Consider the following 60,948-nt stretch of genomic DNA (forward strand, 5'->3'; position numbering starts at 1 on the left):
CGTGAATTTCTATTGGCCCTATTTATATTAGAGTACTTCGGACTTTTACAAATCGTTGTAACATTTTTAGTATCTTGCATGAAACTGTGGTTATTGATGCTTCAGAACAATTTTAAAGTTAGTTTTCTTGGAATGTTCTCATTACTTTTTCATTACTGAATAATAACAAAAGTTTGAAAGTAATTTTTTTGGAATGCTTAAAGACCACACACGATACAATAACGATAACAACGAGGTGTAACAATACAAACGATGGATGCCTCTTAACATTTGGGATATTCTTTGCAAAATAAAGATCTTGAGGTTGATGTTTTAACAATACCAATTAAAATTAATTACATATTAAATGTTAGGAGAGTCTAAGATCTTTACTAAAGGCTTTTTAGTCAAATTTTTAGTCATATTCTTGTCAAAGTGAAATCAAACTCTTTTTATCCACACGTTTTCACGTTTTCACAGTTTTAGAAAGATTGTCACAGACTTTTTATTTTGAAAAATGTTAAAACAAAAAAAACTAAAAAAAAAAAAAAACTCTTTAGCAATAAGTCAGTCACAAAATCTCTAGGGCCAGGTCCGCATGTTTCAGGAGCCCAGTTGTCACACTCCGAGAGTTATATCCATTTTTCACAGGGTAAACTGTTATTATCAAATATGCAGCAAAAATATTCTTGCTCATATCTTCTTTTGCTTATGTAAATTGATCTATTTTACATTAAATGGTGGCATAGTGGTGTAGAATGTATGACCGATGTAAAAAATCAGCTATAGAGAAAGTAATTTTTTTTACTTTCTCTATAGCTGATTTTTTAGATTGGTCAATTCTTCTGTTATTTTCCTTGTACCAGCCATGTTGCATTTTTTAAATATTGCAACTTTGTGTAGTCAAAACAAAAAATTTTAAGAACTAAGTTTAGATTAAAAATATTATTAGTGCAAAAGATGTCTTTTTTTTTTAAATCTATGATGGGGAGTCGGAAGAAAAAAAAAAAGACTCCGGACTCCCGGAAAACCGACTTCCGACTCGACTCCCGACACTTTTTGGTAACGCTTCAGTTGATGTATCCAGTGAAAGAAAAATGTTTATGTCAAAAAAACTAGAAATAAAGTTGATAATAGTAAACTTTTGGCATTATATTTAAGTTTCAGAGATATGCAAAAATTAAAGCTTTAGAAAAATACTTTAATTACCTGTATTAAATCAGGCATACGTAGGAGTTCGATAATTTTATTTTATACAGATCTTTGATCTAAGATAAAATACATATTTCTTAGATGAGTTTGGACTAATAAAGAGAATTTATCATTTACCACGATGTATAAGCTAATTTTAAAGAGAAAGCTGGAAACGAAATGTTTTTCTTGAATCTTTTTTTTAACAACTTCATAATGAAACAATTTTGTTTAAGGAAAATGTTTTTCTTAACGTAAATGTTAAAAATATTTTGGTTAATAAAACTGTTGGTGCAAACATCTTTCTCCATCAGATTCCAGTAAGATTTTCTTTAGCTAAATTTTTGTTAAATTCTGTTGAGCGTTGACAATCATGTCCACATTTTCTGGGTGTAGAAGGCTTCTGCAATCACTGACCATTTGAGCACTTGCAGAAAATAAACTTTTGCTGTTTACTGAGGTTTCAGGAATGTAGAAAATTTTTCTGACAGCAAGCTCATTGATCTGACTTTAATGCTGAGTTTGATCCAAATATGCCGATATGGAAGGCTTATCTTCAATGATTTGGTTTTTGGCTTTATTGAACACGCCCAATTTCTTCAGCATTGCACCTTTGCAGAGTGATGAAGATTTCAAATAGCATAGGCTAATTTTTTGCATCCACAATCAGGATGCCTTTTCTCAATTTCATCTTTAAGGGCTGTTAAGAATTCGATAACTCCTTTGTTTTTGGTCTGTTTCTTGGGAATTTCCAGAGTTTTAGACAGTTTGTACAACTGAGAAATCAACTTTGGAACAGTCATAAGATCGGATGAGAGAATTTCTGAAGAATTTTTGATTTCTTCGAATGCTGGCAACACGAGAGCTATTGTTTTAAACCCATCTAATGTAGGAATTCTTCAGCAAAGTGAAGAAGTCGGATCTTCTTCTTCGATAGCTTCCAGTGCAACACGGAGATGAAGAATGGATTTCACCATCTAGATATTTTGTTGCAACAGGGGTGATCCATCCAAAAGCTACATTTCCTTTCAGCGGCAATAATTCTTTCCATTTCTAGTGGACAATTGTTGACATATCGCGAGGTTAGAATTATTTTGTTCTATCTCCAAGTTTAAACGTTTGGAGAAAGTTTTTGATTTTTTTCTTAAAGTAAAAATTATTTAAAATTTTAGCCTTAATTTTTAAAGATATAATAACTTATGCTTTAAATGATTTATGTTTAAACAAATTATTTAGAAAAAAAACTTGTAAAATAGAGCACATTTTAGAAGTAATCATTACTTACTAAAATTAATAACTCATTTTCTCCCAACTTTTAAAATTGGAGATAGAACAAAATAATTCTAACCTCGCGATATGTCAACAAGGTTTTGAATGACTCAATGGTTTGCGCAATTGTGGGTAGTTTTACAGGCTCCATACGTTTGGAAACAACTAGATTGAGGTGATAATCAATGCAGATTTGACTGTTGGTAATTTTAAATATTGGCGCTACTGCTTTGATGTTTGCTCCCGAATTATGTACTGCAACTTCTGTTGCGCCTAGAAGAAATTTGGGAATTTCTTTAATAATTTTTTAAAGTTCTTTTGAGATTGCAGCAGTTTTGTGGCTTCACTTGAAAGAAACACAACCTACATCAACATTCTTCTGATTAAAATCCTTGTCAATGTAGTGCAATGTTGTTGAATTGTGCAAGTCATTGTTACGACTGGTCCATATGTCTGTTGTAAATTCTACACCGTCGCATTCTGGAAGATCAGCTTCCATCCTGGAATCCACAGCTTTGTTTATCTAATATTAGAGAAGAGGAAGTTTATTCCTGGAAAATGTTGTTGTAATCATTGATCGTGAGCTTTGCCAGATACTTTGAAGCCCATTTTCGGAATCCTTCATTCTCCACAAAGCTGAAAGTAAGTTGGCACAGATAAGCATTTTATCTAGTTTTGATCAAACTCTAGCTAACGACGAGTCGTCAGCTAGAATAATTGAGTAGTTAAACAAGAGCAGTTTCATCTCCATAAATAAAGAAATAGACTTCATTGATTAATCTTTAGCCATCAATTTTCTTTTCTTGGTTTGAGGCTGCAATCAAGTGTCCTGTGTACTGATGTACACATCTTGTTGTCTATAATATTAATCTGCCTCGTTGATTGCCGATATATTTTTCTTCAGTTTTCAACTCGTTTTTTTCTATTCCTTGCAGTCTCTTTTTTCGTAACTATGGTTTTAAGATCGGTGTGACATCTTTCAAGGTAACTCCTCATCCCTGCAGTAAAAACCAATGTCTTTTTCAACCAATTGGCACACAACGATGTTTTTATCAAAAATGTAATAAAAATTTTAATTAACTGATAATTTGGTGTCCACCCACGCAAATGAAGGTTAAGTAAATTTACTCACAAAATTTAGTTAACCTTCATTTGCAAATGAAGAATTTGAATGTAAACCAAGGAAAAAATTACATTAAAATTACGACAGACTTCGTAATTTTTATAAATTTACAGAAAAAATTACGACTTATCAAACCTTCTCTTAAAAACCTAATTTCTTAATCCTACGGAACTACCCATTTGTAAAACAGATGTATAATCACTTTGCTTACGAGTTGCAACTTCTCTTTCTCTGGTACAATAAATTACTTATATTCTTGCTTTGTTCCTTTGTTTCTATTGTTTCAAACAGATATTGTTATTTAAATAATACGTTATAAATAATACATGTACAATAAAGATATTGTTCTTAAACAAATTATTAACTAATAATAAAATAAATAATGTGTATTAATTCTTTAAATAACAATATCAGTAAATTTTTGGCAAATTTTAAATTTAAGTACAGTTAAAAATATCATTTATTAATAACTGCATTTAAACTGTATTTTATCAGAAATTTAGAAAAAATCTGAAAAAAGACTATAAAAAACCAAATAAAGCCAGCAAGTATTACAAGTTCACATTATACACACGTATTTTGATGTAATCTAAAGAGAAATTTAATTGCTAAAGTTAAATCATCGATTACAAAAAATTTCTAGCGAAATTAACTTACAAAATATATTATTTGTTCGAAGTCAACCAAATTATCAGTACTTATCAGTAAGGGTTGGATCCAGTGTTCCGTAGTAACCGTTGTTTCCATAACAACTCTGCTAGCTTATTCTTACTAGCGTAGTAACCGTAGTTTCCTAACAATTCTACTCGCTTATCTCATAATTTTCTTGTGTTGATAACTTATACTACTCAAGCATTAAGATTTTACTTATATAAAGAGGATTTAGCAATTTGGGGTACCATTCAACTGGGAATTTTTTGTATCCCAATTGAATGCTCAGATAATTAACAAATTCATGACGCAACGAATAAAGTATGTCCTCAATGTATATTTAGAAAGTTTGCAACTCAAAAGCCTTGAACTAGACGATTTTATAAAACTACAATAGCAAATATTTACAATTAGTAACAATAACAAACATAAAGGGAAACACGTCATGGCTGTAGTTTTCGTTATTGTTTATCCCTTCCTAGTAGCAAAAGCTTCAATTATGGCGTATACATACTCTATACAATACAAATCTTACATAAAAATACTAACCTCAATTTAATGAAGCATTGTATTGATAAAAAAAACTTATTTAGCCAAACTAAAACAGTGTTTTTTAAATCATAAACTGTTAAGTCCACAGGAAAGATAAAATGACTACAATACTAACCTCACATAAAATGCTTAAATAATTTTAAATAAGTATATTTATATTTATAAATATGACTTCAGGATCGCGTCAATACTATTACAATAACTAGGATAATTTGTTTCGTCTTATTATCGAACTAAAATTGTACATCCTTTTTGACAAAATTCTTTGCAAAATATTATAAAAGCTTATAGAGAGGTGATATTCTTGATCAAAAAAAACTTTGAAAATCCAACAAGTTCTAAAGATGAAACTCTTTGTTGCGCTGTTGTTTGTTTTATACCTGGAGAGCGGGGAATCAAAAAATAAAAGTAAAGTAAATTAAAATTTGTTATATATATATATATATATATATATATATATATATATATATATATATAAGGGTGGTCCTTATTCATTACAAAAAAAATTTTCTTCAGTTTTCTGACGGGGCACCCCCTTCAATGGTTGACGTTTATGAAAAAATAATTGTACTGAAAATTTTATTTGAAAAAAATACATTTTAGGGGTCTCTACCGCAGAGTTTATATCTATAAAAAGCCCACAGAAGGCTCATATGCTCAGTATTCTACAATATGAATGATTAGGACAAATATGATCACAGAGCACAACATTGCTTTATTGAAGCACATCTGAAAAAACTAAAGACTTGTCTTATCTATGTTTTGGTGTGTCCATTGCAAAAGGAACGTTAACAATATCTTTGAAATCTGTTTTACAACGAAAAGTAGTTTTAAAAAGTGAACTTTAACATGAAAATGTTGATGATGTTAAGAACAACTCTGATACTTATTTAGTGATTGAAAAGGGAAAAAAGCTGTTTGTAATTGTATTATTTTGATAGAGAGATAAATAAATTTTTTTTCATTTAGAAATAATGGAAATTTAAAGAATCGGAAAAATTTTGTCCCACACTTCCGACTGCTCCTCAATTAGATATTCATAGTGATCATGTTGCTCGTTCTGCATTTAGATTGAAAAAAATTATTGAAATTCGACGTTTACTAGAATCTGAACAATCCATTAAAGAAAAGTTTTTAAGTAATATTATAGAATCTCAAATGGAATTAGCAATACTGACACAACACTTACAGCTGAATCTTTCGGATAAGGTATTGTTAATGTTGGACTATTGTTTGGTAATGTTGTAGCACCATTAGTAGTAGCTATTGAGGCAACAGCTTTAGACTTAGGATTTCTAAGTATTATAGATGAGTTTGTTAATAAAAAGGTTATTAAAAAGGCTGAAAAACATGAAAAGATAACAACATTAGCAGAGGCAAATTTTAGCACTATTATTGATTTTGTTTGAAATGAATGAATTTGTTTCACAACGAAGAATTTTCTATTGTTCTAAGTGAATTGATAAAAGTATAGAGAGATGAGGAAAGAGATAAGACAGAATACACATAATTGGATAAATGAAAACGAAAAAAAATCACTCATTGATAAAAGGAGAGAAGAAGTTATGAGCACTGTAAATGACTTCGTGCAAAAAATTAGTGAGTGGACTAAATTCTTGTCAAGCGTGCGAGATAGAGCTCTATGAAGCATGAATTTCTTGTTTTTGTCGAACATGAATTTTGTGTTTCATGTAACATTAAAATCATGTTACATAAAGCATATTGTTTATGTTTTAAATAATTATCATTAGTAAAAAGAATGCCTTTACTAAAAATTGGTAGAAAAAAGAGGTTATTTTGTCTCGGAATATCTCAAAGTGAAGCGAGATGTAAAAGATTTGGGAATAGGGGTTATAAATGGAATAATATACTAAAACCTACGTGGAATGAATCCAAAACTGGTAAAGTTGTGAGAACCACAATATTCTTACCAAAGTACCCAAATGTTATGCTAGATAGATTTGTCTCGTAAAAAAGCTGGTAATCAAAGATCAAAGGAATAAACTTGTTTCAATTTGTAATGAACTAAAACGACAAAACTTCTTACAATACAAACTCTTACAAAAAGGTAATACTGTCGTTACAAAAGTATTTTTATAAACAAAAAAACACTGATTTAAACAACACTGATGTAATATGGAGGTGCTGGATTAGGGCTGCTAGCTCGAACGTGTTCAAGTTCGAACGTTCAAACTTTACGCCAAAATTTTAATGTTCAGGTTCGAACTTTTTTCGCTTAAAAGTTCGAACTTTCAGAAGAAATGCCTAAAAAATTAAAACATTAATTAAAAATAAAACATGGCTACTTTCAAAGACGTTAGCACATCTAGAAGATCTGAGGTTTGGGATTATTTTGAATTTTCCCAAGAACTGCAACAAGCCAAATGTAAAATTTGTAAAGTTTTATTAAAAACTCCTGGCTCAACAACAAGCACTATTACAAGACACTTATAAACGAAACATAAAATTGACATTATTAAATGTAATACCTTGGCCTCTGAGGCTGTCGAAATTAGTCATGTTCCTAAAATACCAAGAATTGAAAACTTTTTTAGTTCTGGGATTAAAACTTTACCTGAAATCTTGAGCAGATTGACTGCTATTGATGGAATAAGTTTTACAACCATTGCTAATAGTCAAGTTTTGCAATCAGCATTTCGTGCTCAAGGATTTAATTTGCCCAAAAGTCATCAAACTGTTCGCGATTTAGTGATGAAATACTTTGAAACAATCAAGAAACAAGTAATTGCTTCATTACAAAAAGTCATTTTAACTAATGGAAAATTTAACCTAACATTTGACGAGTACACATCAGTTAAAAACAGGAGATACATGAATTTGAATATTCATTATAACGGAGGATTTCAATCTCTTGGAATGTTAAGGGTACATGGCACAATGCCAGCATCGAAAGCCATTGAACTAATTAATAAAAAACTTAATTCATTTGGTTTAAACTTAGACAAAGATGTTGTTGCCTTTGTTACAGATGGAGCCAGTTTGATGAAAAAAATTGGCTATGACACTAAACCAGAACATCAAATATGTTACAATCATGCTATCCATTTATGCGTAATTGATGTGCTTTTTAAAAAAAAAAGTGCTGCACTACCAAACGATGATTTTGACAATGAACCTGTTGATACCATTGAAGTTGGTGATACCATTGAAGTTGGTAATAACAATGAAGTTAGTGAAACCATTAAAGTTGGTGATACTATTGAAGTTGGTGATACTATTGAAGTTGGTGATACTATTGAAGTTAATGATTCAATTGAAGATGTTAATGAAGATTATGGTGGTGAAAGTGAGGAAGAAGATGAAAATTCGATTGATTATGTTGAAACAATTAAAATATCTACTGAAAATTTGGTGCCCTCATTGAAAACTGAATTTCAATAGCCGGTGGCCAAAATTCCAAAATTGGTACAAATGTTTCGTAGATCACCTGTAAAAAATGATGATGATTTTCAGCCAAATATTGTTAAAGCATTTGGAAAAGAGAAAGCTTTGATTTGTGACTCCAGGACAAGGTGGAGCAGCACAATTGTTATGTTAGAACGGTTTTTGGAAGTCCAAAAAGAAATAAAAATAGCTTTTAATTAGCAAAAACACCGATTTTCCTCTTTCTAAGAATGAACTTGATAAAGTTAATAACATTTGTGTTGCCCTAAAGCCGCTCAAACTAGCTATTGAAGCACTTTCCAAACGTGATGCTGGTTTATTGTCTTCTGAAATTATAATTCAATTCATCCGGAAAAAATTGAATGAAGCCAACACGCCAATTAGTCAACTTGTAAAACAGCAATTTAAAAAAAGAATTTTTATATAAATATTTAAATATTTATCAAACCCAGATGTTTTGAATCAAGATGATCAGTTTGGGAATAAAATAAAAAGAAACTCTATAGCAAATATTGCAACCTATCTTATTCAAAGATTATTCCAGTTTAGCGAGGAAGACTCTGATGCTGATGGAGAAGTCAATAACAGTGATATAGCTGATGATATGAAAAATGCTGACATGAAATTGACTTTAGCTCAAGAACTTAAATGTTTCATTAAAACATCTGATTTTCAAATGACAGTAGACAAAGGTGAACTTGGATCTAACCTCATTAAAAAGGAAATGGCTCTTTTTGAAGCCAGCAAATCAAGACCCAAAAATTTAGAAATGCTTTTTAATGCTCTTAAAACTATTCCTCCGACATCTGTGGAGGCTGAAAGGGCTTTCTCTAGCCTAGGATTATTTGCTACAAAAATAAGGAGCTCATTACGGGATGATACATTAGATGCATTAACATTTTTAAAACAAACACTTAAAAATACTGAGTGATGTTGTTTATTCTAAAATAGACAATTTTTTCAAGTTAAATGTAGTGAAAATGAGAAGCGGGTCTCAATAATAAACAGTTTTGTTTTTATAAATAAACAGTTTTATGAATAGATAAATAAACGGTTTTGTTTTTAACTTGTACTCTTTTATTTTGCATACTTTATTACATTAAAAAAAGTTCGAAAATGTTCGAACTTTTTTCCCAAATAGTTCGAACATGTTCAAGTTCGAACTTCTAAAAAAAAGTTCGAATTGGCAGCCCTATGCTAGATTCTTTGATAGCATTTCAAGAATGCTCATAAGGCTGTTTACAAGCAAGGGATTGCATCTGCAGTTGTTGATGCTGGTAAAGATGCTGTTAAATAGATTGGTTAAAAGGCTTTAGATGTTTGTCAAGTTGCTGCAGTTGATATTGTAACAAAACTAATAGATGAAACTGCAGCAAAGATACTTACTCCAAAATTACAGTCTATATTGAAAAAACACATTTGGACCGAGCAATGTGACACAAAAGTAAATGATATTTTGCAAAAGTAAGTAGACCCGTTGACTGGTTTAACAGATATTAATGCATTGATTGATGGAAGTGGTATAAAGAAAGCTATTTATTTTTGAAAAGTTAATACTTAAGTTGAACAGACAAAAACCAATGCAATCTTTAATAAAAAATAATAGTTAAAGGATCTAGAACAACATCTTTCTGGTCATATGCAATTTATTATAAGATCCGAAAGATCCACGGAGTGAAGCTCGACAAGGAGCAATGACGCACAGCGCTAAAAATATTTTATTTAATTTATCAAATGAAAATATAAGTAAATTTTGTTGCTCACAAAAAATTATATCTGCACAGTTAAAAATACCAAAGTCAAAAGAATTTAAACTGATTATTCAAATATAAGAAACATCGAGTTTTTTTTTTTTTTTTTGGATAACCAGTTTGAGTTCATTTTTATTAGATTAACATCAAATTCGAATGATGCACTAAGTTATGACGTAGCTGATTTAATTTTATTTGATGATGAATCTGTAGCTTCACACGTCAAGCGTGATTCGCAAGCTCTCCTGACGCTTTCAGTGACACCTGATATAACTAACACTCAAATTGACTGGAATAAGTGAACCTGCAATTTATAATAATAATAATGTAACGAAATTGTAAATTGTAAATAAAAATTAGTTAAAGAAAATGAAATTTAAAAAATAATGAGACCATGATTTTAAATTGCTCAAAAAACAGATCAAAAAAACATGCAAAAAAAAAAAAGATAGACAAAAGAAACTTTTTAGAATATTTAATCAAAAAAGAAAACTCTCTTTTGAGAAATCTCGCAAATGTTTCTACAAAGCATCTGCGAATCGAAACTTTTCTTATTACGATACGATAAGATATCGGAAAGTGCGTATCGTTAGTTTCGATATATTACGATTATATTGTACCCAAAAAATTTGCACGATAAAGTTTCAATAATTATTGATTCATTACGATATCAATCGTTCAGTTACGATAAATATCGTAATTCATATCGTAAATACGATAGCGATACTTATCGATTCATTACGATGTTTTTTACTTTTTCGGACTAAAAAAATAACTTTTTAAAAACCTAAATAACTGTAATAAAATTACTGATAGATAGATATAGATAGATATAGATAGATATAGATAGATATAGATAGATATAGATAGATATAGATAGATATAGATAGATATAGATAGATATAGATAGATATAGATAGATATAGATAGATATAGATAGATATAGATAGATATAGATAGATATAGATAGATATAGATAGATATAGATAGATATAGATAGATATAGATAGATATAGATAGATATAGATAGATATAGATAGATATAGATAGATATAGATAGATATAGATAGATATAGATAGATATAGATAGATATAGATAGATATAGATAGATATAGATAGATATAGATAGATATAGATAGATATAGATAGATATAGATAGATATAGATAGATATAGATAGATATAGATAGATATAGATAGATATAGATAGATATAGATAGATATAGATAGATATAGATAGATATAGATAGATATAGATAGATATAGATAGATATAGATAGATATAGATAGATATAGATAGATATAGATAGATATAGATAGATATAGGTAGATATAGATAGATATAGATAGATATAGATAGACGTAGATAGATATAGAAAGATATAGATAGATATAGAAAGATATAGATAGATTGATAATACATTTAACAATAATAACAATAATATTCAAAAACCCCATTCCTATGACATTCATTTGGCATTCAAATTTACTTGAATAAATAAATATTTGAAATAATAAAATTTTATTTGTTTTTTGTACTGACTTTGTTTTATGTTAAAACCTAATAAAAGTTTCAGATCATTATGGTTGTGTACAGTGGACCAGGTGGTGGACAAAAGTAAAAAAAAAAAACATTCTCAAAAATGACATCAATGTATACCAATGACATCAATGTATACCATTTTATAGCTTAAACATCCAGCTTTTCTAAAATGTATATATTTTTGTATAATTATCATGCCGTTTGCATTCTAAGCTGTTGATAAAAATGTTTTTTTTTCAAAATATTTTTTTCAAATTTTAAATTTTTTGTGTTACAAATAAGGATAAAATAATTAATAACCTTAAAAACTCTTGTTTTATTGAATAGTTCAAGAATTATCTTTCAAATGAGCTGCTGCAACACCATTTTGCACGTAAGTCATGTCAAATAAATTGATTTCTAATAATGGCATAATTAAAGTGTTTTTTTTAGTTAAAATTTCACTTATAAAATTGAGTACTTTAGCGGTCAAAGGTGCTTCAGTAATTTGAGACATGAGATAAGTTATCCAATATGAGACATGAAATACGTTATGTACATTATCAATATAAATTTGATTTACTATCCGCATATGTCCGCATGGTCTCTATTAATGATTTTTACAAGTTAAATGATGTATCCGATTTTATGTGGCAAAAACATAATATGCATTTTATTCAAAATGGTTATGTAATAATTGGGTCTCAGTTCGACAAGATTTGTGTTAAAGGCTTATTTTGATAATTATACATCTTGAACAAATAAAACTTGGACTTGTTATTGATGTCCCTAAGGCGGGTGATTCAGGTACATCGAATGATAGAAGTACTGGGAGACGGTTTTTTGAGAATCCTTAAATAGTATCTAGCATTACCGAATTTGATTTATGCTTAATGAAAATGATTTATTTTGTGTAACAAACATTATCCTCAGGATTGCATTTCGATCCAGATGCTTTCCAAGTGTATTGTGTAAATGTTGCAAATAGATATGTAGAACTGTATTCATGGTATTGTATGCCATAAAGCTTACATCGTATTTTATCACAGGGACATGAAGTTGTACAACAACTTTCATCACCTACTAGATCGCTTTCTGAAGAAGCTAAAGAATCACGCAACAAAGATTTTAAGAAATTTCAAGAGCATTTTTCACGCAAATTTTCCCGAAAAAAAACTAACATGGATGTTTTAAGAAGGCTTCTTTGTTCCTCAGATCCAAGTAGTTACAGAAAAAAAAAGTTCAAGCAATAAGAAACCATTTGATCCAGAAGTGATACAACTTTTAAGACCACCTTTATTTTCTGTTACATCATAATCAATACCCTCTTGAATATTTTAGAGAATTGGTTTTTGTGAAATATGTAAAAAAAAAAAAAATTTTAACCACAACTTTTCTATTATTATAAACACAAAAAAGGTTTAAGCTTTTTTTATATGGAGTAGGTAGTTCCAAGAAATATAAAATTGAGCCCTGGAACTGTATAAAAACACCTAAAATTAGTGATTAGCTATTTATTTAATCTTTCAAATACATAAAATAGTTTTCAATCAGACAGCCACGTTAATATTAGTCTAGTTTATACTTTCGTTTTTAAAGAAAGTCATTTAAGCTAGCTGCAATGCAAAATAAACGGTTGCTAGGCATTTCAGGTAGCCCTATCAACCGAATAAAACATCCAACAGTGCCACTACATTTGTTGTATGAAAATTTGTTAATCTAGTAATTATGGCGGTAATACGATAAATATTTTAAAAATTATTACTTTTGTCCAGTTAATATTGATTTTGGTAAAAAAAATGTTGCTAAGCAATTTAGGTATCCGTAGCAAGCAAGAATTTAAACTAATTTCACTATTGAAACTGTAATCCCCAAACTAGTAAACGGTGAAAAAATGGCTCTAAAATTTTTTTTATATAATGAGTTATTAGTTTTGTCCAGTTAAAGTGTAGTGTAGCCCTCTGTGTAGTGTTTTAACCGAAATCCCGGCCGAAACAGAAAAAGTAAAAAGTTGTTGAAGCAGAAATTTTGGATTCAGTTTCGGCCGAAACCGATACCAAGGCTGAAGGTTTTCATTCGCTGCAATTGGCGGCAACATTTCAGCTAGGCGATATTTTAATTACATAACAAGTATTTATTATTATTAAAAAAAAAGTGGATTTTCCTGCATTTTAATTGAATTAACCACAACTATTATAACTATTTAGAGAAAGAAAAATTTTTCTTTTTCAAAAAATTAAAAATTTTTTGGAATGCTTTTGTTTTTATTTTAAAAAAACAAACAATTGAATTTTCCTCCTAACCGCCTGAGCCGTTTTTTAACAACTTAATCTAAAAAAAGCGATTTTTAATTTTTATCAATATTTTAATCAATAAGTTAAGAAAATATATTGCATAATAACTTAACATTTAGTTATATCTAATACAAAGTATTGTAAAATATCGAAAAGTTTCGAAAACTAAACGAGATTTTATCGGAACGTTTTGAATCATATTGAAACTCAAAAAATATTGTTATACATTTTTAACGATAATTTATGCGATATTTATCGCTAAAACGATAATGATATCGTGCATATCGAAACCCAAAAGATATTTTATCAAAATCATGTCGTAACACATCGTAAAAAATATTGGTTAGTTCGATATTTTGATAACGATAAGCAGATGCTTACTTTTTACTGTCGATGTTGATGTAGCACAACGAATCAATGGTGAAATATATAACGATCTTTCTTCAAATCTGTCAGATTAAAAGTAAAAAATTACCTTTCTTATAACACAAAAACAAAGCTTTAAAATGGTTTAATGTATAACGAAAGTAGGTTTATTAGATAATGCTACATATGGCCTGGTAGATGCTAGCTTTCGTTTTGATATAGAAATAATTTTAAAAGCTGCTGGTTTAGATGACTTGTATAATGCCAGGATTGATCGTATTATTAATAAATTTGAGAAATTTATTGGAAATGGTAGGTAGTTGGATGTTTGAATCGAAAGTTTAATATCCAGCCACTACCATCTCTAAAATTTAACACTGTTAAATATGACCCACTAAAAGGGAGCTCATAGTTGCCACTTTCTAAAAAACTCGCTGTAATTAACATTAAGAATGAAAAAGAATGAAGAAAAACTGCGGTTAATGATTCTTTAGAACCATTTTTAAAGTAATTTTCATGGAATGTTCTTATTATTTTGTAATTATTGATTAATCACAGAAGTTTTTATAGATTTTATAAATTTTATAAACTCTGGTTGTATTTTTAACAAAAATTTTGCAATATTATTGGCGCATAAATTTAGCAGGAAATTTTTTTTTGCAACCTAAAAAAAGTTTTTTCTGCTAATTTTATATATTCCCATAGAAGCAAGACAAAAGAAAGGATGGTTCCTCATATTCAGTATTTTCCTTAAAAGATAAATATATTGATATTGATGCTTTACCTATATCAATTGAATTGAATAAGTGTTACACGTTTGAATAAATATTAAATGTTTGAAGAGTTCAATCCAAAACCTTTATTAAAAGTTCTTTGCTTGCTTCCTTCGCCTTTTTTGTCAAGATAAATCCTAACAGTCTTTATCTTGTTTCAATTCATGTAGAAGAGACTGGGGCTTGTTGTCACATTTTTCTCGTCATTGACTGTTGTATGACTGTTCAAAGTCCAAATAACTTTTTTTCCTCAAAGTAATGGGGCGTAAGTACGGGCGTAGTTTGTAAAAAAAAGTTAAACAATTTTATTTATTGGAAAAAACTATTGAAATAAAAAGTACACATTTGAAGATGTGACGTCTTACTTTATACTTGAGCATGTTGTCATAGCTACGGAAAAATTGTCCTAGACTTTTTGTTATGAAAAATGTTAAAACAAAAAAGAAAAAAAGTTGTTAGAAAAAAGTCAGGGCCAGGTGTGCATATTTCAGTAGCCCAGTTGTCACGCTCAGAGCATTTCATCCATTTTAGTGTTAAATTTTAGTTAAACTCGAAAAGATTTTTCAAAAAATTTTAATTATTAAATTCCCATTTTTTCTAAATTAACTATAATCTTAATAATCTTATAGTAAATAATCTTATAGTAAATTTAGAATAAACGAAAATTCTTTATTTTTAGAAATACCTGACTTACAGGAAATCACTTTTATTGCGAGTTGCGCCATATATCTTTTTTCTCTGCCACTAAGAGAGAAAAAAAGTGTTGCAACTTCCTTTGTTTCGATTGTTTCCAAACTGAAACTGTTTTTAAAAGAAGCAATACACAAGCGGGCGCGAAACTTTTAACGAATTCCATATTTAAATACTATTAATACCATTAATATATAAAAGCTATTAATATCATTTATTAATATACAGGAATTTAAAAAAAAAAGTGAGAGAAATCAGTAAAAAACCCAATATACCCAGCAAATTCAATTTATACACAAGTGTTTGGGTGCAATGAAAGGAGATGCATTGTTAAAATTAAATCGTCGCATACAACAAGTTTTCTAATTTTGTAATTTGACCAAATCAACTTACAAATGTATTATTTAAAATCACAATAAAAAAAAAAAGGGTTGGACCAGTGTTCAATTGCAACTCTTAGTTTCCATAATAATTCTACTCGCCTGTCTGTGTTGATAGTAATCGAATATTACAATTTTATTTATAAAAAGAGGGTTTGACAAAATGGGGTACCATTTAATTAGGAATTTCTGCATGATTGAATGTTTAGTTGGTAGTTAACAAACTCGCGACACAAAGATAAAACAAATAAAGTACTTAATGTATATTTAGAAAGCTTGCGATCAAAAAACCTCGAAACTACAATAACAAACATTTACAAATAGTAACAATAGCAAACCTAAAGGAAAAACGTCATGGCTGTAGTTTTCGTTATTGCTTATCCCTTGGCAATAATAAAAGCTGCATTTATGGTGTATACATACTTCATACAATACTAAGCTTACACGACATGAAATGTGCAAGTAGTTTTGATAAATATACGTTTATAAATATAGCTTCAGGATCGCGTCAATACAACTATAATTACTTGGATAATTTGTTTCATCTTATTATCGAACTAATATTGTACATCCTGCGTAAAATGTTATAAAAGTTATAGAGGGGTGATATTCTTCAAAATAAAAAGACTTTGAAAATCGAACAAGTTCAAAAGATGAAACTTTACGTTGGGCTGTTGTTTGTTTTATACCTGGGATGTGGAGAATCAAGATTTCTTAAGTTAAAATTAACTCGTAAGTTAAGATTAAATAAAAAAAAAAGAAGAGCACAACTCATGAAAAGCACTCGCAAAATAATGATGATCCACTTTACCTTTCTTTTTGCGAATTACATTTATTTTTTAAAAACAATTTTGTGTATTTCGCGTTCATGTTGTAAACAATTTTAATATTTTATTCTAATCTGTCCCCAGAGACTTATAATTGTTTTATATTTCATTTTAGCCTGTACCCAGGTTAATGCTTGCCTAATTGATCCCTGCATGAATGTTTTTTGTCCAACTGGTTATCAATGCATCCCTGATGACTGTGGAGGGTGCTTCTCCTCTTGCAAAAGTAAGAGTACCTTCAAGCTTAAATCTCGTTGCTTTTTGCTGTTGCATTAAGTTAACAATTTTTTCAACTTCGTTTCCTTTCAGAATGTTCAAATGCAATTGCTTGTCCAGCTTGCTCTTTAAGATGCGCGGTTGGTGAACATTGCGTTACGAACAATTGCGGTAGCTGCACGTACCAATGTGTACCTGATCAACTCTCTGTCAATCGGTACATCCATTCAGCTTTTTTAGATAGAATTTATTTTATAAACTTTTTTGTTCTGTTATATTTAGCTTGATAAAGTTTATTTCTTTTAGAAAAAAGTTCACAAGTTAAAAAGAAAAAAAAAAATTAAAAACAACGGAGTTGTTCATTAGTTAACTCGTTCTCTGTTTTTAGATAAAAACAAATGAAGATAAGAAAAGAAAAAAAATGAAGAAAATTGTAGTTAAATGAACAATCAAAATGGCGCAACATTTTGTAGTTTAAATCTTATCACTTGTAAAATGTAATAACGAAAAAATATAATAATGAAAACAAGTTTTTTTAGTGTTTTGTTTTGTTTTTTTTACGTAACTTTACATCACTGGATTTGTACGCAGTTTCTGTAACAAACTCTTGCATTAAAAACATTGAACTATAATAAACATTTGAACAGAAAAAGTTCTTTTTAAAAAGATAAGAGTTTACAAGATAGTTTAAACAAATACTTATAACATAATTGTTTAACAAAATATCTTTTTTACATATACATTGAAATAGATAATACAAAAAGCAAAAATATAGATAAAGCAAAAGTTGAACTGCATAAAACACCTTTTGTATTGTCAAACATAAGGACAGTTGGGGGGGAAAAAAAGTTTTTAAGTTCATTTTTTTTGTTTTTGAATTTAGAAAGTCACTAAAAGGTTTTTTCCTTAAGCATATTTATTTTAAAAAAATAAAAATTTGACAAATAAAATTTAACTTGGTTAAATGGTCCATTTTTACAAAATATCTAAACACAGCAGTCAAGTAAGACGTAAAAAAAAAAGGGCGAAAAAAAAAAACCGCTCTCTAGGATAAAATTCTAAAAAGGAACAATAAAATGAAGAAAACAAAAAAAGTTTACTTTCAGCAACAGAAAATTCGTTTCATTATCATGTAGTTGATTAAAAAACCGAACATTTTAAGGAAAATAATTTACCTTTTGATTAAAAAGTTTTTGTTGAAAATTGTGGTTGTAACAAAAAATTGTAAGGTTGTATTTGACGGTTAATATAGAGCATCTTTAAAGAACTGCTAGCACAATTTAAGTTATTAGAGATAAGAAGCAGAAAATCACAGCTTACGGTTTTTAATGAACATTTTAACCAACTTTATCCTTAAATGTTGTTGATTTAAAAATTGTGAATTTTGATATTAAAAATAATATTGTAGAGTATTTGTATTAAAAGAGTGTATTGAGCAATTTATTAACAAATTTTTTGTGGTTAAAAATCAAAAAACTTGTCTTAAATTGTAGTCAGATGCTTTTTAATAGTACTATAATGTAAAAAATAGGGTTGAAGTGGTTATTTTTTCACTTAATTTTCAAAGCAAATGTATTTAAGAAGGTTTTAAGAGCCAAAAAAAATTTGTTAATAAAGACCTATTTTTTTGTTTGTTTTACCAACTGGTCGTCCTTCAACCAGGTTTTAGATTTTTTTTTTTTTAAGCATTTTTTTGCATTTTGGGAGTAGTTTATACCTTGTGAGATTTTCATGCTATGTAAAAGCCAAGTCAAACCATGCTTTAAGTAGCAAATTAATATTTTGGTCTATAAAATGGAAACGGTATATGAAGCAAATAAACAATTTTAATAAAAATTGTTGGTGTTACATAGTAAAATAGTGACCGAATATCACAGTAATCGGTAACGTTTTGAGGTATAAGTAACAAAAAACTAACAAAATTTAAACTAAAAATGCCATAAATCTTTAACCAGTTAACCAATCCAACTGAAATTTTTTCCAGAATTTTGTGTGGTAATAGGCTACATTTGCACCAATTTATAAAGAGTGGTTCTCATTCTACAGGTGTGTCTTTTTGGCGCACTATGAAGTCAAAATCTCACTCAATTAGAACATTCAAATGAAATTATTTTCCGCGGACAAAATTAAAAGATTTCAAGATTTGCATCACAGAGTACCTTGGTGTGTGCGCTATCACCCCACTTAAGTGACGTTCTTGGGTCAGCTAGGTTGGCAATATCATGATAACCGTGCACTATAAGATTCCATCCATTCTTGCACCTTTTGTATTTATCAATTTAAAATTAGAGACTTTTTTTAGTAACTCTCTCTCTATATGTCTTTAAATGTTAGTTTTAAAATAGATACTCTTGTATTTAATGCATCTGATTTTGGTATAAATATTAAATAGCCTTCTAATTTTAAATAAAGATCATAAACCAGGTCCAATTGATTTACTCAGCTTATTTATCTGAAAATTACCATAAGCAAGGATTGCATAAGTTTTAATATTTTACAACTTATATAGCAAATGATCCCTTACAAATCCTTTGATCCTTTTCAAAGTTTGTCTTACCTTTTAGTAACTTTCCTTCCATATAGCCGTTGTTTAACAATATTCACAATACTTTTTATACACTATAAAATTACATACACTCTATTATCAGGCGTTCACTGTAATATGTAATACACATATAAACACAATATTCATAGAGTTTATTACGACTATAAGAATTTTATTTGGTGAAAAATACATGTTTATTTGATTTTGATTTGGTCATTTTTGATTCAATTTGGTCTCGATTTTGTAATAATGGATTAAACTGATTTTTTAGTTATTGATTTGATAATTATAATTTACCCCTTTTTTTTATTGATTGTTTTCCTTCAAACTTTGATCAATAGAGATCTTTTGAGATCAATAGGGATCTTTTGAGATCAATAGAGATCTTTTGAGAACATTAGAGATCTTTTGAGATCAATAGGGATCTTTGTTTAAAATTCCTTTAAAGTCTTGGTTTTATTATTTAATTTCATAACCCAAAGAAAAAATTTTATTTATTGCCCTTTACATAGATCAATCTATAGCTAAAAGGGCTTCGTCCTACGAGTTTTAACTTATAAGATCATTTTGCAGTGGTACTGCACTTTTTAAGTTTTAGTTTGACGTTTAGCTAACGTTTGTCCTCGTGGATTGTTAAAGTAAATACACAGTATATTTACGGTCTTAGACAATTTAAGTAAATTTATATCTTAAAAATTGATTAATTTAAATCTAATTTAATAATAAATATTTTAATAATTGCAAACTACACCATCCTCGGTAGTATAGTGGTAAGTATCCCCGCCTGTCACGCGGGAGACCGGGGTTCGATTCCCCGCCGGGGAGGAAAATTTTTCTTTTTGTTTGGGAGTTACTTTAGTTAGTCTACTATTTTGAGTTAATGAGGTATAGTAGTAATTTAAAAAATAACAGAAAGAGTAAATAAAACAAACAGCAAAAAAGAATTAAGAAAAAAAACTTCGAAATCTTTTCTTTTTAATTAAAATTTATATAAAGTTCAATAACACTAATATATTTTTTATTGATATATGTATATCATCGGCTGACTTGTAAAACCTTTAAAGTCCCTTTTTTTGATGAAGTTGACTTTGAATGCAGTTGTATCAAGGAATTTAAATTTACAAATGATGCAAAGCTTCTTAGAATTGACCAATCAGAATACATCCCTAACGTCAAAAATAAGAACTAAATTTACTGAAACTAGTTAAATTAATTTAGTTAAATTAGTTAAATTAATTTAAACTAAAGTTTACTAAAATTAGATTTTTTTTTAATGCTTAATCGTATTTCGAAAAATTATGTGATATAGGTAAGCTGACGATGAATCATACGGCAGTGTTTCATACTTATCAAGAAAAACTTTGAAAACCTGTTTATCTAACCTTGAAACGTTTTAAAAATTGTGATTTGAATATAAGTGTGTCAATATCCGTGATTTTCTTCGTTTGTCTTTTTTTTTATAAACTTTTTGCTCATGCTTTTGGCAGGCATATCACATGTGGTCCGCAAAGTAATAGGTTCATTCATATCAACCTTAGTCTAAAATTAAATTTAGGGGAAAAAGAGGTTCAATGAATCGAGGGGCACAGTGAATAAGAGAGATTTTCTCAAATATAACAGAAAGTTTGAATTATGCATTATTTCATTATGGCTTTGTAATTCTTTATGTGTAGGCTACATTATTTTAAAAATATAGTTTAACAAAATACTGCCTGTACAATTTCATTATAGCTAATTATGATTTTTTATCTTTTAGTTGCTTTAGTTAATATGGTACAGAACTGAAAAAAGATTGACAAAAAAAAATTGTTAACTCAAGTTCTGTAAACATAAAGGAGGGCCCCATCGGAAAAAACCTGAGTGCAAATTAAAGTAGCCTAGTAATCTTTAATATTATAATTTAGAGCTGGTTTCAAATTAAACTTCAATCGAGATATCTTGATAAAACACCGACGTTTTGTTTTTCTATTGATAACAAACCGTGATTTTGTCAATCTTGTAAAATTTAACTTTTTCAAGTATATTAAAACAATAAATGTTTTTGGTGTGACAAGCTTATATACATGCAAAATTTATTGTTAAAAAACGATTTTAACGGATTTAACCGTATATCAATTTTGTAATGTAATGAGATGCGAGATACATCGCAAAATTTTATTTCCGGACTCATAACTTTACAGGGTTAAATAAAAAAAAATATTTTAAATTTGTTTTTTATTTGAAATGACTGATAACGAAGCTTGTACTTTTCGTTATTAACGAAAAATTAAAACGCCGATGCGTATAATAATCAGTATTACACTATGGACCAGAGTGACCGTCAGGTTAAGTTTTTCCACATTCCCCATCCTAGGTCTGATTTTTCTTTTTTCAGTAGTTAGGTATACATTAGTAGATACCATTTATGACATTTAAAACTTCTGAGGGGGTCGGACTAAGTCAAAAAAAATTTGCTCAAAAATTATTTTCAGCCATAAAAATGTTAATAAAAATAGGCAAAAACTCGGTTGAAAATTTACAAAATTAATTAATTGTGTATGAAATTGCGGACTGTTTACCTAAAACGTCTTACACAGTTCAATAAAAGGTCAACTAAAATTCAAAAAATCACTCCAGCATTTGAAACAAAGATAAAAATTTCCTCTGGAACCAGTAGAGTTTTGAAGTAACCAACTATCCCAAGATTATTTGTAACAATTGCCACAGAAACCTATATAGCCTCGACATGAACAGAGTGGAATATCTGGGAACTGGATAGAGAAGATATCCAAGGTAAAATTCATGTTTATCTAGGTTCTGTTGTTTTTATTATTTATTATTACTTTCTAGTTAATACTTTGTTTTATCTACAAACACATTTTCTTAACAAAAACTATGGAATTGAGAAAGCTGAATGTTTTTTTTAAAAGATACATGTGTTAAAAAAAATACACGTGTTAAAAACTTTCAGATTTCTCAATATATGTATAAACTTAAAATCCAAGTATATGGTAAAATTCATCACACTTAAATGCACGTTTGAGTATATATACATTATTGCATTTAAGAATAACTTGTATGTATATAAGTGTATTGTATAACTTATTCAAAACACGTATATACATATAGATTATACTCAAATTCCTCAATATATATCATACTTACACTATAAGTATATTTATATATATTTAACTTAATTGTATATACGTAAACTTTAAGCTTACATAGAATAAAATTTAACAAAAAAAAAAAAAAATGAAGCTTACATAAGATGAATCGACGAAAAGATCACCAAGGATGCTAAAACAAAATCACTCACTGACCAACAAATTAATTTTAGATTGATAGATTACATCTTGAAGATTTTTAAATATCAACCACACAGTAGATGGAATCGATGCTTCAAATGATTCTGTTCCCGAACGTGTAAAGTCTTCAAGACTATGTTTGGCATGCTTTGTAGGTTAGAGCTTTAGTACTATCATCATTATCATTTGTTGATGTTTATATTGCTTCACATAAATAAATAAATTGATTATAAATTGATTGTACTGAATAAAGTTTTTTTGGGAAAAAATATTTGTCTATTTGTTTTTAAACAAAAATATTTAGTTGTATTTTTGTTTTATTTTTGTTTTTTAAATAAATATATTTAGTGCAAGGAGTCACATCTGTACGGTGAGCAGAGCTGTTGACAATCTCATTGAAGCAGTAGAACAGCTTGGATCTAAGTATTCAGAGCGCGTAGCCTCACGCAAGTATTTTGAATTTTTTTTTTTTTCGATAAAAATGCATATTTAAAAAACCCAAATAATAAACATATTTTATTAATGTCTGCTGCCAGGTATACTTAAGCAAAAGATGGACGCTGAAAGTATTTGTAAAAGAAAGAAGTTTTAGCTGGCTACTCAAGGGCTTCCTTTAAACATTGTGGTTGGGACAACAGACAAGAAAACTGACCAAATTAAGGTGGTCCACCCCAATTCAAAACGTACTTTTTACATTTTTTTGAGTTGTTTTTTTTAAATGATTTTTTTTAATTTCAGTTATTGTAGAACATAATTACAGCACTTTTTTTAGTTGAATTAGTATATTAGTAGGTCTAATTGATCTCTTTAATAGGATAGATATATTTTATTTACCTAACAACGCCCATAGCAACCATTTTTTAAAGAGTATTATAAAATTAGCATCTCAAGAATCAATAAATACATAACAAAAATAAAACTGTTTAGTCTTACATGAGTTTTTGATAACTTTGGCTATATTTTAAAAGCCTATCGCGATGTGCATTTACTGTAAAGTGATATATAAAGTGACAACAGCAGTACAGACATTTAAAGTTTAATTTTAAATAGAAGTAAAAGTTGTAAGTTCTTCACAAAAATGCCAAGATCTACTAAATATGTTAAAAAAAGAGTATTTCGAGGTAACCAACATGTTAGGAATCAAAGCATACATAGTTTTGAAAACAAAAAAGGAAGTGCAAGTGAAAAAAAGTTGCAACAAAATGTTGACTTTAACGATGTAGAAAATGAGCTTGATGAGGATAATTACAATATTATAATAAACTTTAAAGTTTTAAAAACAATGTTTAATAATTTTATATGTAAAGAGTGTTGTTCAAATGATGGAAAGCTGTTACTAAAAAACAATTTACAAAACAAAAATGGGTTCTCATACGAGTTACAGTTATCATGTGATACATGTGAATATATATCAAAATATGATACATCTCTTCAAAGTTATAAGAAAATCTTAACCTCTCCAGGAAAACCTGTTGCAGCTGTAAATTTTAATGCCATTGTAGCTTTTAGAGAACTTGGCAAAGGTTATGAATCTTTGCGTACTTTTGCAGCATTGATGAATATGCCACCTCCTATGACGCCAAAAAACTTTAACTATTTGACTAACAAATTATACAAAGCATATGAGACTGTTGCTATTCAAAGTACTACTAGAGCTGCATTCCAGACCAGAATGAATCTTTGTGTTGATCATAATGAACCTATAAATTGTCAGGTATCTGTTGATGGTACCTGGCAAAAGCGTGGACATCAATCACTTAATGGTATTGTAACCATAATTTCAAAAGATAATGGAAAGTGCTTAGATGCCATTGTTCTTTCAAAAAAATGCAGAGGTTGTTTGTACTGGAAGACAAAAACCCTTAATCCTGGATATCTTCATTGGAGTTTAAATCATGTATGTGATGCTAATCATGAAAAATCATCTGGAGCAATGGAATCATGTGGGGCGGTGATATTATTTTCTCGATCGATAATGAAGAATAATTTAAGGTACACTTCATATATTGGGGATGGTGATACCTCTTCATTTACTGATGTTGTTTCCTCAAAACCCTATGGCAATATAAGTATTGAGAAACTAGAATGTGTTGGTCACGTTCAAAAACGAATGGGAACTCGTCTTCGTAACTTGCGCCAAAGTCAAAAAGGGAAAAAACTTATTGATATTAAACTTGGTCAAATTAGTCTAAGTGGAAAAGGTAACCTCACAGACAAAGCAATAAATTTGTTTCAAAACTATTATGGCATGGCCATACGACAAAATGTTGACAATCTCTACAATATGCAGAAATCCGTATGGGCTGTGCTTTTTCATAACTCTGACATTGAGGATGAAAACATCCGCCATCAATTTTGCCCAAGGACAAAAACAAGCTGGTGCTTGTGGCAGTCTGATAAACTAACTAACTTATCTAAATATCAAAAGAAATTGAGCCTTCCATTAGCTATTCACAAAGTTTTAATTCCTATATTTAAAGATCTATCTAATCAAGATTTACTAAAAAAGTGTCTTCATGGTCAAACACAGAATAATAATGAAAGCTTGAATAGTGTTATATGGAAAAGATGCCCAAAAGATATATATGTTACTAAAAGGTCTTTAGAACTATCTTTAAATTCAGCTATTATTTCGTTTAATGATGGTTTTCAAGGAGTTTTAGAAGTGTTTAAAATTTTAGGTGTTAACACTGGGAGGTTTATGATTGATGCTTCTAAATTACATGATGCATTACGTATATCAAAAGGAAATTATAAATCCACCAATAAATGCAAAGTTAGAAGGCAAAAATTAAGAGGAATTAAAAAAGGGTTCTTAGATAAAGAAGCAGAAGAAGAACCTGTATCATTTTATGAATCTGGAGCTTTTTAAATAAGATTTTATTTTTGTTTTGTGATTTTCTCCACATTAGCTTTTTAGCAAATCAAATAAAGTTAAAAAAAGATATCTCCTGATTGGCTTATTCTTTTTCTTTGAAATTTTCCCAGTTTGTTTAAAATATGTTGGAAGAGGACTGGTAGCAGAATATTTATTTTTGCTTTTTTTTAAGTTTGTGTTTTTGTCATCAAACAGTGAGACCTTCACGATAAAACAAGGAACCATTATGGCAATGCCTATAACTTTTGAAATATTCCAGTTAAATAGATAAAACTGCTAGGGTACCTGAGTAAACATGTTAGTAGCTGAAATACCAAAGGGCATTAAAAAGGGTCATTTACTTCCTGAGAAATCTTTTTTTAAAAAAACACACCAAAACAGGGAAAATGTTGAATAAATGAGGCAAATTGTAAGATTTTTTTTTTTTTTTTTTTTAATACTCTTTTTTAGTAAAAAACAACATAAATAGACTAAATTGAAAAATATAAAGTCAATATTAAAGAAATTCATTTGAATTGGGGTGGACCACCTTAAGCAGGTGTCTTTCGGTATGCTATGGAGTTGGTGAAATCTCTTGAGGTTTCAAAGAATCAAACTAAGATATTTTGTTCCAAATACAGAGTACGGAAAGCTCAAACCTGCATTGAAGAAAATACTTTTTCAAAAAATTGAGGATCTCCATACCTGGATAGATGAATTTTACACTATTAAAGAAGAAGAGTTCATGGATGGAGAAGAAGTTATTACTAGAACATTGGTTCATGTAAAAGATAAATCTACATATACACAGCAGATCATTACAAAAAGATAGCTATGGATTCAGGTCAAGAATTCCTCAAGGTCACTGTAATGTTTTTAATCCCCAAGAAAAAATTTCGTCAGATTCAGAGTTTGCTGATGTTGGAGTAAAGAGATCCTTTCTTATAGCAATTGAGGGGGTTTCTGAAGCAAACGGTAATCTTTGGAAGCTTATTGAGCATCTGAATTTACAAGGTTTAAAAGCATTTGATCTTAAATGTGGAAATTCAGTTTTCGGAATTAGTATTCATGAGAAATCCTGCAATTTTGAAACTGGTAACAAGGGAACACTTAGGTCCTCAGATGAACACGACAACGACTTTACCCTTGGAAAGAAGAAGTTAAAAATGTCACTCTTTAAAAATGTTATAAATCCAAGAATTTTGTGCAAAGAGAAAGATCCTGAAACTCTTCATGATGAGTTGGTTCTTGTTCCTGAGCTCAATCTTCTAATGGTAATAGTAAGTAAACTTGCAGTGCTTCCGCTTAGCGTGTGGCCTTGGTTTGAAAAGTGGTTACACTCAAATTACGTCATGCTTTGAGGAAACCAAGGCGAAGGATTTGACGGATACAATGCAGGCAAGTTCCTGAGGTTGGTGGATACACTCGAGATATTAACAAAGGAAAGTATGACTTATTAACAATTATGAGCTGTCTAAATTTTAAATGCATGTAAGCAGAAGCGTTTAGTATGGTAACGGGGAATAACATTAAGTGCTGCTCTGGAGTTTAAAAAGTCCTATGCAGCTTTGATTGGATGTATGACACATAGCGCCCTAGGAACTTACAAGGAGCTCACAAACAAGAGTAGCTATTCTTGAGTTTAAAAGGACATGGAATAGATGCAAACTAAGGGTCAAACAGATTATGCAAAATGATTAAATCCAGTGTTGTTTTTTTTCTTTTGCATGAAAAAATAGACAGATTGGTGTAAATAATTTAAAGTATATTACTTTTAGCATTCAGAATTAAAGTCAACATTAAGCTTTTTTATTTTGTGCGTTTTTATAAAGTCATAGCTGTTTTTTGAACCTTATTATAAAATTTCCCTAAAATTCAAACATCCCAGAAGTTCTAAATTTTCTAAATGGTGTCTACTAATGTATATCCAACTGCTCAAAAAGAAAATTCAGACCTGGAAACCAACTTTAACCTGCCAGTTACTCTGGTTAGCAGTGATTGTTTTAACCAAAAAAATTTTTTTTTAGGTCTTATCCTAATCACAATTGTTTAGAACTTAAAATTTAGAAAGGTTATAAGGACAAAAAAAACAAAAAATTTTTAACAGATGAGATCTTTTTTGACTCTTAATTCTTCTTTCTTCGTGAACGAGTCTTTTTCACAACAGTAGTGTTCTGACTTCTAATAATGGCACATGCACGTCGTATAGCAGGCTGAAAAAGGAAGAAAAGCTATTAAGGTAACAACCTGATCAGCTGTAATTAATTATTTGACTAAAAAGCTCACTCACTTGGAGTAAATCTTTTCTGTAACCGTTTGCAGATAGAGTGTTTTTTATAGCTTTCATAGCATGACGACTGCCCTTCAATGTAGTCTTTGACAAACCATTGCTTTTTCCTAAAATTTGAAAGCATAAACTTCAAGCAACTAGACTTATTTACAAAACTACACCATGTATTTACCAAATATATTCACCTTTTAATTTTCTAACAGAAAGAACAACACCTTTGCCACCAGGTGCAGCAGTGACCCCTACAGTCTAAGCAATATCAAAAAAGAAATCAATTTAGCAGAAATTATATGTTACACACACACAAAAGGCCTTAAATATTTAAACGGAAGTCTTGTGTTTCAGTTTGTCAGAGATGAAATAATTTTTTGCTTTTCAATCATTTTGACAAATGCCATATGACAAAAAAAATCATCATTAACAACAACCCTTCCAGACAAAAGAAAACATAAAGTGTCATGCTTAAGTAGTTGAAAAATATCTATTGTGGATAGAAAACAACTACAAAAACAAATCTATTTAAGCCAGTTTTGACACTCAACTACAACAGTCTTAAAGCCAAGTAACGCCCTGGCTATGAAAACCATTAAAATAGAAAACTTAAAAACTAATTTAGGTGCAAATGTGAGGTTTTATTAGTTGAGGCATATCTAATATGGATACAAAACAACTATAAAAAAAACTAATTTATTTAAGCCAGTTTTGACACTCAACTACAAGAATTTTAAAGCCAAGTAACGCCCTGGCTAACAACCATAGAAGAAGCTATATATTATTTTGCTGCTATTTAGAATTTCAGATTGCCAGAGGTGAAATATAATTCAAGATTTCAACATGGAACATAAATGCCATACTGATAAGAAAATCATCATTAAATAAAAACAGCAAAACATGTCAGAAAATAACATCAGAAAATAATTATATATTAAAAATTTGAAATACACCTAAGAATTAATATACTCATATTCTGAAGTAGAAACTAGCATTAATAATAAATTAATATCTTTGCCACCTCAGGACTTGATATCTGCCTCTATCAGAGAATTTTTGCCACAAAAGTCGAGCAAATTTCCTGTCCTAGACGCAACAAGATTATTAAAAATTGCAGCTGGATTGTACTAATTATGCTACAGCTTAATAATAGAAACTATCTGTTTTAAATGAAGCTGTTATGAACAAAGCTGTTTCTTTGAAGATAATAAGTTGATACTATGCCAGCAAAGTGGAATTTTTACCATTGTTACTTGCTATTTCTTAGTAACTCAGATTTCTCACAACATCCAAAGAGGTTGAAAAATTCTTTTAACATACTTTTAACATAGAAAATGTTATTTAAAACTTATCAATATTTCACTAATTGATATACACTAATGAACTTATACTTTAGGTGCAATAGTATAGCATCTAAGTGCATTATTGTAGGAAATTGAAATGCCTTGGTGTAATCAGTAAAGTAGAATAACTTACAAGGAAATATGAATAAATGATCAAAATTGTACTAATTCAGTCGTAAATGACAAAATATTACCTTATAAGTAATTAAGTACCTTTTTGTTCACGAGGCCATTGTATTTAAAGCTATTTAAACCAGTCAGGTTGTTTGGTTCCTAGGTAAGAAACAATTTAAAAACTAACAGGAATTCTTCAGTTTACTTTACTCAAAAGAATAGCCATTTAAATAGCTTACTTTGGTAAGAGTCAACCCTTGGCTTTTGACAAGAAAACAGGAGTTCTTTCGAACGACTGACCAGCACAATTCAGCGCTCATGTTGAGAACTGCAATTAAAATAAAACACCAGCTATTTTTATCAATAAACTAAACATATTTTACAGTGAACAGACTTCATTTAACATTAAAGATTCTAGAGATAAGGCCGGACATTTCTTAAACTACTAATTCATTTGTACTAGTACCTTCAGGTTTCACTTTGGTCAATAAAGAATATCCGTGATACTTTCGCAGCAATTTGTAATTGTTTCGGTAGGCCGTTTAAACTATAAACTTAATTTCTTAGTTTTTTTTTGTTTTTTTTTAGTGTTACTAAAAAGGTCTACATTAAAAAAATAAAAAATAAATAGATTTCATTTGGTATGATTTAGGCTTTTCGCTTCGTATTTTACGCTTAAAAGCAGTCAGTATCAGTAAAAAAAATGATTGTTTTGGTTTTATTTAATTCAAAAGTATAATGCTAGAAATCCTTTTTTAAAAAAATTTTTGTAACCAACATTTTCAAATTATTTTAGTATATAGACCAGTGGTTGGAAAACTGCGGTTCGAAAACTGCAAGAAGTTTTTAAATTTCTAGTTCTCCCAATTTAAGTAATTGTAAAATTAACTTTTTCCTGATGAATCTGTACTAGTGATCGAAGTTCATTTTTATTTATATAATAATGGATAACTAAAGGACTATATAGGTACTAATATATCACTGTTATGTTTACAATACATCACTATATAGGTACTAATATATCACCGTATATCCAATTGAAAATCTGCGGAGTTAGAAATCTACTCATTTACATCTGATTGTTTATACGTAAACAACCGCTTCAGCCAACACCAGCTTTTTATTTAGTTTAACTGTGTTAGCGTTACGAAAACTGTTTTTTTTTTTTTTTTTTTTTTTTTAGCGCATAATCCCAGTTGTCCTGAGATTGGGGTAATAAGTTTTGCTTCAGAACTCGACATTGATACCAAAAATTCCGATCCCAGCATACGGATGTCAATATAAATGTTGATCTCTACCAAATATTCCGATTGTGGTCACAACATACCAGGACAAAAGATTATTTCCGGTATTGGCAAATAAAATGAAATGAGAGACTTCTACTCTGTCGAGAGGAACGCTAATTCGATACAATTAAAGCAATCATCGATTCCTGAAATAAAGTTAATCATCACTCCGTAGAAACAATACTTTAGTCTACGTTGATAATCGCATCTCCACAAAGCAACCTGTTGTGCATGTAATACTGGGGTCATAGGGAGGTATTTTTCTTCGGTTTTTTTATATGCAATTCTTAGAAATAAGCTATAAAAGACCTCAAAAGCGCTCGCCTATTCGTCGTTAAATGCTCGCTCTCATTCGTTGTTAAATGTTCAGTTGATTTGCAAGCTTCTTGAAAAGGTACGATTAACCAACAGTAAAATGGCTCTTGTAGAGGTTTTAGTGTTTTCCAGTTTTCCTATATGCGTGTTTTTTGCTTTAACTTGACTGTTTTAAGACAATTTTACATATTCGCTTGTTGCATTAGAGATATAGTAAATCGCTATTGGTCTCAATGTGATTTTAAATTTCAAGCTTGTTTCCCAGTCACTTTTAATAGGTATGTGGCAACCTTGAGATACTTTTTAGCTTTAAATGGATCTTTTGTCAATTAATTTTGATTATTATTAATTGTATGATATATATAATTGTATGATAAATAATTAGTTGATGGCTTTTCCTGAGCTACATCCAGCTTAATTGCTGCGACTGATGCTGAGGTTTTGTTCGGTCATACAGCAATAAAAAAGATATCTCCTTGCGAAAATTTTTTGCAACTTCAGCTCTAATATAATTGGTAAGATAGGAAAAACTTGATAGTGGCGCTAAGATTAGAGCTAAAGTTGCAAAAGTGACGTTAGAAAATCCAGTACTACTACTATACTTTCTGACTAAAAATCCTGCAAGTTGAAGATATTTAAATTTCTAACCTATTACCAATAACATAATTAAAATTTAGGAAGTGTTTTAAGAGTGGTGGGTATTTACAGGGTGCTTTGGAATCCTTTGTATATTTCAGTAATCGCGTATATGCGAGCTTTATTTGCGAAAATGCTATTAATAAATCAAGCAAAAAAGCAAAATTTTATTTATTTTCGTTTTTTTTTTTTTTTGGTTTAAAAACTGCACTTTCGAATCAAGAAACTTTGACGATTTGAAAGTCTTTTTTTTTTATTGAACAAAGCTATTGTATAATTCTTTTCATTATAAAAAATTATTGCAAATGTATTCTGATAAATAATTTTGCTTGCTTTTAAAACTCCGCGAATAATACACGAATGCTTGATGTTTTTACGTGTTACAAACGTCACGTTAACGAGTTTTGCGCTGTAACTCAACGTTTTATTATTATTATTTTATGTTAGTTAAATTTGATTAAAAAACAGATTCATTAAGACGTATCTATTTGTGTTTTCTTTTTATAGACAGCAACATGCTCCATTGAAATGTTGCTGTCTATGAAGAGAAAACACAAAAAAGCATATTTTTTTAATATATTTCAATGAAATTTCTTATGGTAGGCATAACCTATTAGATAACTTATCTTTTGTATTATACGGCGCAATATGCAACAGTAAAACGAGGAACAAAGAACAGGCAAAAAGAGAAATGAAAAATTATTTAAAATATATATGCAGCGTGAGAGGTGGTTGAGAGATTTTTGCGAATTTAAGATTGCTGCGACTTACATTGAATTTCTACAAGAGGCTGAGCTAAATCAAATTTTAATCAAGCATAGGTTAAGAGTAAGTCGTCACAATTTGTTCCTTGATGATACTGAAATCGGGATGAATGAAGCATTAAGAAAATACAGAAAAGCAATTAACGTGTAAGCGAAAGAAATCATTCTTCGTTCGTGAAATAAAAAGTAAACATTTTTTTAAAACTCAACCCGTGAAGAAAGAAAAATCACACTAAATCAGTCAAGTAGATTAGGATAGGCGAGGTTTGATGCAAACGAATCTTGCTTTTTTTGAAAGATAAGTAGAATTTCAAAAAGTCCGATATCAGCGAGATCTCGTTTAATCTAAGATACAAAGACGAAAGAATTCGGTACGGTTTTAGAAGTTGCTTAATTCAGCAAAAAAAGAGAAAAAACAACACTGAAACTGAAAGATCTCAAAGCTTCATTGTTCCACTCAGCCATCTACCATTGTTAAGAAATTGTGAAGATAATCCACTTCGACATGAAAGATAAAGCAACTACTACAGCATTTGCCTAATTCTTTAATTACTGTTTAAAAGATGTTTGATTACTGAATGAAACAAAAACAAAAAAAAAAGGATCAAGTAAAATTAAAGGGACATGGTTTAAGTTTTAAGTATTCGTTGCATTTCAGTGCCATTTTGCAATATTAATATTACGCCTACTTAACCATTCTCCAGAATCCTAAGTTAAAATTGCCAATAGCCTGCTATTGGCAATTAGAGCACCCATTAATTGATTTGGTGACACTGAGGTTTTGAGGCGCCCATTTGTAGCGTCTAATCAAACTTTTTTTAACGAGTTACAAAACTGGTATTAAATACTTTTAAGCATGTCTGTTAGCGACAAGTGTATTAACAGACATTTATGAAGGCAGTTATTGGAACTATTAATGATATTGATTTAAAATGTGATTATATACATAGGACGACTGTCACTATTCTTTTTTTTCGCTTTCAAGTTTTAAAACTGGTTTTCGATGTTTTGGAAATTGCTCCCATGGGCTTTGAAGTTCGAATTTTCGAAATTCTTGCGCGAGCTCAATAGGTTCTTGGACCACTCGTTTAAGCTCGTCGTCATATCGAATCTACAGTAAAATTATACGAATAAATTCTTGCGTTTATGAATTATCATAAACGTAAATATACCCATAAAAAAACCATATTTGTCATATTACCTCATAAAATCCTGAAAGAGGGAAATCTTTTCTTAAGGGATGTCCCTCAAATCCATAATCAGTAAGAATTCTTCGAAGATCTGGGTGGTTAGAGAAAAACACACCGTACATGTCCCATATCTATAAACCACATGAAAAGGTTGAGAGATTTAAAAAAGCACTTAAAAAACCAATTTAAAAAACGTGTTCATAAAACTAAACCAGCTTTCAGTTCCTTAAGTCTTATATAAAATTCGTAAGAATGTAATTACATGAACTGTGTTATTAGTTTTATATTTAAATAGCTTTACTAGAATTAAACAACTCTTAAACAGGTTAAATTCAAACACTCCATATTTTTAAGCACATTAACTTATGTAAAAACAAGTAAACACATTAATTACTTTAAAGGAAAAAAAAAAGAATTTCTAATGGCAAATCTTATGATGATTGATAATCAGAGTTTCAGAGTTGGACTCTGGAGTCAGAATGAAGTTGTTTTTAACAAAATCAAGCAAAAACTTTAAAAACTGTGTTCATAACAAACCTCTCTTTCAGCCCAATTTGCTGAATGAAACAGTGAAGTTGCAGATTCAAGTGGCGTGAGTTCATCAGTATATGTCTTCACTCGGATTCGTGTGTTGTATCGCAAAGATAATAAGTTATAAACGATCTAAAGTGATGAAACAAATTTTAAAAGTTGATCTTGCTAAAACCTAATTTTTTGCTATTAAGAAAAATTCAATCAGCTTCAAAGGTTAGAAAAGTTAGCATCAACAGAAACATTTCATTGTGATTATGTCTAATTTATTAAATTTATTGGAAAAACACAGCAGATTAAAAATTATAAAACTGTATTTTCAGAAGAATAATGATAGTTTCATCATAGCATGACTCTTAAAAGTTAATAATAAAAATACCTCAAACCGGAATGGTTTTGTTGGCCAGTCTACCGCTGTCATATCTACCAACTGCTTGAATTGGGCATTTGTATGATCACGAAGGAATGTTAAGATAGGAATAACACCTTCAGGAGATACAAGTACCTGAAGTTCATCACCTTCTGTCACTTCAACACTCTGGACAAACTTAGGCATTGAGTCTGAAACAAACTGACCAAACTCCATAAGTCTTGTTGTTGTTGGACTATCTAAAGGTCAAGTATAGCAATTAAAAGAATAAAAAACTATACAATTTTAAAAAAATATCAGCAAATTAAATTATTTAAATAATTTTATTTACTGATATTTTTTTAAAAGCAAACATGCTAGCTTTCTAAAAAACATCAGCAAATAAAAAAATTGCTGATATTTTTTTAAAAAAATTGATTTACAATAAGAGATTTATTACAACATTGTCTTGGTAAAAGATCCAAAACACATTAAACTTAACATCTAAATGTTTTTTAAACATGTGATGTCTGCAAGCCATTCTCAAAAAATTGCATCCTAGTGCAGTTCAATAGAGCAAAAGCACTAATGAGACCAGTATTGAAAGCACAGGTGTCAAAACACAATCTATATATCACAGGATTGATTTCAAGATTTAACTGGCTTATAGACTGCTGCTGCATGACTGATCTGGTCTAATTACCACTTTAGAACTCCAAAGGGCAATTTCTGTGCCATCAAGAAGGGTTGATATTAGAATATTTGGTTGAGCACTTTTTTAGTTACTTTTCCTGTGGCATTTGTAAGTAGCTTTCCATCCCAGTGAATAAAAAAAGAAAGTTTTTGTGTTTTGTTATATTTAATATAATACTTTCTAAAAGCACTGTTTAATGAGCAGTACTTTTAGAAAGTTTTATGTTGAATTCCCTATTTCATTGAGTGCAGAAGCCAGATTCATTGTGGATTTAAGATTGTTTATGTTTGTTCTGTTTAACACTCACTTGATTCCTCTAAAAGATTCATGGTGGATTTAAAAATGTTTATGTTCTGCTTAACTCTCACAATTCCTTCAAAGATTATTGTTGTTAACAACAATAATCTTTAGAGGTAGTAGGAGTGTTAACAAGTTGCATTTTCTAGGTGTGGTACATTCTCTGGAAAAAGTTAGGGTGACAGTGAACTCCTTATCTTTTTCTAGTCTTTAAATCGTAATGTCCAGGAAAAAAGGTTAGTTAGAAAATGCAATAACGGTAATTAGAAGTAGGGAATGAGATTATAGTGACTTATTTGTTTGTTAAGTACAAGTTTTACCCAGTTTACGTGTATGACTTCGTTTATTTTTAAATCACCAAGTATGTCCATTAATTATTACAAATTGCATTAACTGAAAGAAAATCTAAAAAAGTTCATAAGTTTATCAAAACAATATTTACTGGTTGTAATTTAATATTTCTTTGAAATTTAATTAAAATTAACAAATTGTTTTAATTGTTTCAAATTACTAAATTTAACAAAATGTTTCAACTGTTTCCAACTGTTAAATTAAACCAACTGTTTCAATTCATTTCAACCAAGATGCTTGATAGCTTGAAAAGCGGAGTTTGTACTCTTAAACATTAATATTGTAAACTAAAGCAAGAAAAACACATGCAAACATTTCCAAAAAGGAGGACATTTCCAAAAAAGGTATTTCATGTGAGATAGTAAATAGGTAGGAAAAAAAAAATTGTAAAAGAAAAATAATATTAAAACTTATAGAAAAAACTATGGTAAAAAATCAAAATTTATCAATGAAAAACAACCTAAAACTTTAAAATTGGTAAAAATTACTTCCAAAAAATATCAAAGCAGAAGAATGAAACCTAAGTTGCCCAACATCCATCAAACATTTATGAACAACAATACTATCACTGTAAAAACAAATAAGAGTTTTTGACATGGTTCAAAACCAAAGAATGAATTTTTCAAAATACCATGAATAGTTAAACATACCTAAATAAATGTTTGAAGAAAATATTAATAGCATTAGTCTGCTGTCATCAAAACATCAAATGATATACATCTTTGGGAAGATTTGGCAACATGTCACAAGTGAAGCCTGACTGATTGATTAAAAGGAAGGCATTGATTTTGTGGATAAGATCAAGGTAACTATTTAACAAGTAAAATAAATAAAAAGGAGAGCAAAGTAGATGTAATAAAAAAGAAATAGAATAAAAAGTAATGTTTATGGTTTTCAAATTTTACTATTTTATGTAAGAAAACATACACTGAATATAAATCTCGGTTAACTGAATGTTTGTTTTCTTAACTTTGCTTCTGCTTTTTTTTTATTGATGACTTTAGAGATACATGGTAAATAGATCTGTCAGGTCAAAAGTGTCATTCGGCAACATTATCTGTCGAAATTCTATCTGTTGAAAGCACCATTCCCAAACATAAGTGATTTTTTACTCGCTTCATATATTTTAATCATTTTAAAATGTCAGTTATGAGCCAAGTTCTCATCATTTGGGGGAAGTTTTTTTAAGCATTCAATTCAAAAAGTATTGTGGCTGAGGCTCATTGAATACTCTCAGATATGTGTGGTGAGGCAGCTATTAGTGAAGGAATGTGTTGTGAATGGTTTCAACACTTCAAGATTTAACAAGTGATTTCAACATTAAAGACTGGCATGGCAGTGGAAGAGAAAAGCTGTTTAAAGATAAGGAGTTGACAACTTTACTCAAAGAAAACTCCTATCGAATGCAAGAAGAGTTGGTGGAATCATTGGATGTGACTCACCTAGACATTTCCAAGCACCTTAAATCCCTGGGAATGGTTCAGAAGCAAGGAAATTGGGTGTTGTGCAAGTTGAAGATGAGGGACATTGAACGGCGTTTGTTTGCTTGTGCAACAGCTGCTTTAAAGGCAACAACACAAGGGATTTCTGCACTGTTGAGACTAGGGACAAAAAAGACCCAATACCAGACCCAATATTCACAGCTCCAAGGTTAAGTTTTGTATTTGGTGGAACTAGCTTGGTGAAGTGTACTACGAGCTGCTAAAACCAAGTGAAACCATTACAGGCAAACAATATTGAACTCAACTGAAGCATTTGAGACAGGCACTGAAGAAAAAACAGCAATACAAGGAAAGGCATGATAAAGTGATTTGCTGCAGGACAATCCTCACTCCCATGTGGTATAACCGGTGAAAATGTACTTGGAAACACTAAAATGGGAAGTTCTCCCACACCTGCTATACTCTCCTGACATCGCTCCACCTGATTTGGTTATCAGATGGAGCATTGTCAATCATAATTCCCTCATCTTTTCCAATCAATGGCCTGGCTGATCAGCATTTCGGTTCTTATGATGACGTGAAAAATTAGATTGATCTGTGGATCACCTCAGAGGATGATGAGTTCTTTCAACACAAGATTTATTTGCTGCTGGATTAATGGGAAAAAGTATTGGCTAGTGACGGACAATACTTTGGATCATAAATGTACTATCAATTTTTGAAAATAAAATCTTACATTTTGAGAAAAAAACAGTTGCTGGCAGAATTAGTTTTGGGATCTGTTTATTTTATTAAAAAAGTAAACAAAGTTATTTTGAATGCTTTATTTTGATTTATATAAGTTCAATTGCATTTCTTTTAGGTTCCTATATAGCTTATAATAAGCATTTCTTTAATTTGCTACAAATTGGTTTTAAATTTTTACTCCCTGATTTTGATATCAATGAAGATTAAAGCTCAGGAAAGGCTCCTAATTTATACCCTACTTCCTTTATTTAAAAATTATGAGCTCTCCAAAAAAAAAGGATATATTATCATAGAAAAGAAAGAAATAAACTTTGAAGAACTTCAATAAACTTGAACTGTTCTACACTCTCCGACTGTTCTACACTCTCCAACAAAATTTTAAGACACATCAGCTACATTTATTAAGTTACAGCAACAACTCATAAAAATAATAACATAGCTAGAATGAACTTAATTACAATATACATAATGTAAATTGAAATAAAAAGAACTTTTAGTATTTTAAAAAAATAAAGGACTTTTTTTGAAATTTTTTTATTTTTAAATGACAAAAATTTAAGACCATTTTAGTTTTTTTCTTAATTAATAGTGAATTGGTCCACCTTTTTTTTAATTACATCAATAATTCTATTTGGCATTGAATGATTTTTTAATTCATTTAAGGTTATTTGATCCCAGCATTCCTTTATTTTTCTAATTGAGATAATTAAAATGCTTTCTGTTTGCATAAAACAAACCAAACTACTCCATATGTTTTCAATAGGATTTAAGTCTTGACTATTTAGAGGCCATTCGTCTTTCTCTTATGTTTTTAACTTCCAAATCTATTTTAGTTTCACTCAATAAATGCAACAAAATTTGACACTAATAAGTTTAAGATAAGTTCCTAGTTAAGGTAATACAGACAAACTTGTCATTTTAAACTTTAGAATAAAAAGCATATAACAATCATACTTTTAAAAACTATTTACTATTTGGAATAAAATTCCTTGAGTACCTTGAGTTGAGACTGCAGTACTTGACAATCGAATTTGTTTGCACTTTTGCAACAGTGCTACACCCAGGGCTTGCCTTGTAAAGAATGCATCTATCAAAAAAAAAATTAGAGATAAAAAAAAAACTGCATACAAATAAAAAACTCAAGTTGACTTGCTGAGTGATACTTGTGTTTTAACAAAGTGTTAAACTATCTTTCTTAGTAGAAAGATTGAAAACTATTTTACCTTTTTCAGGTGCAATTCTTTTAAGTATAACATATAATTCTTCATTAAAAATTTTAATGAAAAACTTTTACATAAATTTGGTATCTATTTTATAACATAATAACTAAATTTATAACTCCACACCAAATCATTCAGTGAGAGACATTGAAGAAAAATCTTTACTAGAGAACATGAAATTAAAATTGAAAATCTATTTTGTTAAGCCAATTATATGAGTCTCAAAAATTGCAGGTGGATTCTACAGAGATTTTTTTGCATAAAGGTAGTAATTCTTTGCATAAAGGTAGTTTAAGAATTCATCATTACAATTTAGTGAATTTAAAAAAAACTTGCCATTCTTCCAGGAGCCCCCTACCTCATTAATAATCTTACCTGTAGCTACATCTAAGATTATTAACAATTCACAAACTGTTTTAAGGAAAAGTAAAGAAAATTTATAATGTGAAACACAAAAAACTTATATTAAGTAACGTTCTTATACAAGAAAAACATATTTTGTGTATAATAAAAACTTGGCTATGTAATATGTAACCAAATTGACTAACTTTGATTACCAATACAAGTTACGATGCAGTTAAGTTTAAAAAATTAACCCAAAATGTGTTTATACCTTTCTGAACTCTTTTTGCTATGTTAGAACATACCACAGGGTTTCTGAATGCCTTCGAGGCAGAGAACACAAATCTTGCAGAGAAGGCCATTTTCAAAAAAAACAGTATTTATCTATAATTACAGCGAGTATGTTACAACATTAAATCAGCCGCGCGAGGAACTTATTTCTAAAGTAGGTATTTTCGACAATTTTTATGTTTGAGATGTACTTATACTTTTTTTAATAAAAAAGCTATTTCAAAAAATAGAAGAAAAAAAACCGAAGATGAAAACTATCTGGCCAAAAAGGGTGAAAAATTTAATCTGAAATTGAATAACTCTTTACAAGAATATTAGGTTGCTAAAAATATATTTAACACAACGGAATGTCCGTATTCAATACGTTTTCATATTAGTCTGATTTCTAAATTCCAATTAGTCTGATTTTTAAAGTCCGTTTTCCAAAACACAAAAAACTGTTATGGGAAAACCTTCAACATTTTCAAAGTTTTTTTTGGATAAAAAGGCAATCTACTTTTCAACTTTTGCACTTGATGAAGTTGATTTTCGATCATTGTTACTAGTAAAAACAAAAACGCGTGAACAATTTGATAAGAAAGAACTGAATATTGAGAAAGATAGTGCGAAAAAAAAATAAAAGGCTGAATCACAAGTGTTTCTAGAAAAGGTAGTCAAAAATGATTTTATGATTTACTTGGTAAGAATAAGGTAAGCTCAGCTTCAGAGCAACCCCGTTAAGAGCATGAGCGAGATCCGGGCCCAGTGCTAGAATTAGCTAGGGCGCCAAAGGCACATTTGTGCTAGGTCTACTTTTTTAAAGCAATATTTTATAGGTCTGGTATTTGTTTAAACTGCATGTTTTTACTTTGGTTAAGTAACTTATCTCAAAATTTCTTCAATCAGAAATGAGCTGTTGGAAAATAATAGATCATTGTACAGCTGTAGCTCTCTTAAAATCTGTTTGAAAAAAATTTTGAGCAATTTAATAATCAAGCCAATAATTCTGTAGGAAAATTATCATTAACAATTTATGTGAATTAACTTATTAAATTATAATTTATTAAATTACGTTTGAAAGAAAAACGAGCTTACTGCCCAAATCGTAAAGAAGACGATGATAATGAACCAGTACTAGGACAGACTAAAACAACTTAAGGTTGACACTTTTTATGTCATAGTTGATGCTATCGTCGCTGATTTGAGACGAAGAATAAAAGCCTATATAGATAATGATTGACGTTGTTTGTTTTTATAGTGCGATAGTAGAATGTTTTTATTGCACGTCGTATTTACTTAACGTCACCTGTGTGTAACTACAAAGGAGAAAGATCATTTTGTTATTTAAAAAATTTAAAACCATCTTTCAGGTCAACAATGGGCCAAGAAAAATTGGCAAATTAAACTCTTTTGAACATCGAGTCGGAAATCTTGATAAGTCTTGTCTTTCATAACATTGGAATGTTATGAAAGTCAAGACTTATCAAGACAAATCAATGCATTGATTCTTTTTCGGTTCTAAGAGGACTGAAATACTTTTACCACTATAGCTCAATGAATAACTTAAAACTCGACAAAAATAATATTACCTCTATAGCTCAATGTTAAATTAGTAAAAAAAAAAAAAAAAAAACAAATTCAAAGCTAAAGATGTTACAGTTTTATTTTTATTTTTTTAAAAATATATTTGTTTGTTTTTATATACAGTATTTATTATCATTTTTGTATCAGTTGGAACTTTAGAGGAATACTTTAGTTTACCTCCGTTGTTTACGCTAAGCCTCCAAGAAATTGATCAAGTATATTCCGGGCCAATTTCCTCTGATGGGCCTCCGGGGCCCACCAGAAAGGAGGAAAGAGGTAGGTTTCCGGTCAATAACTCTCTTAAAGTGTTTTTTTTGGACATATTTTTTTTGGTTTTTGCGTGCGACGTAAAAAAAGTTTATCTTTTTACAAAAAAATTTATCTTTTAACAAAAAAGTGCGTAATACAAAAATATAAAGTATTCAAAAAAATCTTGTGAAAAAAACTTGAAAAAATGTTTCTTTTCATTACTCTAATTGGTGGGCCAGTCTGTGCCGCCCCCTTCCCCCCGAACCTTTGAACTAGCCTCCTTCAGAGTCAGGTGTATCTTTTGTAGTATCTAAACAAAAACTATCAACAATCCTACTGAGACTTCGACCGAAAGCACCTCTATATATCAAAGGATTACGGTACCGGTTTGATCTGAGCGAAGGAGGGGGGGGGGGGGGCAGCAGAAAACTCTTTTTTATTGTTTTCCACAATAGGAAACTCTTTGAACACTTTTTTTCTACAAATTTAGAAAAAAATTTGCGTGTGCATATGGGGGGAAGAAAGGGAGTGGGTTAGGGTCGGGGCCTCGTCGCTGCGATCTCTTATATTCGTTTGTTGATGAAACCGCTTTAGACGAGGAAATTAGTAATAATTTTTCACCTTTCTGTATGGAAGATAGTAATAGCTATTGTAACAACTGTAAATGCAAAAATAACATTCCTAAGCTCATCTAAAGAAACGATTAGCGAAATATTATAATACATTGTTAATTCTATTATATAATTATATAACTTACATTAATTATTAATATTATTTATTAATAAATAGATATTAATTATACACATTGATATTACAATACATTAACAATATTTTTTTAAAAGAAACGCAAGTTTTCACTGGCTCTTTAAATTAGTTCTAATTATTGATTTTTTGATTTTTAACTATTAAATCAAAATTTTGCAACTAACAACAATCAGGTTTGTTTTCATACTAAGTAACTTTCTTTATTTTAAACATTACTCTCACTCTTTTGTAATAATTTTATCATTTGTAAAATCCATTCCACCATAATCTACCCATAATCAATCGTAAGTATCTTCAAACCCTGGTCTAAATTATTTACGACCACTTAGTGAACGTTTAATGCCCTTTAATACAAAAATATGTAAGAACCTTCAATAGCTTGTTTGGAATTTTGCAGTAACCAGGCAACTATAGTAATTATACAATAGGTATTTTATTTGGGAGGAAGTCTTGAGCAAGAAAAAAGTTTATTATATTTAGAGAAATCTTGAGAGTCGCTGGTTGTGATTTATTCTTATCTTCAATCTGAATGAAAGCATGACAGCAGACAATTTCTGAATGCTGAAGCGTGATCAACCAGATAAAAAATAAAAACCATAACAACAGAAACTTTGAAGAAAAACATAAGAGATTTCAAAAAGGTTCGTAATATGTACATATTTTGTATTACAAACATTTTTCATAAACATATTACTTTTATTATTACCCTCGGGTACTTAATACAAGAAGGGGTCTAAATAACCAGGATGGTAATTATTTTTGAAAATATATAAGCGAGGGATCTTATTTAGCAAGGGGGTTAGAGATTTATATATGACCATTTTGCGTTCAAGAAGTGTATTTTATGCTCAAAAATCTTCTGAGAAACAGTTTCAACTGCAGTAATGTTAATCTCTAATCAAATAAATTTTCTAACAAGTTTGGATAATATTCTTCAGCCATATTTTGATAGTGCATTTCTACTTCTTCAGCTTCTTTGGTTATCGTTATTTGGTTACCTTTTGCTAAAACTAGTAAACGTGGTGGTCTCAGTAAGGTACGAAGGGGTAGGAAAAAATCTAAAAATTAATAAACGATCCCCTCTTACATTAAACACCCAAGAGTATGTTAGTTTTAAAAAGTTAAAACTAAAAAACGTGCATAAATTTATTAAAACCTTTTCAGAAAAATCCTGAAGTGCTAAAAAATATCTAAGTGAATCTTTTCCATCAGCAGCCCCAACATCTTCTTAAACAACTAAAAAACTGAGGTAGAGATTTAAAGGTTTTTATTAGCAGATCTGTGTAATCAAACGAAGCAGCAATCAGAATGTCAATCATACAACAATCAAATCAATTATTGTTCGATTTCAGATTAAGTCAAACAGCTCAACTGTTTACGCAGCGTTTTTAGCAACTCGCTGTTTTCAAACGTGTGCAGTAGATACATGAAATGACCATTTGGCTCGACCATTCGTCGCTTCTTTTCTACAAAATCAAAACTCTCTGCGAGTGACAAATTTAAAACAACCATAATATAAGCGATAACAGCTGTCGCAGAACGAGATTTACCCTACCAAATAATTTTAATACATGTAGGTGTGTATGTATGTATGTATGTATGTGTGTATGTATGTATGTATGTATGTATGTATGTATGTATGTATGTATGTATGTATGTATGTATGTATGTATGTATGTATGTATGTATGTATGTATGTATGTATGTATGTATGTATGTATGTATGTATGTATGTATGTATGTATCATGGCCTACTTAAATACACGGCCTTCTTTACTGCTTAAATCGAAAAAAAATAGAAGGCCAGTTTAAAAATCGTATATTCGGCCGGATGGACAAACTTTCTCAAATTAATTTTGATTATCGCGCTATAAATTTTCAGTATGTATATCTGGCACAGGATAAAAAATTTTACGTTAGCTAGCTAAATCTTAACTGCTAAATTTCAATAAACTTAATTGTGAATACTTAATTGTGGCTTCTTTTTAGTATAAGATAATGGTTGCACCTCTAATTATTTCTGTTGTAAAGTAGTCTCAGTTTTTTGTTTTCCAAACTACAATGATTTGAGAAAGATATGAGTTATATTTTGCAATAGAAATTTTGGGACTGTCAAGTTCTGTGCATGAAATAAAAATATACAAATTCTCAAAAATAAGCTTCAAAAGTATAAAAAACTCTAACACAAACTGATTAAAAGTGAAACAAAATATTTTCATTTTTCTCTCTGTCTTTTTTTAAATGCAACTATGTTATCTGCAACAATTGAATCCCCGACTCTCTTTCTGGTGTTATTAAAATAAATATTTGAAATAACAGTGTGTATAATTTCTTTTCCATGACTTTGAATAAAAATGGTTGATACCCTTCTCTACTGCCAAGAACTAACTTTGCTGCTTTACGGTGTTGCATTTGAGACTGATAAATAACATCAAAAATGTGATCTAGCATAGCAAAACTGTCACAGACATATTCTAAAAGCAGTACTGATGGAGTTGTTAGCCCACCTCTGGATAATATATTTAAATAATTATAATCATTTAACTCCTGTTGACAATTTTGAGTACAAAGCAATTTGCAACATACTCCAAACTTCTTAATCAATTTTTTGGCAATAAAACCAGCAATATAACTGGCAACTTCACGAGAATCATCCGATAAAGTCACACAATCAAAATCTCTTTCTTTAATCTGCTCCATTAAGGATCTAACATGTTCTATATCTTTATCAGCATTGATATCATTTTCAAAAATGTCAATTCCTTCTTTTATCAAACTTTTTATTTGGATTATACTCTCACTATAAATGACATCTTTCAAACTGACAAGGAACCTGCCACCGCTCATTTGACGGTATTGTCCATATCTTCTTTCTAAGGGATCACTTTGAAAACGAGCAGTCAATATAAATTTGTACTTATCTTCCAGCAGATCTTCAATTAATGAAGCATGACATAATAAAGTTCTTTGCAGTGCTGATGATGTTTGGGGAGATAATGTATATTTCTCAAAATTTGGAATTTTTGTGTTTTTCCATTTGTTTAACCAGTCAGCAAAAGCTCGAAAAAACTCAGGTTTTTTATCATTTATAATAGCAGCATTACCAAGAAAATTATTAGAAAACTGATTTTTTGAATTTGTAATTGTCCACCATTTATTGAATAGAGTTAAGAATGATGCAATATCTAAACGGTCAGGAAAATATGAAATTATTGCTGCTGCTGTAGTTTCATGGAAGATACCTAAGGCAACACTGACATTTTGCTTCCATTTTCCAGGATGGACAACTTTGTTATTTATATTAGGTGCTTTTTTTAAACTTGCATCCAACAGACTGTCCTTTTCTAATAAATCATGAAATATTTTCCATGATATTTCTCCTGATTGAACATGAATTTCATCTTTGAAAGCTGAAAAATTAAATTCTGGAAAAATTAATCTTTTTTTATTAAGTAAGTTGTTTCGAATATTTTTAATCAGATGCACTGTGTCAAAGAATAAGTAAACTTTTTGTGATAGTACATTAATAAACAAACCATCTTTTTTTTCACCATGCGTATCAAGTAATTTTGTAAAAGAAGAAACATTTGAAGCGTGATTGTCACAAACAACACCTCGAACATTAAAATTATTTTTTATTAAAAATTGAATCAGGTTAAGAATTTCAGACTTTAACCAGTCACTGTTCAATTTTACAATTGGAATTGCTTTGACAACACAGGAGATATTTTCTTTCAAACCAACTACCATGAAAGAGACAATGCTTCTATAACATTCATTTTCCTCACTAATCCCAATAACATTGCCACCAGAATATTCAGCACATTGTTGCAAATACATTTCATCAAAAATTATTATAAGATCTTTCGATAAGTTCCCATTTTCATGTAGCAACTTCAAAACTTTCATAGAATCTATTTCACCTGATTTAAGCTTGCCTAACAAAGATATAGATGGGAGTGGGAATTCCTTCAGCAGTAAATGATAAGTTTGCAGTGAAGTGTACCGCAACATTAATGCAAATTGAAGAACATTTGAAGAATAAATTTGTTTTTTTTTTATTTGGTGACTTTTGAGTTCTTCAAGAATAGAAGACAACTTTTCTTTTTCTGTACTAAAATGTGAATTGAGATTTTCCAGCATACTCCTTCTTTTTAACATACATTGGTGGGTTACTCTGAACCATGATGGTAAGGAAACTGGAAGATTTTTATAAAAAAGTTGGACATGTAAATTTTTGTCGATACGAATAGACTCAGCAACTTCAGGTATGTGTAGTTCATTTTGAATAATTCTATGGAACACAACACAATCATCAAATTTTGAAAATAAATATCCTGCTGGTGAATCAGCAGCTGAAAGGGAATCAACATCTTTAATAATATCTTTTAATAAAAATTTCTGATATTCATCTTCTTGAAATATTCTTTTAGCTGGTGATTTTCTTGGTCCAGATATAACTGGAAGAGAAGCAGTTGCTATGCTAGCAGGGTATATTGTAGGAACAGGCTTTAGGTTATACAGCAAACGAAATCGTTTTTCTGATGCTCCTTTATGTACAAACTTTTTCTCAAAGTGTTTTAAACAGATCACAGATGATTTTGTGACAGTCCAGAAATTTCTATTTACAAATCTAATCCATAACTTTCTTAAATCATCATCTTTTGGAAAACTGAAAACTGGAACTACTTCACCACCTAGATAATTGGAGGTACAACCAACAACACAGCATTTATTAACCATAATTACTATCTATTTATAAAAAGAAGCTATAATCAAGTATATGAGGTTTAGTTGATGTGAAGATATAGAAAACGCTGAAGTTTTTATCCTATGCCGGATATACTTATTTAAAATTTATAGCGCAATAATTAAAATATGTTAAGAAAGTTTGTCCATCCTACAGAATATACGTTTTTTAAACTGGCCTTCTATTTTTTTTCGATTTAAGCAGAAAAGAAGGCCGTGTATTTAAGTAGGCCATGGTATGTATGTATGTATGTATGTATGTATGTATGTATGTATGTATGTATGTATGTATGTATGTATGTATGTATGTATGTATGTATGTATGTATGTATGTATGCATGCATGCATGCATGCATGTAATAAATACAAATATAATAAAAATTAAAATATTATTCAGATTAAACCTGTAAAAACTGCTACCTTGTTATCAAATTAAAAAACCAAGGTTATTTTTGTTTCTTATTTAAATGTTGTTTTGATTTTTGTGGCGTTGTAACGGTTGATCACGAAAAATCCGCAAGTTCAATTTAATTTTGCCTCGTTTCAAAATGACTATACATAACGTTCTATGTATATTTATTAAGCTTAGAGTTTCTAGTTATCAGAAAACACACAAAGAATTTGAATTAAATAATTTAAAATGAAGGTCAACAAGAAAAACAAAGATGAACACCGAAAAAGTGTGTATAAGTTTCATTTGGAAAATATGAATTGTGGAAAAACATACACGGTAAAGTATTTCCAAACTAAAATATCCCAAGAAGGACAATAATTACGACATAATTAAACCTGCTGAAAACAAATTTGGACATGAGAGAGAGGCTGGAAATGGTCGTTTAGCCAAAAAAATGCCAAAAAGTAAGGTTATCAAGCTAAAAACTATTTTTGATCATCAAGATAGCAATTTTCTAAGGCAAGTAGCTCGTAAATTCAGTATTTTGCAATCATGTATGAATAAATTACTTAAAATTAAGTCTCTATCAAATGCTATAAAAAACAAAAAATTTCGAAGCAAGATGATTAAATTATGCAAAGAATTCGAACATGTTGCAGTAGACTTTACCAAAATTTTAAAAAAATAAGGAAATTATGATCTTTTAAACTTTGTGTGGATTTTTAGTGATCATCCATTAATATACTTATTTCTTAAATAAAAGTTTCAAGTAAATCTAGAGAGATTGTTGCCTAAAGTATATGTCAATTTTCCTTTTTCTTGAAATATTAGAAATGAGGGGAAAGGTTGTGGTCAATTTTTAAAATATAAAGCCTAGTGAGGAACATAAAACTTATTAAGGAATCATGTCTAGCTAGAAAGATTTTCAATACTTATTAAAGAAAAATTAACCCAAATATCAATAATTGGGGGAAGTATTTATGTTTTACAAAAATTATTTAAAACTTCTTGTGTTTTTATAAATAATTTAAGATTAAAGGATATTTTTTTCAAGAGAATTGAGTTCAATAAACAAACTCATAGCAGCAAAAAATTTTGTAGAACAAGAAAAACCATCATCTTCTCCATTAATCTATTCATCAGAAAAGAGGGGTGGTTCAGGAAATTACTAGAAATCAAAACTCAAGCAAGCTATAGACCTTCATGAAAAAAGTATCCAAACTAAAAAAATAACAGTTTTTATGACAAACAAAAAAATTAAACAAAATTATCTTAAGACAACACTCATGGGTCATGGATCTGTCACGCAGCCTGAAGTATCTGACATGTATTAGCATAATGCAGTCCCATCTGCAGCAAATTAGATAGAAGAAACAAATATGCCGTTGCAGAAGCTTCTCTGTGTTTTTTTTTTTAGATGTTTTTAATTGAAGCTATTATTATTTTAAGTTTTTTTAACCACTTTTTCCAGTAGAAACATAGCATAGAAACTGTTGAAAACAAATTAAAGACCGTATCTTATTTTATTTTTTTAAAACCTTTCCTAGGACTGTGAAAGGTTAAAAAAAACAGGAAGAGGGGGGGGGGGGGGGGGGGTTCAAAATATTAAATGGTTACATCTTTTGAGCATTGAAAAAGATTCTGATAAAATTTTAAATCTTTTTATGAACTTTGATCCAAGATAAGATATACAATTTATTTTACAAAAATTAATTTTCCCTAACCAGTAGATTATTGAGGGCATTTTTGGAGGGTATTTTAGTTCTCAAATCACCTTGCACATGCATCAAATCAAAGTTTTTTATTTATTTAGAGGCTAATTACAACAATGTGTGTCAATTAAATGATAATTTTTTAAAATTGAGACAATTAGTCTGAATATTGATTTATCAAATGAATAAATGAATAAATGAATAAATGAATAAGTCAAACATTTTGCTGATGATACTAATCTTCAATTAATAACAAACTCCCTTGAAAGTTAAATATGTTAACCAGGATATGGCTAAGTCTTGTTCAATATCTATGAGCAGATAAAACCTAATTGAATTCTAGAAAAACAGAAATAGAAATATTTATGGTACAAAACTAATAAGAATTTTCTAAAATACTTGAACTAGAATAAGTGGCCAAAAACTGTCTTTATCTAGTAATATAATTTATCTAGGTGAACTTTCGGATCACTAGCAGATGAATTTAAAATGAATACAAAATTAAAAAAATGTAACTTAACCATTCCTGTTGGATGAGAAAAAGTGAATGATGAAATTATCAACATAATTCCACCACCTGAATCTCTATGAACACCATGATTATTAATTACTGATCTCCTCTTCACTGATAATATGGGGAGAACACGCAAGGAGTAGTACACACATCGACTTATTTAGGGGGAAAAAACCAAAAGTTAATAACACATCAAAGGGTTGGGGCAGGGTGATTATGGATTGGGATTGGGATTTTTGATGTCTTTTTGTTAAATTTATTATTGAAACTTTGAAATAATTCTTTTAATTATAGTTAAAAGAATTCACTGGTAGTTAATTACTGATCACCTCTTCACTGATAATACTCTAAAAGAATTTTTAGAAAAGAAAACTATTATCAGACATGATAGTCATGGTGGTTTTGATGGACCCAACTGAGATTTTAAGGTCTTAGGATGAAATGACACTTCATTCCTCAATTGAATATTTAGAATGCATTGAAACCCTACAAAGATTTAAAGAAATTATATATTTTAATTTTATTTATTATTCCAAACACTTTTTGGAACAGATCTTTTTTATTTCATCTGTCTAGATAATGTTAAGAGACAGGAATGTCAGTACTATACAGTCTAATTTATACAGTCTAAATAATGTTAAGAAACAGGAATATGTTAACACTATACACACTCATTTAATGCTAATACTACAACAAATTAAAGATTAGTTACCATTTGTTTGATTTAGTTACTGAATGCTGTTTTGGGATGAAACTTAATATATGCTATTAATAAAAAAAAAGATCAGGAAATCCATACTTTACTTGAAACTATATGTCAATGGTGTATATTCTAAGATTTCACTTTGGATTGAAATTTAACATAAGATTCCATCTCCTAGAGTATCTCAACAGACATAAGATTCCACTAAGTGTTACATTGGAACAAAGATCTTAAGCACTCTTAATTTCTCACCATGATGGACATTTTTCTCAGAAGCAAACATTTTCAGTGTCTTGTAAATGTTTTTGTGTACTCAAGGCTGTTGAATACAATTCAATGAGATTATAAGGAGACTTTCAAGGACAAACTTTTATTGTATAAATTGTATAGGATTTTTTTGTTGCTGTGCTCTATGGATTTAAACATACTACTATGTTTAAAGATCACATCAATTGGAGAACAGGAACAAAAAAAATCCTCAAAAAATGCATCTGTTAACCTACTAGTAAGAGGAAATTAATTTTTTTAAAAATAAAATTGTGCTTAAATTGGATCAAAATTCATAAAAAGATTTCAAATCAAAATCATATTTCAGTGCTCAAAAGATATAACTACTTAAAGTTTATAACACCCTTATTTAATTAGCCTTTCACAGTTTAAAAAAAAGCATCAAAAAAAAATAAAAATAAAGAAAGAAAGGATGCAGTTTTTAAATTGTTTTCAATAGTTGCTCATGTTTAACCTACTGAAAAGAGTGATTAAAAAAAAAGTTGAACTAAAAATAACTTCAAATGAAAACCTTTACAAAAAACCAGTGTTCTGTAGCATAAACTCTTCATATAATTATACTTTTGTTAACTTTGATGTAGTGGTTAAGTAACTTTCAGAGAAAACACAACTTTATCAACTGGCTCTATGGATTAGCTTTGGCATGGCCGATCATCCTGACTAGTTTGATAATAAAAGAGCTAATGAGAAGTGGCTCTTAAACCTCCATTGAAAATTTCATTCCTCTCATGCTAAACTTTTTTATCTTAAGTATTTTACATGAGCCCTAGACAAGACTTCAGCTTTTACAGCTGTTTAGATTCTGTAAACAAGCCATGGTCTGCAAAAAGTTTTTTGAGCACATGTTACAGTAAAGGGGTTCTTCAATTTCTTAAAGATTTGTTTAATTCCAGTTCTGTAACAAAATCTAAGAGTTTACCAATATCTTTAGACTATTACTGTCTCTGTCTATGATAAGTTGCCTAAGTGGGAGTTTGTTTATGTGAAGGAGACAAATAAGCATGCTCAACTTTTTATTAAGTTTTGAATATGAAAATTCTACAACACCTTCCCATTCAGTAGGGGAGGTAGGGGAGCATTTGGCAGTCGGGAGGTTTGGGCACCCACTCATTTCTCACAATCTATTATAGATATTTTTTGTTTTCTACCATAGCACTATAGTTTTATAACTGGCAACACCGCTCATCAAAAGTGTCAGCTGTCATTTCACTTGGTTGTCAAGTTACATGCGCTTAACGGTTTGTTGCGTACAAAAGTAAATATCTTGTTTGTGATTTGAAGAAAGATAACAAAGAAATCTGCAAGAAAGTGTAAGTATCTGTGTTAACTTCTTCTTTTGCGTTTAATGAACATTATATTTACCTGGCAATTAGGATTCAACATTTGATGAAAATAAACTTATTCGAAATTATTTGAAAAGTGAGGTTGTGGGGAGCATTGGGCACGCATGTAGGAGGGAGGTTTGGGCATGCCCAATGCTCCCTCTTTTTTTAGCGTGTTTTGGTGTCATACGTTTGTGCTTTTTTGCTATGCCCATTGGATTGAATGGTTAATCATTTCTTATCAGAACAATGCCGTTTTCATTTAAAAAGAAAAATAAACGACGTGAAATCCCTAAAGATGTTATTTTGCGCGCATTGGAAGAGGTTTCTAAAGGAGGAAAAATTAAAACTACTGCGATTAAATATGATATACCCAGGTCTAACCTTCAAAGATACATAAAGCAAGGTGGCGTTGTGAAAGATATTTCTTCTAAATTTGTATCATCCTAAATATTCACGAAAGATGAAGAAGAAAAAATTTCAGAATATCTTGTAACATTGTTTAAACTAAACCATGGAATGTCAAAGCTGAAGGCACGCGAATTGGTTTACGAACACGCTACTGCCATTAATAAAAAAATACCAGACAACTGGACAGAGAAGAAGCTTGCATCCAAAGATTGGCTTAGGGGATTTTTAAAAAGACAACCTCAGCTTTCAATAAGGACACCAGAAGCTACCAGTCTCTCACGTGCCACAAGTTTCAATAAGAAAAATGTCGGGGATTTTTTGAAAATCTTAAAACTGTATATGAACGGGATCGCTTCGGCCCTGAGTCTATTTACAATATAGACGAAACTGGATTATCAACAGTACAAAGAACCCAGAAAGTGATTGCTCTCAGAGGCACCAAGCAAGTTGGGCAAGTAACGTCAGCTGAAAGAGGGACACTTGTAACGATTTGCTGTGGTATTAATGCATTGGGTAACTCAATACCACCCTTTTTCATACTCCCACGGGTTAATTTCAAAACATATATGCTAAATGATGCACCTGTTGCTTCAGATGGAGCGGCACATCCTTCAGGGTGGATGACAGCACCATGTTTTTTAAAATATATACACCATTTTGTAAAACACGCAAAACCAACGCCTTCCTCGCCAGTTCTATTGCTGCTGGACAATCACGAGAGCCATATTTCAGTACCAGTTCTCGATTTTTGCAAAGAATCAGGCATTGTTTTAATGACTTTCCCACCGCACTGCAGCCATAAACTGCAGCCACTAGACCTGACTGTCTATGGACCACTTAAAACTTATTATAACACTGTTGTAACAGATTGGATGGTAAGCAGTCCTGGCAAAACTTTAACAATTTATGAAATCCCAAAATTAGCAGCAAAAGCCATCCCACTTGCATTCAAGTTGCAAAATATTCAAAAGGGATTTGAAAAACCTGGCATTTGGCCATTCAATTCAAACATTTTTTCTGATGAAGATTTTGTTTGTTCTTCTATAACTGATTGCTGCTTGCCGGAAGAGAATAATGTTGCTACAGAAAAATTGATTTCAGACCAACCTATCATGGAACAGCCTTCAACAAAAGAAAATCTGAGTCTAGAGGATCGTACAAGTTCAAATATGGAAGTCACTGGGCCATCTCAAATGGAATCTCTATCTAAAAGCCAGACTAGGGGCGCTATCAATATAACACCTGATTTAGTAAGGCCATACCCGAAAGCCGGCCCCAGGAAATTGGATGGCATGAAACGGAAGAAAGGAAAAACTAGAATATTGACAGACTCACCCGAGAAAAGACTCATTGAAATGGAAGAAAAAGAAAGACAAAGAAAAAATAAGATCAAAGAGCTCAACAAAAATCAAAAATGCTCTAAAAACGAGAAACGCAGGAAGATTAGCAGTGATGATGAAATAGAAAATGTTTCCGTTTCTGACAAAGCCCTTGTTGAAATCGATTCATCGGAAGAAGATTTTGATGGAGACGATGTGATTGTTATGGATAGAAATTTCCTGGTCAATAACTTTGTGTTGGTTAAATTTAACACCAAAAAAACTGTTTATCATTATGTTGGAATAGTGGAAGAGGTTAATCACTCCATGGCAACTGTCAAATTCATGAGAGCAAGTAAGATAAGAAATACGTTTATGTTTCCTGACATCGAGGACGTAGCCAGCATCCCCCTGGAGGATATAAAAACAAAATTGCCTACACCAACAACATGGATAAAACGTGGCAGCCTAAAATATAAATTTGATAAGCCTCTTTGGGTCATACCAAATTTAAAATAAGTCTTATTAAGCCCAACATCATGCAGTATTGATTCCAAGTGACATAGTTTAATTTTTTGTAAAGTCTATGATAAGAAAAAATGTTTGTATTATAGTTTTTTATATCAATGCTATATAATACTTAATCATAGCAGTATATTAAAACAATATTGTGCATATTAAATACAGTGCCCAAACATCCCCACAGGGGTGCCCAAACCTCCCAACCACCGGGAGGTTTGGGCACTTTGGACATGTGTTCAAAAACCTTTTGTAACTTTGCAACTAATTATAATACTAAAACTCTTCTTAGCAATAATTACTGCCAAATATGTGTGCTAGATATATTTGAAATAAAATTTTGATTATAATAAAAAATAACAGTTTTATTAGCGTTTATGTAAAAATGTGCCCAATGCTCCCCTACCTCCCCTATTTACATTTGTTAAATTGGCAACCATTGCTTGCAGTGATTTGATATTTAACTAAATGATTTTAATTCTTTCTACATTTTTAACTCTTTTTTGATGATTTATCCGAAGTAAAACAAAAGATAAAGTTAAAACCAAGCTCGATGCAAATACTGTAATATTTTGTATAAGCAACAAATGAAAATTATATAAGACATTATAATGATGCGACTTATTGAAAGTGTTGATTAACTATATGAGCTGGTGAACAGAAACAACGTATGAAAAATACTATTTATCATACAAATGGCTTATGGAAATCTTAAGATAAATCCAGTAATCATGTTCTGGTTTAAATACTTTTACCAGAATCAAAATCCTTCCAACCTTCAAGTATAAAACTATCCATTGTACTTTTTAAAATGTTGTTAAAGAAAATCTGGCAAATTTTACAAAGAAGCATAAGCTATTACAGAAATCAAGAGAATGTTTCTCAACTTAGTTATGGACATTTAAAATTAGAAATCATCATTGAAAAAGATGCAAAACCAGTGTTTTTTGTTATAGCTACAAAAAAAGTCTATAACTTTATTAACTATATTACTTTTAAAATAAAATTAATTAAAAAAAAAAAATTATAATTAAAGAAACGAAGTAAAAAACTAAATGCTTAATCTTAAATCACAACTTAAATCAATATCTTAAATGAAAAAACTATTATCTTTAGGTATTATACTTAACCATTTACCTGCGCACAATGAACAAGAACAGCTTTCTTTTGCATTCTATATTTATGAATGTACTTAACAACTTTCTCTATATCTTCATCACTTATCGTGTAACTTATACAATCTTCCCATTCCAAATACAAGCAGTCAACTTTTGCCTCAACCAATGTGTTCTGATAAGTTGCCTTAAAAGAAAAAATTTAGTAGATTAAGACCACAATTATTTTAAACTAAATCAAAGAAGCGGAAGTAAATATCTTTAAATGTTTTAAGCATGATAGATTTAATTAAACAGCTATGTTAAATTTTTTCAGTTTAAACTTTTACTTTTAACCCAATCAGAGTTTAGTAAAGAAATATTGATTGAGGTCCTTAAACAAACAAACAACAACAAAAACATGTAGAATGAGTATCAAAATTATTTTTACTATTCTAATTTTTTTTTTTTTTTTTTCAATTAAAAGTCCCCAATAATTTTCTAAGCATTAATCAAATAGAAAAGTTGACAATTTTAATGAAAAAAAGTAAAAATAAATTTGTAATTTTTAATGATAAACTTTAAAGACATTCCAATTAATACCAATAAAATATTCAATAACTGATAAAAAAAAAAAAAAAAAAAAAAAGTAATTATTAATAGTATTTAAATCTACAATTTACTTTTTTTTGTTACATAATATACCTCTAATTTATTTCCAAATAATTTATAAAGCCCTGAACCAACTGTGTTTACAATGCCAGCAACAGCTTCTTTTTGAAGAAATTCATTATTTATAGCAGCTTTAAAGCCTCCAAGAAATAGCTTGCCATAATCTTTATCTGAATCAAGGATTAGACTAGGGTATTTTTCACCTTCCTGTGAATACTCTAAGGCCTAAAATAAAGAGTAAAATATTTAATATGAAATTTTCTGATACTTATTTTAATGTAATTATTTAAATATATTTACAAATTTAAATAAAATGTATTTACAAATTTAATTGTATTTACAAATTACAAATACAAATCAAAAATTTTACTAAATCACTATAATAGATGGTAAAATCACTCAGGTAAGTTTTTTGTGGTAAACTACATGCATCAGAGATAGAAACTGTAGTGCATGTGCTTTAACATTAAATTGTTAATGGAAAAATGAAATGATTTTGGAGGTTGACTAATGGTAAAAGAAATTTTAATTATGCAATCCTAGGAATAGTTAAAATGACATTTTAAAAATCTATCCTTACCAAAAGATAAGATCATTTAAAACACAGTTATATTGTCTAAATGTAAATTTGAAAAAAACTTATTTCAAAATATTAAAGTGTTCAGCAGTAGAGTGTTTGTACCATACATATTGAATACTTGACAAAACGAAAGTAATCAATATCTAAATTGTAAATAATAACCTTACATCAGACAGTAATAGTTTATAATTCAGTAAACTTTAAAATTAGTTATTTTAAAGAATAGGGTCTATAGCATGTTTATTTTCAATTACAAATTTATTTTGTCAAAAATTCACATTCTTCAACTAAAAACATAGCTTAAAATTAAGTGGAATTAAATGTGTTAATTCAATTTTAAAACGATTTTTTTTTTTTAAAATAAGGAAACAACCTTGACAACATCATCTTCAGTTACTGTATTTCTGCAATGTTTTGAAATATCTTTCATGCAATTTGTACAAAAGTTTTCTTTCAAACTATGTGACGAAAACTTTAAGCAGTTTACTTCATTTGTGAAACATATTTGATCTAAAGCTGACATCTGGTGGAATGATGATCAACTCTCAGGAGTCGAACGAATGAAAACTGAATGATGAGATAATGACCGGTTTCCCAAAAATAACCTAAGAACCATTTTAGAATACTTAATCTAATTATAGAATTATTACATGCAAGATATTCTTTTTACAAAAATTTTTAACTTCGATATTATAAATCGATTTTTAGAACTATATTTATAGATAAATAAATGCATTAAAAACTATATTAGCACTCCATGAGTTGTTTATCGAAAATTGTCTATCATAGTTTTTTAATAAAGTTAGTTGTTTAGTCAGGCCCGCATAGAGCTTTAGTGATACCTTGGTCCAATAAATTTAATGCATGCCTTCTGCTATTCCGAGCCCTTAACAAATAAAAGCAAACAAGTATTTTAAGCCTATTTTATTTCTTTAATTTTCACAGAGGCAATGATATTAGTATGTAACTTGCGGGATTTTCTAGAACGTAAAGTGAAGCCGCTTTTTTTATTTACAAATTTAATCCGCCATTTGTAATAAGAGGAGAATCACTGATCTCTATAATAATAACTGGATAGCGCAACTTCGAGCAAAACTTCTAATTTTTTGACGCCAAAATCGCCATATTGAAAACCCCAAAAATTTAAATCCCGTAAGCTTTAAGTTCTGTTTTTCGACTAATCGCTTTAAATACATAGTATCAGACTTTAGCGTTCTGGGGCTTTCCAATATGGCGATTTTGGCGTCAATTGTTGTTGGGCATGAAATAGATTGAAAATAACGCTTTAAATTGTTAAACTCAAGATGAATAAACTATGTTCGCCATATAATCTTAAACCAGCATCCCACTTTTATAAGAATGGAATAGTATGATCTTTCAACCTGCGTAACAACGGAGGAACTAAAGCCTCGGGCCCGAATTGTACGATAATAAAATATGCATCAGTTCATTACTATTTTTTTTCTAAGCAAAATGCATGAATTACAATCTTCTTATAATCCCTGCGTTGTAAGTTAAATCATTATAAACAAGCAGAATTATCTTGCTTGGCATGATAGTAGTTTCCGTATATTAACAACCTTAAAGAAGTAAGCACAATAAAATCCCTAAACGTTTTGAGAAACGTATTAAAAGCATAGAGAAAACGAAAAAACTTAAAGAAATGTACTAAGCTGGTTTAATATTTCTATTAATATTTCTAATTTTTGAGGAAAACATGTTGTAGCATGCAGAAAGTTTATGAAAGAATTGGAACAAATTTATTTATAAAAGAAAGAGAACCTGAAGCATTTTATTTTCAAAATTCCTGATAAAACTTTTTCCATGGTCACTGAACTTTCAACTTTGTAATGTAGTTTCAATCTATTGTGTGCATGTTCCCTCGCTTTTCTTAATGCAGATTCATCCTACATTGCACTTTGTTGTTTACAAAAGAATTATTGTAGTTTTTAATTTAAAATTATTTTAATAGTAATTAGTAGTTCTACGAGGAAATATAAAAAATAAATTGCTTAAGGTGGTACAAGCCTGTTAGATTTTCTAAAATTTTCTAATTTTTTTTTATTACTCTGAAAAATATAAAAATGTATAACATTAAATGTTTTGAAATAAAAAAAAAATCTCAGTTTTATGAGGAAGGTTTGAAAAAAAAGCCCTTAGCAACTGCATAATTACAGGTAACATTGCTTACATTTGAGAGGGAAATATTTACTTCTTAGTGCACTTGAAAAAGACAAAAATGGCATTACTCGTTTGGAAATAAAGGAAAGTTTTTGTGATGATGGCTCATTTGTGTCTTGAAAGTCTTTTGGTTTTTACATATTTTATTTTGTTTTCATGTTTCCTGAGTAAATGAGTTTTTCCACTTTGAGCAGGGGTATCATTTTAACTACTTGGAAATTCTTTTGTTTTTACATTTTATTAATTCTTCATTAAACATAATGCCAAAAGTGATGCATAGTTGGTGCGTAATCAAAAAGAATCGGGAGTTGGTTTTTTTTTCTTTCAGTCTCCATCTCTGTAGAAAACAAAAGGACTTTTTCAAGTTTTATTTAAATTTTACTTGGCAATATCAACAAGCAATGCAATTTGGCAGAATTGATCAAATTGAAATTCCCGTGTTGGATATTTCAAACAGAATATTGAGTCACTTGGTGTAGTTCCAAGCTTTAACTTTGACTTTAAAACTGCAAAATTGCCAGATTTTAGAAATTCAAAAAACTAAAAACAATTTTTTAAATTGCTGATTTTTTGGAATTTAGCAGAACCACTTAATGTGGACAAGAGCTACAATAAACCTTATAAAACAATTAATATTGTGAAGGCGGCGTTTTTAACAAACGAATAAATAAATAATATTTGTTTGTAGTAAGTAGTTGTAATTTTAGTTAGCTTAGGATTAGGGATATTGGAAAGGTTTGGGTCTAGAGTTATGCGGAAAGATAAATGTGGAGGTTGGAATTGAGGTTGATAGCGCGCGGATTTCTTGGCTTGGAAAGAGCGAGGTTTGGGGATAGTTTGGTTAGGAGTGGATAAGGTTTAATCTTAAGGGTTAAGGTTGTGTTTATCATCTTCAGTATATTCTGTTATACAATATAACTCAATAAACGTTCTATTAGGATGTAATTGTTCGTACTCTATTATTCATTACGTTTATAAAATACAAATAATACTCTCTTACTCAATGATATATATTAGCTAGATATCAAACTCGCGCTTCCGCAGTGAGGTAAATTTTTTGCCAGCCTGAAACGACGCAACGATAAATCAAAGCAAAGCAAAAATGAATTATTGTCAGTTTAAATAAAACGGCTACCGGCATTCAAAACTTTAAAAACATGCTTCACTTTTTCCGTAAGAAAAAGCAAATTTTTTAAGTTTTTCTATTTAATTCTTAACTTCTTCTGATTATCAAAAATTTCTTTTTCTTTTTCTCTTTTGTTCACTTACAAAACTTCTTGTTTATCCCGATATTTTTCAATCACAAAAATTCTTTCTCTATAAAATTCTTCTTAAAAACGTTCTTAAAAACTCTCTTTTACTTCTCTTTAAAACTCCGTCTTCTTCTTCGTAAAACTCTTTTTTTTTTGAGCTTTTATAGTTTTTGATTGTTTTCCGTTGCGATGCCTATTTATCATTTATTTATATGGCAGGTTGATGGGCTTCGTGTTTACGTCTTTTCCCAGTTGTTTTTAACTTTTCTTCTTTTCGTTTTATCATTTACTTACGTAATAGATTGATAAATCATTGTGCGTAAGCTTTCTCCCGGTCGTTGTTTTTACCTTTTCATCGTTGTTTTTAACTTTTCTTTTTATCGTTTACGAGTCTTCGCGTTTACGTCTTTTCCCAGTTGTTTTTGACTTTTCTTCTTTCCGCTTTATCGTTTATTTATATGACAGGTTGAATAAGTCTCTGCGTGTATGTCTTTTCTCAGTTGTTGTTTTTGACTTAATTCTTTTAGCTTTATCATTTATTTATACGAAGAGTTGACGAGTCTTGCGTACGTCTTTTCCGATCGTTGTTTTTAATTTAATTCTCCCTCCTCAAAAGTAATTGGGACATGTACGCGATTGAAAAAGGCAAAGATTTTGTCAAAAATAATTCAGAAACTTTTGTTCTTAATTTGTTTTATTTCATTTAATGCTCGTCTGAGCACTGGTAGAACTTGATGAAAAAGCTGATTCAATTTGTGTTTTTGTATTCTTGAATATTATCTCTAAAAA

General features: G+C 29.8%; 6 protein-coding genes, 1 long non-coding RNA gene, 1 other non-coding gene and 1 pseudogene across 16 annotated transcripts; 5 read left to right on the top strand and 4 right to left on the bottom strand.

Moving 5' to 3' along the window:
• Window positions 1–1,351: 1,351 nt before the first annotated feature.
• On the bottom strand, window positions 1,352–4,536 carry LOC149880938 (uncharacterized). Of its 3 annotated transcripts, none has more exons than XR_016445547.1 (4): window positions 4,220–4,536; window positions 2,807–3,437; window positions 2,519–2,712; window positions 1,352–2,313 (listed from the first exon to the last, which is right to left on the bottom strand). It is a non-coding gene; the product is annotated as an uncharacterized LOC149880938 (long non-coding RNA). The 3 variants fall into 3 exon arrangements; XR_016445548.1 differs by lacking the exon at window positions 4,220–4,536 and adding an exon at window positions 3,774–3,839; XR_016445546.1 differs by lacking the exon at window positions 4,220–4,536 and having other exon boundaries at window positions 1,352–2,712; window positions 2,807–3,863.
• Window positions 4,537–5,039: 503 nt separating this feature from the next.
• On the top strand, window positions 5,040–9,216 carry LOC149880939 (uncharacterized). Its single transcript, XM_090068552.1, has 2 exons — window positions 5,040–5,173; window positions 5,735–9,216. The coding sequence occupies exon 2, from the start codon at window positions 7,478–7,480 to the stop codon at window positions 8,165–8,167; it is 690 nt and encodes a 229-aa protein (XP_089924678.1). The 5' UTR covers window positions 5,040–5,173; window positions 5,735–7,477; the 3' UTR covers window positions 8,168–9,216.
• An 11,071-nt stretch (window positions 9,217–20,287) lies between these two features.
• On the top strand, window positions 20,288–20,359 carry Trnad-guc (transfer RNA aspartic acid (anticodon GUC)). Its single transcript has one exon. It is a non-coding gene; the product is annotated as a tRNA-Asp (tRNA).
• Window positions 20,360–23,206: 2,847 nt separating this feature from the next.
• On the top strand, window positions 23,207–54,781 carry LOC149880940 (uncharacterized). 3 transcript variants are annotated; one of them, XM_090068069.1, is made up of 4 exons: window positions 23,207–23,267; window positions 23,358–23,482; window positions 42,929–43,089; window positions 51,962–54,781. In XM_090068069.1, the coding sequence occupies exon 4, from the start codon at window positions 53,108–53,110 to the stop codon at window positions 54,377–54,379; it is 1,272 nt and encodes a 423-aa protein (XP_089924195.1). In that variant the 5' UTR covers window positions 23,207–23,267; window positions 23,358–23,482; window positions 42,929–43,089; window positions 51,962–53,107; the 3' UTR covers window positions 54,380–54,781. The 3 variants fall into 3 exon arrangements, 1 of the variants encoding a protein (XP_089924195.1); XR_016445402.1 differs by lacking the exons at window positions 23,207–23,267; window positions 42,929–43,089; window positions 51,962–54,781 and adding an exon at window positions 30,600–34,019 and having other exon boundaries at window positions 23,363–23,482; XR_016445403.1 differs by lacking the exons at window positions 23,207–23,267; window positions 42,929–43,089; window positions 51,962–54,781 and adding an exon at window positions 30,600–30,713 and having other exon boundaries at window positions 23,370–23,504.
• Window positions 23,396–26,077, top strand: LOC149880941 (uncharacterized). The gene has a single exon (XM_090068068.1). The coding sequence runs from the start codon at window positions 23,900–23,902 to the stop codon at window positions 25,691–25,693; it is 1,794 nt and encodes a 597-aa protein (XP_089924194.1). The 5' UTR covers window positions 23,396–23,899; the 3' UTR covers window positions 25,694–26,077.
• LOC149880942 (uncharacterized) lies at window positions 26,147–27,153 on the top strand (annotated as a pseudogene).
• Window positions 27,776–29,972, bottom strand: LOC145194188 (large ribosomal subunit protein eL28-like). The gene is made up of 6 exons (XM_090068075.1): window positions 29,883–29,972; window positions 29,656–29,744; window positions 29,516–29,575; window positions 28,154–28,217; window positions 27,969–28,075; window positions 27,776–27,891 (listed from the first exon to the last, which is right to left on the bottom strand). Exons 2-6 carry the CDS (start codon window positions 29,734–29,736, stop codon window positions 27,805–27,807), a joined length of 399 nt encoding a protein of 132 aa, XP_089924201.1. The 5' UTR covers window positions 29,737–29,744; window positions 29,883–29,972; the 3' UTR covers window positions 27,776–27,804.
• On the bottom strand, window positions 33,306–40,043 carry LOC145194340 (NADH dehydrogenase [ubiquinone] iron-sulfur protein 3, mitochondrial-like). Its single transcript, XM_090068071.1, has 6 exons — window positions 39,852–40,043; window positions 39,016–39,105; window positions 34,518–34,747; window positions 34,145–34,270; window positions 33,619–33,738; window positions 33,306–33,528 (listed from the first exon to the last, which is right to left on the bottom strand). The coding sequence occupies exons 1-6, from the start codon at window positions 39,940–39,942 to the stop codon at window positions 33,379–33,381; spliced, it is 807 nt and encodes a 268-aa protein (XP_089924197.1). The 5' UTR covers window positions 39,943–40,043; the 3' UTR covers window positions 33,306–33,378.
• Window positions 43,080–60,284, bottom strand: LOC149880943 (dual specificity protein phosphatase 22-like). 5 transcript variants are annotated; one of them, XR_016445405.1, is made up of 6 exons: window positions 57,568–57,775; window positions 57,099–57,330; window positions 56,179–56,370; window positions 55,517–55,681; window positions 43,605–43,914; window positions 43,080–43,506 (listed from the first exon to the last, which is right to left on the bottom strand). XR_016445405.1 is itself a non-coding variant. In XM_090068074.1 (5 exons), exons 2-5 carry the CDS (start codon window positions 57,246–57,248, stop codon window positions 43,837–43,839), a joined length of 585 nt encoding a protein of 194 aa, XP_089924200.1. In that variant the 5' UTR covers window positions 57,249–57,330; window positions 57,568–57,904; the 3' UTR covers window positions 43,080–43,836. The 5 variants fall into 5 exon arrangements, 3 of the variants coding, with proteins under 3 accessions (XP_089924200.1, XP_089924198.1, XP_089924199.1); XR_016445404.1 differs by having other exon boundaries at window positions 43,269–43,506; window positions 43,605–43,999; XM_090068074.1 differs by having other exon boundaries at window positions 43,080–43,914; window positions 57,568–57,904.
• Window positions 60,285–60,948: the final 664 nt, after the last annotated feature.

This window comes from Hydra viridissima, unplaced genomic scaffold (genome assembly GCF_058129835.1).
Source record: "Hydra viridissima isolate aposymbiotic clone 2 unplaced genomic scaffold, HvirCarnegie_v1 scaffold_12, whole genome shotgun sequence".
Taxonomy (NCBI): domain Eukaryota; kingdom Metazoa; phylum Cnidaria; class Hydrozoa; order Anthoathecata; family Hydridae; genus Hydra; species Hydra viridissima.

Coding starts and splice junctions, on each gene's coding strand:
- LOC145194340 (XM_090068071.1), bottom strand. CDS start 39,942: ATGGCCTTCTCTGCAAGATTTGTGTTCTCTGCCTCGAAGGCATTCAGA. Junction 39,106..39,851: donor AGCAAAAAGAGTTCAGAAAG/GTATAAACACAT, acceptor TTTTTTTGATAG/ATGCATTCTTTACAAGGCAA. Junction 33,739..34,144: donor CAAATTGGGCTGAAAGAGAG/GTTTGTTATGAA, acceptor TGTGGTTTATAG/ATATGGGACATGTACGGTGT.
- LOC149880943 (XM_090068072.1), bottom strand. CDS start 57,248: ATGTCAGCTTTAGATCAAATATGTTTCACAAATGAAGTAAACTGCTTA. Junction 55,682..56,178: donor TATTTGGAAATAAATTAGAG/GTATATTATGTA, acceptor TTTTCTTTTAAG/GCAACTTATCAGAACACATT. Junction 44,000..55,516: donor TTCTTGTTCATTGTGCGCAG/GTAAATGGTTAA, acceptor ATTATTTGGTAG/GGTAAATCTCGTTCTGCGAC.
- LOC149880941 (XM_090068068.1), top strand. CDS start 23,900: ATGCCAAGATCTACTAAATATGTTAAAAAAAGAGTATTTCGAGGTAAC.
- LOC149880939 (XM_090068552.1), top strand. CDS start 7,478: ATGAAATACTTTGAAACAATCAAGAAACAAGTAATTGCTTCATTACAA.
- LOC145194188 (XM_090068075.1), bottom strand. CDS start 29,736: ATGAGCGCTGAATTGTGCTGGTCAGTCGTTCGAAAGAACTCCTGTTTT. Junction 28,218..29,515: donor ATGGCCTCGTGAACAAAAAG/GTACTTAATTAC, acceptor GATATTGCTTAG/ACTGTAGGGGTCACTGCTGC. Junction 28,076..28,153: donor TTCTGTTAGAAAATTAAAAG/GTGAATATATTT, acceptor TTCAAATTTTAG/GAAAAAGCAATGGTTTGTCA.
- LOC149880940 (XM_090068069.1), top strand. CDS start 53,108: ATGCTAAATGATGCACCTGTTGCTTCAGATGGAGCGGCACATCCTTCA.